At 36.3% G+C, this 72,089-nt stretch overlaps 1 protein-coding gene across 3 annotated transcripts; it reads right to left on the minus strand.

Annotated features, from left to right (window-relative positions):
* Window positions 1-14,422: 14,422 nt before the first annotated feature.
* On the minus strand, window positions 14,423-40,559 carry lysmd4 (LysM, putative peptidoglycan-binding, domain containing 4). Of its 3 annotated transcripts, none has more exons than XM_055027463.1 (3): window positions 40,472-40,539; window positions 39,004-39,266; window positions 14,423-14,514 (listed from the first exon to the last, which is right to left on the minus strand). In XM_055027463.1, the coding sequence occupies exons 2-3, from the start codon at window positions 39,250-39,252 to the stop codon at window positions 14,440-14,442; spliced, it is 324 nt and encodes a 107-aa protein (XP_054883438.1). In that variant the 5' UTR covers window positions 39,253-39,266; window positions 40,472-40,539; the 3' UTR covers window positions 14,423-14,439. The 3 variants fall into 3 exon arrangements, with proteins under 3 accessions (XP_054883438.1, XP_054883269.1, XP_054883351.1); XM_055027294.1 differs by lacking the exon at window positions 14,423-14,514 and adding an exon at window positions 36,722-38,924 and having other exon boundaries at window positions 40,480-40,559; XM_055027376.1 differs by lacking the exon at window positions 14,423-14,514 and adding an exon at window positions 36,722-38,924.
* Window positions 40,560-72,089: the final 31,530 nt, after the last annotated feature.

A 72,089-nucleotide genomic window follows, 5' to 3' on the forward strand; every position in this document is an offset into this window, starting at 1 on the left:
ACACAGAGCAGACTATCATCTGCGGCACTGCTTCAACAAACAGAGTCAGATACGGGCAGAACTCGAGAGCCACTCAAAAAAAATACATAAAGAAAATAAGCGAGGATACGTATGACTATATAAGCCCTGTCATTTGAAATTTTCAGTGTATGTGAGACAAAGTGCAAAGCAAAATGAAAGAAAATGGCTTGTTTTCCTGTCACTTTGAAGCAAAGAAGGGGCAGCCTTTCATCTGCATGCGCAAGCTTTATCTACTAGCTACATATGGGTTTGAAAATAATTATTGAACTTCGCTGCAGAGCTACAATTTCACATTGTTTGGCACCAGTCTGTTGTGAAACATAAACTGTGAATGAATCAATGTTTTTTAATGAGTAAATTCATAATTTTAACCACATGCATCATAGGAACATCTGTTAATGATTATGATTTTGGCTTACACGTATACGTGTAAAAACTCAAAAATTTAAATTCAGAATCCAAGAATACTATTATAATACGCAGCACAATTTAGGAAAAAAATAAATACTTGTCAAAAATACAACGTGACGACAATGTTAAGGCCTACACAAATATGAGAAATACTGCTGACATGACAAATGCCTTGGAAACCATCATTGTCACCCTCCATCTGCAAGGAGGGGAAGCCACAAAAGGTCACAGCTAAAAAATCTGGTTATTCACAGAGTGCTGTATCACAAGAAATGTCAGGCAACATCCACTCGAGAATTTTTTGGGGGTGAGTCTTAAAAAGGAATGACTGAGCCACTATGCAGAGATGAATCCTGCAAATGGGCAAACATTGCTTTCCTCATGTCATGCCATTCCTGATCCAGCAACAACACAACCTGGGCTAAGGTGAAAATGTGCTCAATGGTCCAAACTCCTCTTTTTTCAAAGAGTGGGTATGAGTGTGACATTGTAAATGTGTATGCGTGTGTACTTTTGTCTGTTTCCCAGTAAACCTTAATAAAACAAAGGTCTCATCATTCTGCCGTCACTCTTCATGGACTAAGATTCTCGGTTTATTCCACACGAAGCACTTTAAAATGCAAATTACTTGTTAACGCAGGACTTCTTACTAGGAAAATTTAATGGTGTGAAACAAAACACAAGCCTTATTTCCATACATCAGCATAATAGCAATCCCTGCTGCATTGAACTGCCTGTTTGAAATTTCCTTCCTCCTTTCTGTTTATGCAGAGCTGAGTCACTGCAGCTGCACAATCCAAATGTGGGCATGACTTTAAGAAATTATAAACACTAGGCGCAATATTTATTGGATTCAAACACACACACACACAAAATTATACACTAAGTCACAAAGCAAGAACAAACACCATACGGGAAAGATTAAAATATTGATTTTATAATCAGAGCATTTATATAAAAACTCTGGAAATCTAGGGACTCAATCATCACTCACTTTATGTAACAACATGGGCTCTAATGTGTGATACTCTAAAACTGCATTTCATACAGTACAAAGCACTTTAATATAAGAACAAATTGACTTTGTGTATTTATGTATTTAGTCATAATTTCAAGATACTATAATGTCAAATTTTGGCTTTGTTGAGCGGGGGCTTGTGGAACAGAAAGAAATTTGCAACTGGTGTGTTTTTACATAGATGTGTTTCTGTTGGTATGCTTAGCTCATCTTGTACTGAAAGTCACAGACCCAATTGGGTGTGTTCCTACGAAACATGGGCGTCAAATTAAAAAAGTTATGAATACAAAAGAAGTATCATGCATCATAATATAATTATATAAATTTGCTCTATCTGGCTACAGAATTAAATGGTTATACAAAACAGGCAAATTTTGATTGGATTGAAAGAGGAACTAAGTTGTAAATATGCCAGCTATGCACTGTAAAAATTTATTTTCTGCTCAGTTTTTCAGACCAGTTTGGAAGAGAATCCCTCAGCCATTGAAAAAACTCAGAATTCTTAGCTTAAAATCAAAATTCTTCTTCTTTTTTTTCGTTTTAGTGGTCTAATCCTCTTCCGTAAACCAGACATCGCACTTTACAAATTACATACCTTAGGCTAGGCTGTTCATGAAAATCATTAGACCTTGATCTCTTATTTTGTCTTCAGCATTATGAGTCCTCATCAATTTACCTATTAATATAAAAATTAATCCCTTCCTTACCTTAACTCAAACTGGTTTGAATAAAAAAAATAAAATAATAACTTTATGAAATTATTGCAGGTAAAATAGGAATTAAACTATATAAAACATTTTCTTGATGTTTTATATATATATATATATATAATATATATATATATATAATATATATATATATATAATATATATATTATATATATATATATATATATATATATATATATATATATATATATATATATATATATATACTGAAATCTCTGTATATATATATATATATATATATATATATATATATATATATATATATATATATATATATATATATATATATATATATATATATATATATATATATATATATATATATATATATATATATATATATATACTGAAATCTCTCAATATTTCAAAAACATTATCGCTATGGTTAAGTTCATATAGGTAGTCAGTTAATTATTAACTGAGTCAGAAAGAACAAAATTTCAGCATAAACCACGCACAGTTATCCCATGTATTGCACTCAACCACACACCCACTGTATGAGACTCCATGGCTGAATAAAAAGTATGTAAACAAGTAAGCTTGTTTATAGTTTGCTGCAGAAGATTTGGACAAGCCAGAGAAATACTGGGAGAATGTTGTCTAATCAGATAAGAAGACTGTCTGTTATATCGTCAAAAGTATCATGTCAGTTTTCAGGAGGTAACATCATATCTCATATGGTCCTGGCAGGCATCGCATAATTAAAGGAAGGTTGAATGGAAAATGTACTGGGACATTTTAGCTAAAAATATAAAGATGGAAAAAACTGTGCAAGGTAAATCACTTGCTTTCAGAGAAAGAAATTAAAAATAAAAATACTTGCTAAAATTGGCCAGTCAGCAACCTCAATTCCAGTTGACAATCTGTCAAAAGATTTGAAAAAAATAGTGCATAGAAAGGATCAATGCACTGAGCTAGTTTCTCCCTACATCCTGAAAATGTTATTATGTTGTAAGGCTTTTTTCACTAAGCATAGCCTTAGGTGCATTTCTTTATGTGTTCATTAACTGTTCCCTATTATGGAGGGAACAGCTAATGAACGATTATTTATTTAGGTTGTTGCCAACATTTTGTGTAAATTATATGTCACTGGCCCCATTAGAAGCAGAGTGGGAAAAACATAAATTTCTTATTTTTACAGGTGTAAAACATCATGTATAGCATGTCTGGTGCACTTTAGGTGCCATGTAAAGCAATAATCTAATATATATATATATATATATATATATGTGTGTGTGTGTGTGTGTGGGTGTGTGTGTGTGTGTGTGTGTGTGTGTGTGTGGGTGGGTGTGTGTTTGTGTGTATGTAGCATTTAATGCAGATACAGACACATTTATTAGTATGAATCACCTCTGTTCTGTGTCCACTTAGCTAAGCTAAATGATAATTTACATAATTTAAACAGCTCGGAGGAAAAAACAAGCCTTTGGTCTAGATAAGCACTGTGAATAATCAAAGTCTGTTCTTAGGCAGAGAATAAGTCATCTGGATTTCATGGCTGTATCATAAACTTAGGTGCGTATCTATGCCAGAGGAGAAGAAAGAAATAGATGGAGGTATTTATCTCCTGCTGCCTGCTTTGATACGCCTTTGCAATAAATCTGTCTGCAGCCTTCAAAGAGACAATGCACTCTCTGTGGAACGTATTCTGTCAGCACAATGCTTTAAACTTTCCACTAAGTGTTGTCTGAGTCACTGACTCAGTGTCTTTAATTGTTTCTGGAACCCTTATTGGAGACTCGTGTGGCAGAATGTCTGGTACTTTCTCTTTCTGTTGCCCAGCTATTACACTGAGATGATATTTCATCGGCAATAGGAACAAAGGGAAGAGAGCACAGCAAAAAAAAAAAAAAAAAAAAAATCACACATCTGCTACCCCCAAAAGAGATTCACTTGATGAAGAGCAAAGGAAAACAAAGCCAGTTTCAGGTTAGGCTCTGAATGTGATAAGGAACAGATATTCAAGGAACACGTTGGCTTTAAGGATAGCTAATTACTTTTCAAACTGACCCATTTATCTTAATCTGAAAGGCTTCAAGATAAGAAAAGCGAATTAGTTACCAGTACAGAGGGCCTTTTGTTATTTGTGGATAATTGATGGAGTCATATAAATGGTGAAATATTAGAAGAATTGCAGAGTTTTTAGGTATATTTCAATAAATCAAACTATAAATCAAACTGTAAAGTTAATTTATTTCAGGAATTTAATTTAAAAAGTAAATGTCATACCCTCACTATGACAAAGCAAACATATATTCAAAGTGTTTGTTTTGGGGTCATTTTGACAATTATGCCAGGCCTCATTTTTTTTTTTTTTAGATCATTTTTGTTGCTTGTCTTTTGACAGCTGGGAAAAACAGCTTCGGTCCTCATTGACCGAGAAAATGTTAAAGAGAATTGAGAAATTGATGAAGATCAACACTGCATTCATTTTGGTTTAATTTTGTGTCATAAAACAAAGCCTGAACAAGTCAAAGATACAATAGGCATTTTAATGGTTTAACACTAAAGTACTTGGTCTTATAAATGACTCACCTGTTACATAAAAAAAACAAAATATTCTTCAGTTACGAATGAGTTTGCTGATGCTTGAAGATGCCACCATCACTTCTGGCGATCAGATGCTAATTAAAGGCTCTCTTCCCTTGTGTGACAGTGGCCATTTGTTCAGGAGTGTATCTTTTCTACACTCAGCTCCAAAGTCATAAGTCAAAACATAAGAATGCCAGAAGAGACACCTGACAAATGACAACATGCACCTGCCTCACATATTGCTTCTGCCCTGGAAGAACAGTGTCCATTAAGATTCAATTTCCTGTCATGAACCTAAGACACAACCAAAAAATCTTTGCTCTCAAATGTGGATTGAAAATATATTGACATATTAAAAAGGCAATAAATGCAATGAGTATAACAACAGATCATTGAATCACCTTCAGCACAAACAATGTACAACACAAATTGCTAATTAACTCTAAAATATGTCATTTTCATAACTAATCAATCAGTTTATTTTAAATTGAGACTAAAATCTCATTGGTCTCAATTTAATTTAGGGTAATCAATTTACATTGTCTACTCACACCATCACTGTGATAATCAGTCGTGGACTTAAAAGAGTTAATCTGCATTATCCAAATGCTTTCTGTTCTTCTGCTCCATTAAAGCAGCCTGCCTGCGGCTGTATCGAATGTCTGCTGCTCAGGATGTGGTGCAGCAATTAATCCTCAGATTGATTCACTTCCTGTTGAATTGCCCCAAAACTCAAGAAGTAATTCAAGCTGTCCTAGTTAATTCTAGATGCTGACTCATTCAAACGGCTTACAGAATAAAGTTGGGACTTATAGAAACAACCGTGTACTGATCAATTTCAGTTTTATTGTTTTTCGATTTCCACACTACACTGCTGCAATTAACAGTACTTATTTAAAAATTCCCCTTTTGCAATTGGCTTTTTAAAACCAATTAAACAGGAAGAGTTAGACAAGAAGGTATACATCCAACATCTGAAAAGTTTTATATAGTCTAAAACGTTTGAAAATTCCACTTTAATTTTAATAACTATTATTATTATTATTACTTGTGATAATAAGAGAAAAATGAAAAGCAACACACATTTTCGTGTGAAAGTGGATAAAGAAGGACTTTCCATCTTCATACCTCCACAGCGTTTATTTATGCATTACCAAGCAGATGCCACACAATTGCATGTCTTCTCAAATGTAAAACATGCAGCCTGCTGACAAAACTGGTGTGCTTTTTCCAGCATGGATGTCAAATATTCTAAAATCTGAGCCAAAGGTATCAAATACCTCTAATTTGGCATGTCTGAGAATTCCATAGAGAGGCCTTTGGCACGAAAAGGCCTCTCATAACAAACTTTATGAGAAGTCTACACCAAACACTCTTTGACGTTGTTCACTACAGATCAACTGCTTTAGTGAGTGCTTCTATTATTAGTATGTAAGAGTTTTGGTAGAACTAAGCCAAATAGAATATTATGCCTCAGACAAGGTAAAATTACTTATTTTATTAATGTTTTCAGGGAATGGTCAGAGTGCGTAATATTTAACTGACTATTCCTTTTGATTTTTATTCTTGTCCTAATTTTTACTTTTACAATTCATCCTTAAGTAAACCTGTCCAATTCCATGTCAACAAAAATTGTGATTCAATCAATCAGAACTCACTGCATTTAGATATCCAAACATGGTGAAGATGACTTGCTAAAGTTTAAAGTGAGCTTAAGAATGGGGTTGGGGATGAAGATTTTGAACAAACTATCTTTGATGGTTCTCACACTGCTGAAGCAGAATCCTAAAAACAATCTCTGTGGTTAACAGATAATGGTCTGAAAAGGAAAAAAAAAAAGTTCAGCAAGCACCAGTTTAGAGAAGAATGAGCACACTGCTTTGAAAATAGAGACGGGAAAAAGTACCAACGATTTCTTGACCAAGAATAGCATCTCTGAAGCCACTCTCTGAAGCCACTGAACTTCAAAGAAACACGGGTGACAGCAACAATTTCAGTTCCAACATTCTGATGGTAAAATCTGGTATGAACATGAAAGCATGACGCCATCTTGACATGCATCAACAGTTGAAGGCCCAGTGTCGTAGGGGGATGCAGGACTTTCCATGCTCAATTTGGCCTTCCTAACTTCAACTGAGGGTTTTTGAAACACCACAACTTATCTGAGTTATGTTTCTGACCATGTCCTTCCCATCAGGATCACTGCATCCTGAGCCGCTGATGGTCACTTCCAGTAGGATCATGCACCCAAGAATCCCAGGTAAAGAGACTAACCAAAACAGAAATTTTGATTTTATTAAAACAAACAATTTGTGGATTTACAGCGGGTAATGAGCAATACTGTGCTTTTTTTACATGCTGTATTAAAAAAAAAAACTATGTATGAGAAATTACCCAGCAATAAATTTCTCCCAGTAAATAACTAAATCACTTCCTGTCAGTCTATATTCGAAGCAAAAAGAAGCTCACTGAGCAGCAGCGGATAGGGAGGGATGTGATGAATATTCCACATGAGGGGAAGAATCATATTTCTTTTGCTCTATCAAGACAAAAGTATTGATATTCAGGCGTACTGAGGTTGCAGAATTTAGAACGTGCTGCTAGGTTGGATTGCCACCGATCACATTTCCACAGATAAAGTGATAGAGCAGCATTTTCAGACTGACATTTCATATCGCTATCAAGAGATAATATATTTATATTAAAAGGCTCTCAGTGCAATTGATCTTTCCTCAGGGACGTGAAAGAGGAGCCTAATAAGTTTTATCGGCAGCACCTTTTTAGGGCCTGTGTTGGTTCTGTTCATTCTGATTACACTGCTGCAACATAGGACTCTGGGGGCTGCTTTGAAATTATGAGAGCAAATATTCCACCACTAGGAAATGTGGACTGGCTTTACCCAGCCATATAATTTAAATCCATGATTTCTGCAGACAGTATGCAGTGAGAAACTCACCACAATGCGAGAACGCAACAATACTGAACCACTTCAAAGGCAACATGCGAGTCTCAAGCCAAAAATAACCACAGGTATTTTTGACTGATAATAAGTATAATCAGGTTTTATGTACAGAATCAAGAATTCATTTTACAGTTAGAAAAACAAACAAACATGATTTTATATCTATTTGAAGCTTTTCGAACAAATATGCTGGTAGAAAGAAAATAAAATATTTTCTATATTTATATTTATTTAAAGCGGATCTATTCACTTTTCTATAGTGATGCTTTTAGGCCAAAATTAGGTAGTGAGATAAATATGCATTATGTAACATTAACGACCCTAGTATAAGGGAGAAACCATCAGACTTCACTTTGATCTTTGCCAGGTTTACCAGTTTTAATAAGATTATACATAGCAAATGAGTAAAACATTGCCATTCAAGATGCACACTGGCCTCTGTGGCATATTAATTAATGTAAACTGCTGGAAGCTGAAATGGCACTGCAAGGGGTGCAAAATTACTAATTTGTTTATTAGTCATTTTGGCAAGTATGCAAGCCTTTGAACATCTGAAAGCAAAGTCTGGATGGTTTCTAGCAATCTGTGGAAGCTGTCTGAAGATATGTAGTTCAATGATGTAAGAGAAGATGAAGCAGAGTATTGCAGCAGATTGACAGAAAAATGCATGGGATGCAACACCTAATTGAAATTATATCAATTACCAGTCTCTTGGAGAGACTGGTAATTAATTAGAAATTCTTTCTGGCGAACTAGCTCTACCAAGACTTAGCTGAGTTTATCTTTAACAAGATTAAAAATAGCATAAACAGATGTGAAAAAGGTGTAAATGCCTCCTACCTTTATAAATTATGTTGGAATAAATATAGAATTGTTTTGTTTTTTTTTTAGTTCAGGCTTGGAGCTCACTCGTCGCACATCTTTCATTATCAAAAATTAGAAAACATGTAAAAAGCATGAAAGAAAACAGTGCATGCAAGGCAACTGCAGAAGAACATGTGAAGATTCACCACTGAAGAGACTAAGCTAAGTATTTATGTTGAAACTACTGGCTGGCAAAGCACAATAACACCCCAAGACAAAAGTAGAGATAGTAAAGTCTCCAACTCCAAAAAGTGAAGATTTACTTGATGACTGGTTCAGTGAGGAAGAGAAAGTGAGGAGGAATGTGGTTTAGGAAAAGTTGTTTCAAAAGCTAACCAACAGGCGCCCTATCTGGGACATATAGAAACATATTTGCATCTAAAGCGAAAATATTCGGGAGAATTGTTTGAAGAGAATGGTTGTAAATTTAATGTAGCATACGGAAATATAAATTCTGTACTGAATGGTAGCCCATAAAAAATAAAACCTGCTGTATAATGAAACATTTTTACTTGGTATTATGGTCACTGACAGCTGCAGGACCCCCAGGGGTCTGACTCATTCCCTTCTCGATCTGTTTAAACCACAAATTGAGTTGTCCTTATTCCTTGGACAGCTCCTTTCCTTTAAGTAGAAAATGTCTACTGTTTCACAATCATGGACCAAAGTGTTTTCAGAAAACACAGCGCTATGTTTGACTCACACTGCCTCAGTTATTTACCATTTTTCACTTGTGTGCTGCACTGTTTCTGTGCTTCTCTTGCAAAACATCTACCAAGGTCATCATTACTATTTCTCAACTGCACAATAATGCTGAAGAAGTGGAATTTAATCTTAAATTTAAAGACCAGTTGTGTCAAGAAGTAAGGTAGGATCAGCTTTGTCAACCTTGCGTGCACGATTCATTTGGAGCCTTCATATGGAGAGTTGAACATCTGCTGCTCTGACTGTAGCTGGGAGGGACAGCTGCTTGAAGACTGGAAATACTTTGAAGCATGAATTGAGTAAGAATCCCCAATAATAACAAAAAGATATCTAAAGTTTTCACTTGTTCTTTATTGCTAGAAGAGTCTATAACAACTTATATGCTTAGTTGGCAATACTATTTATAGTGCTTGCTTTTGGAGATTGTTTGTAAAATGTGCAATCTACAATTTCATAAAGCGATAGGGTGAGTTACATATGTCAATGTAATTTACTCATTAGTTTTACAGAGAAAAACTGTTTTTATTCGTGGACTGAAAACACTGATGGAACACTGGTTTTACTGTTATATTAAAGATAAATGAATTTTTCATTATTATTTAAATAAAATACAGTTTGGTTAATTAAAATATATTTTATTAAAACTGTGGTTTAATAAACTATTAAAACACTGTTCTCTCTCAGAATATTTTTATTTCCTTCATGTTATTGTAACAATTTCCAGAACCCTACAAGTTAATCTTGAACAAAGCCCAGCAATCTTTCTTTCTGTTGTCCAAGTCAATATTGCTGAAACTTTGCAATGCATTCTTTAAAACGTTTAAAACGGAGAACTTCATTTTTCTTCTGTCGTTGGGACACATACAATCAAATAAATCCATGAGATTGGATGAGAAGCAGAAAATCTGGAGCTGCAAAAAAATCAAAAAACAAAACACACATCTGCTACATTCTCCCTTTTAGGAGAGCACAGCTTGCATTGATTCTAGCTGGAGACAAAATGATTTTTTTCAGCCCTTTATGTTTCTTTACTTTCAAATCTAATTACATTGTTATTGATTAGCTATTCTTGACATTACAAACATTTAACTTGTTCTTCAAATATATATATATAAAAAGTCAATGCACTCATAGTGAAAAATTACTCATTCCTGAATATTTTCAAGTCTACGTGCATCCCATAACTGCCAAAAGATATAAAAGGATTTCTAAAACACAGATAAAAGAATCAAAGGAACACAGAGATTAAAATTGTTAAATGATGTAAAGCTCAAAAAAGTTGATTTTACATAATGCAGCCCTTTTAAATCTGTTTCGCAACAGGTAATCTGGTAGTTTATCATCACTGATGTTAAACAAATCTGGGATCCACATGTAATTCTGCAAACTTGATTGAACCTGAAAAATAAACAACAGAGTGCCAAGCTTTACGGACTATTCTCTTTCTAATGAGACCCTGCAGAGTCAATCAGTACAAAAACTGACATGCTGTGGGGCTGTTTCTTTACGTGACTGCTGAGCCTAAAAATTTAAATAGTCTTGAGGTGTTGACTCATTTAGATGAGACAGACACTCCTCCCTTTGTGTGGAGGAATCTTTCAACACTGGAAAGGTAGTCAGAACAGACCATGCCGTACACGGCCTTGAAAGTAATGTCTTACAACTGGCACTGCATTTAAATAGGTTTGCTTAAAAATGCATTGACTGACAGTCCATCCAATCTGTGACTGTTTTCTTGTACTCGAACACATTAGCTCTCCTTCATAAGTATCCATAAATAAAGATGTTTGAACAGGATTATGCACTTTATGTTATTGTTCCTGAAACACACACTTAAATATCTTGTTCTGTTTTATAGCTGTGAAGTGGGACATGACACCGCGCAAAGACATGCAAGAACAACGAGGTTGCAAGAGGAGACAAGCAACTGTGAACATGAGACGCATCAGTCTCTAATCAATAGTGAGCTTATGACAGTGATGGACTGCAGGAATTGCATAGAAACTGGAGAAATAAATTGTCCCGAGGTAATAATATGCAGCTTGTCTCAAGGTCAGTGTGAGCAGTTAAGCTGAATATCAAACAATTGCTGTCAGGCGCAACTGTACTTAAAAATATTTATTTCTTTTAAATCTACATTTTTAACAATAAAATACAAAGGTTACTCAGGCTGTTCACTGATGAACTTTGTTTGGTACATAAAATAAACAATTTATATTTGATTTTGACAAATTAGAAATATTCATCCTTATCTCCAGATGAAAGTATGTAGAATAAAAGGACAATACGAGTCTCTTTACTTCTGTATATTTACTTCTATACAGAAGTAAATAGATTTCTGATTTATTTTCTTTACTGCTAAGTATTTTTACTGTCAATAAATATCCAGCTATGAAACACGGTTTTAAAAACAGTGTGGGAAAAATACAATAAATCAAATAAACCTCCGAGTTCGTGGTCTTAATTGTTCACAGCAAAGAAGTGTGCATTCTTATTGATAAGGTATCAGTTGTTAACATCATTTAAAATGCATTGTGAAAACATTTATTTTGTTTAAACTGTTTTGGTTTCTGGTTTCGTCTTAAATATCAGAGTTCCTGTAAAAAGTTATACAGCACGTAAAAAATTTGAAAGTTGAACAAAGTGCTGTGCTGAGGAAAATTACATCAATTACAACCAGAGAGTACAGATGTGTTTCTAAATGAAACCTCAAAACATTGACAGTTAAATATTGGTACAGCTAAAAACAACTTATCATTTGATCTCAGGCTTCTAGGCTGCAGACGTTCAGACAGATTCCCACGAGCCTGTCTGTTCGGTGCCTTATGAATCATAAGTCAAAACAGTGAGTCAGTAAAGAGAAACAGGTACTGGAGAGATATATTAATTCATAATCTAGTAGGGATGTAAGGAAAGCTTTGAACCATCCTTTCAAAGATTTAAAAACATATAAAAAATATTTTACTTCAGATAAAACCTCAGGAAAAAAAAAAGAACTGGCTGCACTTTTGTCTGCAACATTAGGCAAGAGTTACTGTTGGTTCAGCAAAGTGTGAAGAGGCAAACTGACAGAAGAACAGCTCAAAGCAGTAGTGCAAGATTACATTTGAGGGATTTTCAAAGCAATTCACAAGACAAGAAGTGCTTTGAAATATATATTCAAATTGATGCATTACAATCCAATCAGAATTGAAAATCTCAAATTTAATACATCCCAGTCCCATTTATGATGTAATGCAGCAATTTAAAAAAAAAATAAAGTTAATAATGCTATTTGGTAAAAGGTTTTCTAGAGCCACTGAATTAGCTGTTGCTGCTAAACAAATGGGATTTAATGACCATGTTATCACTATGTTTTAATTTCTTTATTAAGAAGATAATCTGATATTTCAAAATAAAACAAAATCATATTGTTGGTCGTTACAACCACATTTTCAAAGAAACCAAATTTTGGATCATCTTTTTATGTTTGCCAGGATAATCCAAATAAATGCTTCAAATGAATCAGTCTACATGTAATCTATATATATATATGAGAAGAAGTAAATGACTTAGTTAGAACAATGCACAATCCTGTATCTGGTTCTTTTAAACAGAAGAACAACAGGAATCAGCATCAAAATTCAGGGAAAGAAAGAACATTGGATATGATAGACCTGATAATGACAAGTGAGAGTGAAACAACCTGGGATGTGCTTAAGCAGAACTACTCTTCTTTAAACTCCTCATGATTGGTTTTGATGAGCTGCAGCTGCAGAAAGACACCTGCCTTCACTCCCTGAGCAAGAAAATGAAAGAAAAACTTCATAGATGCTGGGAAATACTATTTTTCTGAAACCCAGACAGAAAAATGTAGGACAAAATTTGGGAAAGGGTAGTGTCGCAACAATAAAAAAGTACTTGTAATTATGCATTTAAAACTGCAAATCAAATATTTTTAAAACACAGCTCAGTTTCAGTAGGCCTACCATTTCACTGTTTAAGAATATAGGATTTAGGAGCTTTGTTTCTTTTCATTTTAAAGTTATTTAGTACGTAATGTTTTACCTTGACTTATATACAGCACTTTGGCCATGTTTGCTGTTTTTAAAGAGATTTATGTTTGATTAACTTTTTTAAAAGCTCTGATAGTGTCAAGATATTGTTGTAAAACCCCAAATAAAATGGAAGAAAAAAAAGCTAAATATTTTCCTTTCCTGTCTGTTTTGCTATTTTAACCCAAAAGACTAGATTAATTATTTGAAGCAAAACCTCCTTCTGACTACATTATAGAAAAGAGTTTATTTGTCTATTATTTATTTGAAACAATACAACCAACAACACAATGCAGAAAATCTAAAAGTAATACAGTTGTTGAGCCTTTAAAAGAAAACTGAAATCACAGAAATGAAAACTTGATGGAGTCTTCTATTGCCTCAGAGGTACAAAAGCAACAATACTCAAGCAGTATATAAAGAAATTGTTTCTTTCCACAAAGAAACTGTGCGGTCAAGTCAAGGAATGAATAATATCACTGCAAGCTGAAACCAATATGACACGTTAATCCGATGCAGGAGGCTTACAGGCAAATTCATTTAAAATGCATGCTGCCTTCGGTCAGTGCAACAATAGGTTAATCAAATACATGTTTTATTTAGAAAGCAATCAAAGTTCAGTGATTTCTAAAATATATTTTCTTGTCTTCAGCTTAAAAGAGATTAGAACTGCTTTATGATACTTAAGAGAAGCTTTGCAGCATGTGACTTACATAAATATGTTTTCTACGTATTATGTTTTTTAAATATTTGTTAAAATTCTCATTATGCTAATAAATATTAGCATAATAATAATATGTTATTATGTGATGTAATACATTATTATGTAATATAATAATATAAAATAAGACAGGTAATTAGTGAAAAAATTGAGCTCCCCTCACACAGTGCTAACTGCAGAAATACACCACTCAGTCAGAAACAAACAATGAGAGCCAAAAGAGTTTTAACGCTGCAAACCAGACAGCAATGGTCAGTCAGGAGGAGGAAAAGAAGCACAATTTTTTCACTGATTATTTGTCAGATTATATCATACTGTCACAACATTGTGAAGTTTTAACAAATATGGAAAACACATATATTTGCAAAGGTTACGTGCTGCAGCTGGTGGTATGAAAATTGCATCAGTCAGACAGGAACTGATTTGAAGTATTTTATTCAGCTCTACTTCTGTTGATTCTGCATGGCTTGGTGGGTGATCCAGTGCAGCAGGAATCTCATCCAGAACTGTGCAGCAGTCTGTGGGTGATACATAAGGGCGTCAACCGCACTACACTGAGCAATTAATTCTCCTCACACAACTTAATCTGAGTGCATGCCTTTGCCACACAGAGAGAGAGGGTCTCTGCACTTTCCCAACATGCATATTGTGGCACACAACCACATTTTTTGGCATACGCACATCTTGACATCAAGCAGAGGGCCGTAAGTTGGAAAAGAAAGAGGAAAAACTTAGTAAAAAGTTTAAAATGCCCTCCATTATAGGTTTGAATAATGCAAAGTAAGAGTTGGTGAAGGCAGTCTAGCCTGAAAGGAGTCATAAATACCACACACATGTCAGACCTTCATCATTTCTGCCACAACTGAGCGGCAGACAGCAGAGCTCAGTCTGTTGACAGAATTACAACTTTTAAACACTGCCCACTTATCTACACATTTAAGCCTTTGCACTTTCTCATCATTAATCACTTATTGATACTGTTTAAGGACATCAAATTACCAACATAGACATAATAATATTTCCTAGTATGTGAGAAAACTGAATTCACACTTACACATTGGTATTAAGATGTTACTATATGTTTAGTTGGGCCTCCACTTTACTCATGCTGCACCTCCCAGCATTCATCGTACTGGAAACCATCATTTCTGACATTGCAACAGTTAGCTTCTGAAGCTAGGCTTTAACACATGTTCGACTTTTATGACCCATTGTTCGTTTCCACGAAGGAACCCACTAACCCCCCAGATTCCTGTACTCATACACACACGCACACATACATGCAACTCTGTTCGCAGTCAAAGTCATTAGAGACTTCAGAATTAACTCTGAATTGAGGACTTGACTTGGACTAAGCTCTCAAAGTCTTGAGACTTGATCTGGAAAAAATCTGTGATTTATGAAGACGACTTTGGTAAATCGCAAATGGCTTGGGGGTCATCAGAGTCAAACAAATGGAGAGGAACCCCTAAAACTCAAAGGTTTTACAATTTATGATGTAATCTGTCAAAAGTCACAAAAAGCCAGATAATCAGAGAGAAATTGTTAGTTTTGTACGTGTTTTTTTTATTTTAAATTTTATATTAATACCCCTTATTTTGTTATATCTGGCCATGGAAATATATATGTCATACAGTGTGTTTACACAGTCAGTGTAATTTTGATAGTACCGTAATTTTAAAAAATGGAAACTTCTCTTTGAAGTAGATAAACAAAACTGTATGCTTAACTGGGTTTTTGATTGTGATGCAAAATCTTAAGTCATGGTCTTACGAATTGTATCAATGCTTCTGAATCAACCTTTAAATTACTTACTCTATAAGAATACATAACATTTCAAAGAAGCTCTGGATTAGTGATGTTGTAGCTGAATTAAAGCGCTGACCAAGAAATAGAATAAAAAAGGTCAGTGCTGAATATCAATTAAACCTGTAATAAGAACAATAGAAACATTCAGCACTTTGTTTATTTTATTGGGTTTGTTGTCATGGGTTTTACAGGTCACCACAGAAACTAGCATTGCCTTCATTGTGCCGATTAGTTCTGTGTTTGACCTGCTTAGGTTTTTGTTGGACTTTATTTTACCATCAATGTTCAATGCCTGCACAGCTTTTTGTTCTTTGAATAAGAGAACCCTCCTCTGGTTATTGACATCACCACCATCTTAAAGTCCTTGTCCTTAGCATTGTGTGTTGCCTTGGAAACCTGGCTGCTCTCTGTGTCTCTTGGCCTCTGATTTCATCTCTTCAAAAGCTACTACAGCAGCTGCTGATGGCACTCAGTTCACTGCTCTGACCTTGTTTTGGTAAAATTCCTTCCTTCTTTTTCCCCAACAGAGAGTAAAATATTTATGTCTCATTCACAATTTGCACTTTTAGCTGAAAACTATCAAAGCTTGCACTAAGGTAGTAAGATCTTACTGTATGTTACTTTGGTCTGTTAATGTTAGGTTTATTTAATTGAAATTACATTATAACCACCATGATTTCTCAATGCAAGGTAGTACATCTCTCTATTACCAGTGTAGAAGATAATAAATTTAATTGTATTGCCAAAATAAGAAGTGCATTTCCAATCTTTTACAGGGGAATTTCTAAAATGGGAATGAGAAAGTTTGGTGAACAGGTGGATAGACTTGGCTTGTACTTGTATGGCACTTTGTCAAGTCCAGATGACCCAAAAGCATTTCACATTGACTATATTCAGTCATTCACATACTGAAGGTGGGTAGCTACTGGATTTTAGCCATCCCTACCTTGGAATGCAGGGGATGCAGCTGTGCACAGGCACAATTACAAATATGTAATAACAAATCAAATTTTAGAGGTGAAAATTATTTGAGACACACACTGATAAATAAAGTTAAATAAAGAAGTTAATAAATAGTAAAGCTAACAATTTAAATTGTGTTACATATGTTTCCGTCTACAGAAAAGATACTGCACTATGGGCAATGATTAGGTGAGTGTTTTTTTTCATTCTTGTTGCATGGAGGAAAATGTGTTGAATTTAACCAAAGTAGAGACTGTAAAGACATTCAAGATTATATAAACAGCTGGCAACAATGAAATGCTTTCAAAAATCTTATTTATAATATCCAGACTTTTTTCTATTTTGATTTGAACTTTCTTTAAAAATATCTCAATAGTTAAATATATCAATTTGGGAAATATATTATGTGAACCAATCAGACAAAAACAGAATTTGTTGGAAGGTATGTGTCCTACTACACTATGTGTACATCAAACACAGTATTACAAAACAAAAAAAATAGTGGCTGTCAAACAGGAGGGCTGTGTTTGACATGTGGGATATCTCTGTTTCTTCAGGACCTGCAATTGTAGATGTGTGAAGCCTTTTAACTTTCTCTCTGTCTTTGTAACAGGATGTTGTTGAACCTAAGCTTCTGTTATTGAAAAACATGTGGCACAGAGAGCAAAATTGCCCTGAAGCATAAGGTTCTGGGAATAAAACCACTGTTTAAGGTCTTTCGGGATAGAATTTGCAAGTTCTCCCTGGGCATGACTGGGTTATCCAATCTCCTCCCATATTCCAAAAATATACCTGTTAGATCAATTGTTAACTCTAAATTACCCTCAGTCCTGTGTATTTCTGCATTGCACTTTGATAGACTGGTGTCTGGTCTGGTCGCCCAGTGATCATTGAAGATAGGAACCAAACTCCCCACTACCCTGCAAAGATAAGCTGCTACTGACAATAGATAGATTGGTGGATGATTATTTGGGTCTAAAAAGCAGAAGGTTTTCAGGAACATCAAGTCCTTTGACATGTTTGAAGAATGTGCGTCACTTCTGATCCCATTCTAGTGCCTGTTTATCGGAATCAAAAGTGATTTTCTTGCACATTGTGCCTTCCTACATTAGTGAAACAACAGGAAAAGATACATAGCTATACTATCACACCAGTGATAGTATATCTAATGTTATACTATCATAGTATAACATTATTCTCTTATGAAATGGTATGTGCAGTTCCACTGGCATGTTGTTCGGAAATAGACTGAGGCATCAAATCAAAAGGAGCAGAGTCTCCTTGGCAACAAGGTCACACACATTTTGAGTCTCACAGAGAAACTCTGACAGCTTTAAATTAGTTTGTGCACCAAGCAGACTGAAGACTGTCTCAATAAATAAATAAATAAAATAAAATCAGAAAAAAATGGAAGGACCTGTTTTGACATGCTTTGGAATAAATTAAAAACTGCAACAAAATGACGGGCACCTTAAATACGTTGAATATAAAATATGAATAAATGCCCACATTTTGCAGAAATATATACAAACACACACCATATAAGTTTCTCAGAATAAAAATTCAACAATTATATAATTCTGACTTAAAATACATGCAGATTTAATTCAGATTTGTAAAGTATTTTTTTTCACAGACTTTTGAATTGTTTCTATTATAGTTTAACCCGGCATTTGTGGGGGTTGAGGATACCTGAGACTATCTAAAAACATTTCTATCTGTCTAATGTAGTAGTGCAAACACCAAATATACCTTAATGTGCATCAATGGGGACAGTGGCACTATCGCAGAAGTTAGCATCAACAGTCTTCCAGAAGACTGGCAAGGAAAACAAAGGGGGTTTGTGGATTGGCTTGTTTATGCCAGCCAGTAGAATATCAAGCAGCATTGAACCAAGATATTTCATATTTCAAAGAGAATCTATGAAGTATTGTTCAGAACACCTGACCCAAAGAGGCAAACAATCTGAAAGTTGCTAATAAACCAAGCTGGGCTTCTCCAGCAGACTTCAGCAGAGCCACATGCTGATCATCACCTGGCCACATGGCATTGTTGAATTATTTTATACAAAATTATCTCCTAATAAGGTATTATATGCATATACTGTACTGTAGATAGACATACATTTCAGTGAACTGACATTTTTGTATTACAGACAAAATGTCTATAAAATTACTTTATATAATGTTATATTTTTAACAATAAAATTGACAGAAATGTCACATTGAAATAAATCACACTAGGTGTGATTAAGACTCCCAATGACTGAATTATTTCTGCTCCCTTCCAAGTTTTTATCTATTCTACCCTCACATGTATGGGTTATAATTATGATGGATGATACTTCTCATATTTAATTATCTCTGAGATGAGGCTTGAAAACTGTATTCAACTCAGTGTTTACAAGCACAAACACAGATGCAAAGAATGAGAGAGAGACAGAATGAAAGAGAGAGAGAAGCAGAGAGAGAGCGAGAGAGAAGAAGGTGGGGCACATATTGATTTGACAGCCAGTTAATTCGGGTCTTTTGTTACCAAACAGACCCTGATTTAAATGTGATGTGATCAATCACATTCTAGAGCCGGGTAGAAAATGTAGTTTATACCGAGTGTGTTCATTCAATTTCAGTCGGACACATGGGGAAAGAAGATGACACAATGATGAGACAATCTCTGCAAACAATGAAACTGATTAGCCAACACCATTACTGAGCAAAGTGTGACTTACTTTCAGCTAGTAATGTTTCACATACCTCATGTGCGTGTTTATTTTAAGGTTAAGCATAAAATAACACAGTACATAAGCAATTAAATTCAGAAACATTAATAATTAAATAACCAATCTCTTTTGACAGATTCCTCATGACAGTCTGATCCAAGGAGAGTTATAGCGACTGTAAACCCAAAAGAGCTACCACTTTGCAACAATGTTAATATTCAGCTTGACATTATTTCACTTGTGTAATTAAGTTTAGTGCAGAGAAAACTACCTATCATACCGACTTTGAAAATCAATGATATAAAGCTTTTGGTCTGCCTTTCTTTCTTCATCTTTGCTATTGCTAAATGAGACACCTTAGAACCTCAATGTTCCAAGTAGCAGAGTTTATTGATCACTGAGTCTTCATGGTTTGTTCTTACTTTGTGAAGTTGTGTGGTGGAATTTAAAAGTCTGCAAAACAATTATTCACATTAACCATCTGAAGGTGTAACATAATACCTGTGGCTATCCTCTGAATTTTCTATAAGAATTCATGTAGCACCTGAAGAAACTTTGCTTTTACCCACTTTTCTCTGCCTGGTTGTGGGGAAAGCTGCTGCGAGAGGCAGGGTACACCCGGGACAGGTCACCATATCATCACAGGACTATACAGAAGCACACAGGACACAACCATGCACACATACTTACTCTGAAGTTTATCTAGATTATCTAAAGAGCAAAAGAAACATGCTAAGATTATTTTCAATGTATATTTACCAGGTGTGTGAGTAATTTGGGTATCATTTGTATCTATCTAGGCAGGTCTCGTTGTAAATAAGCTAAACCTAGAAGTGTTTCTCTTGATATTGAAGTCAAATATTCAGCTTGTTAACAACTAGATTGGTAATTACTCCTGGATTTTTGCTTAGTATTTGGTCAACAAGATCAAAATGATAATATTGTTACAGTAACTGTTCAGAGCCTGGAGAAATCTAGAGGAAGGGGGACATTTTCTATTCAAATGTTAAAAATATGCTATTTTCTTTTTTCCCATAATGCCAGAACAGAATAAGAAGCCCATAGTTATTACAACAATTATGGCAAACAGTAGTTAAAACTATCATAGCTACTGGAGAAAGCCCAAGTTAGACAGAGAGTAACACTGCATTGTGGTCAGACACTACACACCAGGAGAAAACCCACAGGCGCATGGAGAACATGTAAACTTTAAACAAACACAAAATGTTTTTTCTCCCACAGTGCTTTGCAGTTTGACTTTAATACAACAGAAAATATGGTTTAACTGCATACTTAATTGTAATGTTTACTATATACAGAAAAATACTGGGCAGATTTTAAGGTACATTGTTAGGCTATATCATAAAAAGGCATCAGGCTGTACTTGCAGCAAATGAAAAACATTCATACAGTGAATGCTTTCAGTCCCTCAGAGAGCTATATACAAGCTTCTTTTCAAGCAGTTTTGTCATAACACAAACCAGATGCATTTTGGAAGTTGCATTTAAATAAAAAAAAAAAACAAAACAAAAAAAAAAAACCACCTCATTGGTGCCTCAGTTTTGAAACAGCAAAAATACCGTCAGTGACTCTCAAAACTGAAGTGAAAAGGAAAATAAGACAACATGCACTGCTGTTTCAGCTTAATAAAGCATTACATGCTAAATAAAGAAATAGTGCTGTTTTGAGTGAGCCAAACAGCTCTGGTCTGTCTGTAACCTACGCAGAGTGTGTCTGGATCGCGAGAGAATTACTCGCACTCTGTTGTGGTGCGTCCCTTGGCTGTTTGGGTTTGGATATTTCCCAGACAAAAGCCTGTCTAAATAAGATCAATGTGTTTGTGCTTTTCTTCTCAGAACAGAAACTACCTCCCTGGTCCATGACTGTGACATGTGGAATTAACATGTTTGAGGGTAAAGAAGAAAATAAAAACATGTTTATCTAAAACCAACACTCCAACAGACCCATTCTTGCATAATTTGTGTCCATAAATGTATTTTCTTTCTCCAAGCAATTGCTGTGCTTGAAGAAGTCTTCATCCGAGAGACGTGGATGGTTCAGTTAATTTTTTTTTTTATTTCTTTTTTTATTCTTACTTCCTCAGAATTGTCAAAGTGACAGAATGAGGCCAGCAGAGGAGTAAAATGCTGTCTGATACCTTTGTAGCTTCATTAAGACAGTGTACCTAATTGTATTGCTGCTAATTACAACATAGCAAACACCAGGTAATAAGAAACCTCCATAATGATTCATTACAGCTGAGGAAGATCACCAGGATTTCTAGCACCTAGTGGACTTGCTCGCTGCTGTGGTTGTAAACATATAATAGCTTAATGGTGGGACAATTTGGAAGCAGCTGGAGGTAACACTGCCAAGCCAGCTGTTTCGTTTCAAACCGGCAGAGGTGGGAGGGCACTGCAGTCCTCACCCTCAGCGCTGCATTAAACCCTGCCCTGTGGGAGCACACACATGCTTGTCCATGCACATGTAACTCGCTTATGCAACTTGATAGTAAAAAGACAAAAATTAAGGGTTTAAAGTCAACTGTGGTAAATTATGAGAAACAGAAAACCCCAACCTACAAAAAAACACCATCTTATTGTTTTGCATTCGAGGCAAACCCATAATGCATCAATTATGACTGAAACACATGACAGGAGATGTTTTACTGCAAGTATTGAATCCCAGTGCAGCTGCAGAATGTGTGTACTCTGCCACAGACCAGACTTCAGATTCAAACAAAAAACTGTGAAACACTTTTAGCAGGAGCTACAGCACCCTCTACTGCCACCAGCTGCCATTTCCAGTCTGTGGTCCATGAAAGCATACTCCAGGTCCACAAGAAAAACCTTCAGTCACATTTTAAAACCCACAAGCACAGAGGCTATAATTTTGTGGCTTGAGCAAAGTGATTTACTCATCTGAGGTTTTTCTGCTCCAGCTGATTTCAGGGCCTCAAACTGAATTTGTTGTGTTTGTTGTCAGTCTATGAAAAAATAGGATATAGTACACCATATGTTAAATTAAGCAAATAGTTGTTGTGTTTTATATTATAGGGTTTTCTTCCTCTTGTTTTCTTTGAAGGCTGGCTTCAGCTGATCACAAAACAACCACCTAGCCACGTTCCCGCTGCCTGCATGATTCACACTTTGTTACAGACTGTGATTATAAACAATAAAGCTTGTGCAGCTCTGCTTTCAAGTGTGTGGGGAACCATTCAAATTCACTCTCAGCTAAAGCACTTATTGTACACAGTGGAGATTTCCCCCCGCACACCTGTATAAACAAATCCACAGAATCCTAACACCTATTTTTAATAAAGGGTCCTGGAAAAGCTCAAGAAGGCAAAAAGTGGAACAGAAATTTCTCAATTCGTTGACTAAACATGTAAAAGCCATGCAAGAGAAGTGACTTTACATTGTCCAAAGAATCATTCAGCCAAAAAAAAAAAAGAAAAAAAAGAAGAGTGGAAATGGAAATATCTGATGCCCAAACTCCAACATGATGAAAGCTTCTACACAGCCATGACATGACAGAGAAATCCCACAGAGCTCTTGGCAGGCTCTTATTTAAAGTCCTCATAGATAAATTCTGTGTACATACACATGAGCTCTGTGGATGAAGCAATGCTGTGCAGAGACAGGGGCTGGCAGCTAAACTACCATACCTTCTGCAGCAAGTTTACATAAATACTTTTTTTTTCCTGAAGGGGCTTTCTTTCTATCTTGCCAGAGATTGTGAAAAATATGGTAATGTTTGACCCATGAATGTGACAAATAGGAAGCAAACTCTGCTTACACCTGTGAACAATTACAAACAGTGGAATGGAATGTTCCCCCACTGCTACAAGAAATATGCTTTTTGTCCTCTGAAAATAAAAAAATAAACCGTGGAAATGGTTGTAGTTCATGCTTTAGTGATTTGATGTGGTCAGTATAATAAATCTTGACATCTGCAAAAACTCCAAACATATTCACCTTCTACAGTACTTATCCATTTCAGCAGGCTGTGTTGAAAACCAAAGTTCATAAGGATCCACTTTGAAACAATACAAAGTGACCATGTGACTGCTTGGAAGGAACCTTTGAAGAAAAACTAAATAATCATCCTCATTAGTTGTGCATTATGGAGCCAGTTGTAGAAAAAAAATGCACCATAAATGTTCTGTTTAGATATGATACATAAACATGTCCAAAGTTGGATGTTGCCAGTTAACCTCAGGCTTTATTTCACCTTTAGATGAGAATCTGATTTTGCAAAAAGATCAAAGTCAGATTACTAAGAATAATTATAATAATAACAAATATATTTAGACCAACATTTCAAGCACTTTCTCCCTGTCTGACATTAAATCAGGTTAAACCTTTCTTGTTTTAGGTCAGTTAAGGTCACCAAAATTTGTTTTATGTGCAAAATGCCAGAATAATGAGAGGACATTTTTAGAGATTTTTTTTTAAAGTCAGAAGTTCACAAACACTGAGGTGACTGTGCATTTAATTTATTTAGAAATGCCCAGATGATGATGCAATAGCTTCATTAGCTTCTGGTTTGTATCATTTGAGTTATTGGAGCATTTTAATTAACCTTCACAAGTGGTTCATTCTTAAATAGTACAACGTTCAGGTGCCTGAAGGTGCCATTTTTGTCAATTCCAACAATTAGGGAACACCCTCAGGAAGGAGGTTCTATGTCCCAGGGATGAATATGAGGTGTTCATAAATCCAGGAACAAAAGCAAAACACTCTGAAGATGCTTCCTAAAGCTGATAAAAGTGTATTATTATCCACACTGAGACAAATCTTGCACCAACGTGACCTGATAGGCTGCTCAGAGAGGAAGAAGCCATAACTCCAACATAAGAAGCCAGATTTCAATTTGCAAGTTCACTCAGGGACAGTGACAAAAGCCTCAATTTTTGGAAACATAATCTTAAAGTCTAATGAAACAAAAATACAAATGCTTGAGCATTGTTTAATTTGGAGTAAAAAGTTACACCTTCGTAAGCTTGGGAACATCATCCCTATGAAGTACAATGGTGGCACCATCATGCTGTGTGAATGTTTTGCTACAAGGGAGATTGGTTCACTTCACAAAAATGTCTGTCCTGCACCTGCAGAAGTTCACAGGGTAAAAAGCCTTTTGTCTCTGAATACTTTCAGCCTCAAGTAAATCTAAGTTGTGATCAGTCAGTCTGACTCTTCCATACTAACTTTTATATTCATATTTGAGGTCTGTGGTCATTTTATTCACCAGACCAAAGCATTACATTTGGCCTAGTTCAGGGATACTGAAAATCCCATCTGAAAGATAGCAAATCAACACGGATCATATTATTTTCCCTATAATAATCATGATAATACATAACTTTTTTTAAAAGATGAAAAACAGTTTTCAGACTAGCAATTGCATAGGATAAACTTTAGCTCATAGGCGGATATGGGACCGAGTGTGCTGCATGCATCTGGTAAGTTTCATAACTTTTTAATTACAGTTGTAAAACAAAACAGACCAGAACACAGGAGGTCATTCTAAAGCTCTGATCACAGTAACATGGTAGACTCATCTATGGTCAGATTGGATTGAATTTCTGCTTAGCACAGCAGCTTTTGTTTGTTCCTTTTCTGCATTTTTTCCCTCCTTTTTTCTGTTATTTTTGTGTTGCAAAATAACACAAGAATATCTTGAATCCATATCTTGCAACTGCCCTGGTAACTACTGCACATAGTTTATATTAAAAATAAATGCATAAAGAGTGCTTGAAAGAAAAAGAAGAAACTTTTGATACATGAAATAGATGAGAGACTGTTAATGTTTAAGAGGCCATTGTTGGATTCGTTTGGTTATAAGCACTGTATGAAGCAAAGGTGTTTAGAAGATTTTAAGCACAAGGTCAGAGTGAAGTTTAAAATAAAACCTTCAGAGCTAGGATTTGTTTTCTAAAATGGTGAAATGCAACCTCCGGTTCTCAGAAATGGCAGACTGCATTAAAGTTTCCACAGGTTTGAGAACATAAAATAAAATACACTCAGTTGAGGAATTACAGTTAAATTGAAGCTGATGGATTTTTTTATAGTTACTTGGCAGAGAGTCCCAATGACACAGAAGGACACAAAGTGTCAGTCAATGTAAGCAACAGTGACAGACTCTGAAAACAACGCCCACTGAGGGGGAACAATCAGTGCAGCAACTTGCAACCAAGTGTTGAAACACTAACAAAATATCTATTTGAAAAACTTAGGTTTCACCACATCAAAGGATTTCCTTAGCAGTGTAACTAGTTGTGTCTCATTAGGATTTATCTTCCATTTCTAAAAGTTGGCATTTTTCAAGCAAAAAACTACATTTTAGGAGGAATTCTCTATGAACTAGATCTTGCAGTCCAAATTAGGTCAGTTTTTGTTTGTTTTTCTTGCAAAAAAAAAAAAAAAACAGGAAAGAAAACCTGACAAGTTTAAACAAAGCAATTTCAGGCCCAGCTGCACCTGCAGTATTGACGTGCTGTGTCGGGGATGACGGGGGCAGGGGTGGTGGTGTGGGTCTAGCAGGAAGACAATAATTTGTCTTGTAACAAGACTGAAATGAGCTCAGAGTCCACATGCTATTGGCTTGGGGGTGGAGAGACGCCCAGTCGCATTCTGGATTTATGAAGCACATCTCAGCTACGACAACGTAGCGGATCATTTCTGATAGAATAATGCTTTTAAAAGCACATTTTAAAGAACAAAAGCACAAAAAATACGATGCACCCTTAATAATAAACGAAGAGTATGTTTTCATGGTAATTTTTGTAAATAAAGGCTGGCCCTGGAGCATTCTAGTAAAAAGCAATGCAAATCAAACCAAATTAAATGATGTCTTTTAGCACAATCAGAAAACCATATAATGTTGATAACTCATCCAGCTTGTTTTAATCAACTTAGTTTGCTGTAAGGGAAAAATACCCTAGTGTCTTTTGTCAAGTTCAGGAAAAAAATATGTTTATGACATGTCAGAATTTTCACTGTTTGAAAAGATCAATTATATTAAAGAGGATCAGCTTTCACTGTGCTCTTCCGTCATCGGGTCTGACGGATGAGGCTGCTGGGCGATGGCAGCCATCTCTGTGGTGATGTGATCCCCCTCGGGTCTGATTCTCACTCATCACCTCCTCAGGCAGATCCAGGGCACACACACGTGGACATAGACGAACTGACACACGCACACTCACGGACATACACACTGTGACCACAGCTATCCTGGGTCTTTCTTTCCCTTTCCTCTCTTATCTCTGGGAGGCTGTTGTCACTCGTTCATTGCTGTGCTGAGAGGAGCTTCAATGGCGTGACCTGATGAGGCTCTGAAAAACACCCCTGAAAGCTCTTAGGTGTCGAGGAGAAGCAGATGGTGACAATGAGGAGGCCCTGGGAGCAGGGGCGGCTCAGCACCTCTTCTGTTCACTGCTCAAACAAGATGTGAGGACAAAGCGCCGTTAATTCTCCAAGCATGGAAGATTTATTTTGATTTACCTTTGAAACTCTATGGGCAGCTCTGCTTTTCAAGCCTGGATGCAAACATCAATAATTGACAGCTTCTCCTGGAATAAATCCTTGCAAGCTGATCGAGTTTTGTACAGTTCAGTAAGACACATTATCAGAATCAATGATTATTCAAGTGGGTAAGAAACAAAATTATTCTGGATGCAACAAGAAGTTGACAAGAAGTTGACAGAAATTGTTCCCTGTTTGCTGCATAGAATAGGGAGATCCAGATTTGTTTACTGTGAATCTGAACCCTTGTGGAGTGAAGTATATGTTACTCTGTAACTTTTTCTCTTCCTTTAGCTACAGTGTGTGAGTACTATCTTTAGGTACTCAAAACCGGGAAATTTGAAGAAATTACATTTTGCGCAAACTCTGCTGTGGAAGGATGAATGCCATTAATGCAAAAAAATTGTCAATGAGGGAGTGTAACAGCTTTAGCTTAAACTTCTACTCATGTGTACTCACCAGATGGAGTTTTGCTGACTGATAACTGTAACCAAGAAACTGGCACAGGAAGAAAAGGGCTGCAGTCTGAATGCAGAGCTCAAAGCCAAAAACATAAGCTATTTTCAATAGTAGAACAAAATCTGACCTTCTGCGTCAGGTTACTTTGTGTTGGGAGATGTCATTGTCAGAATTGTGAGACAAGCACACAGTTTGTGTACACAATCCCTCTGAGCGGAGAAAGGAATCATGTTTTCCATTGCTCTACTCTTCTGCCTCCATAGCTGTATCCATGGGAGCACAAATCAGGTCAGAAAAACATATCAGCATGGGAAAAAATTACATTACGTCTGCAGAAAGTAGAAAGTTTGTTTGAATGTGATTTCCAATGATGTGCATAAACCAAGGCAGTGCAGTATGCTAAAGACAAATTAAAGCAAACAAGTCAGTTAATGTCTCACATTTAGCTGAAGCTAAGTTGGTTTGGGTGACTTAACCAGTTAAAACCAGTAATTTAGGTATCTGACTAATTGCTGTTTTTTTGTTTGTTTTTATAATGCATTAAAATTCTGAATTAAAAGGTCACCCCTGAAAGAAATAAAGCCTAGACATTGAACCCAGTTGTTAATTTTTAATAAAGTGTCTTTGGTTTTGCAAAACTCTAAGTCATGTTGACAGTTTAAGGAATTAAGTAAAATATTTTCCAACTCTTGTTTATCGCATTTCAAAATTTGCACTTAAATATTCTCTACATATTGGAACATGCTTTGATATTTAGTTTCATCTGTGGTATGCAGAAAAAAACCCACAGCCAGTCTGAGGCTTAATGCACCTCTATGATCTTTCTCTGTACACAAGTCTGAGGCTGGGATTTATCGTGGAGCTGAGAGGGCTGTAGGAACATAGGGTGCTTTGGGGTTATTATTTTCCTATAATCCTGATATTAAGTAGTGTGGTACTATTTGAGGGCATCTTCACATGCAACATGTTAAAGAATAACTGATCATATCAAGCCTGGGAAATGTCTCCAATGCTGGGGAGGTATTTTCAATACATCATGTCAAAACAGCACTGATTAAAAGAAGATTGTGGGGGAAAATGCCTCATAACGACTGACTCACTCAGTGTACAACAGGCAACTAAATCACTGACCTACTTGTATACTTTAGTTGCTAACTCAGATTCTGGTGCCAGTTACTAACTCTAATGTTACAAACTGATAGATTGTAATGAGAGGTGACTGGGAGATGATTGAATGTGGTGGGAGATGTCTACCATAATGGCTTCAGTCTTGAAAGCGTTTAGTTGAAGAAAGTTCTGGCACATTTACACCTGACATACAGTAAGCTGAATTGGTGACAACATGGTGATTGTGATGTTGAAGACAGAGGCACAGATGAATGAGGAGATCCAGCAGTTGTTTAGATATACAATTGAAACTAGAAGGAGATTCCATGACAATGGATAATGGTCAATGGGGATGAAGTGAAGGATGAAAAGGACAGGCCTGAGAATTGACCTCTGAGAGACCCCCTTTGTGACTTTTCATGAAAATGATCTAGAATCTCCAATGGACATGTTTCTGTTCTAGTGGTAAAGTAGGATTTGTCAAAGGACAAAAACAAGTATTTTATGTCATGGAACATTAAAAATGGCTCTGTAACTAAATGTGACATATTTTTTTTTTTTTTTTTGTTTTTTAGCAGTGGTTTGATAATGGCCTTTTTCAAAGAAGAAAGGATATGAGTGTTTTGGAGGAAGTTGCTTAGAATGAGTGATGAAAGAGCCAGGGGCAGAATAAGTTGTATTCACAAAAGTGGTTGGGAAAGGGTCCAGGGAGCAGGTGGAGTGTTTTATGGTAATGTCCTCTATATGTTCTTGGGAGAACAGAGACAGGTAGTACAGAAATAATGCCCTCTCTGCACTTTTTCTATCCAGAATGAACACAGAAGAATCAAAGGTGTATTTCTTTCTGTCTTCTTTCTCTCTTTCTGTTCCTTTATATAATGACCTGAGATCAGAATTAATAACCAATCAATCCAACTGCTTACACAAACACACAAATGGATTTCCATTTCCATTTTTTTATTATAGTAAAAATAAGCGGCTCAGAAAAGTTACGGATCTGGATCTGGAACTGTACTGTTCTTTGTTAGCAATCAGAATCAAAATCACTTGAGCCCATCATTTCTGTCAATCAAGTCCTTAATTACTCTATCATCAGCCTCAATATTCAGCTGCTTTTGGTCTGTCACCTTTGGTCATATTTTTGCCTGAATGAACCTTACGACAGAAATGCAAAATAAGCTCTGCTATTTATTGCCTCCACAGCAAACTGTCTAAAGCAAAACGGTTATTCATCATGTCCCTTATATAGACATTATGTTGAATACCTTCCAAATGATATCTTCTACTCACAAATGAGAAAATCTGCACACATTGCTGAACCTTTCTTCAGCAAATACTTTCCCTTGAAAAAAAGCCTTTGACAACATCTGCACTGAACATGTGGGAAAAGCAGCAAATTTGGCATCTCCAAGCGTGACAAGCATTGATTGTTTTTCAGGCACTTCAGAGCGATGAGCAGAGCGCCGAGGCTCCATAACCTCCCAAATCTTGAATTTATGGAGTCCAGCAGCAAGTGGTTCTTATTAGCCATGTCATCTTCTGAACAAATTGCCATACGAGGCTCACAGATGGGGAATCTAGATGATTTTTGTCTCCTGGCATAATTACTATTATTTGCTGCTTTCACAATGTGTCCACAACATTGTTCCACTTGTTGTGAACAAAACACATGGTATGACGTGACTGTGAATTTAAGGAGGGTTTGCATATTATCACTTCTATGCTTTCCTGATCCCACCTTTTTTTTTTTACAAACAATCCCAAGAGCCCTTGTATGGTGGAAAAAAAAAACACAGACTACTAATGGCAGGAATCCCCCACCCACTAGAGTAAGAGAGGGTAGGAGGGAGGGAGTGGAGAGGGGGCGGGGGGGGGGGTAATGCAACTCTGGCTTTAGAAAGCTGTCCAATTTTAACAGTGTTCATCTGGCAGTGAGAAGCAAAGAATTATCTGCCAGGAACTGTGGAATAAATTGTGCCGGGGCCTGGAGAGATGAACCGACTGCACCTGGTTAACAAACACAGCACTGCAGCTAGAAGCAGAGGCAGAATTTTTGGGTTCAGGCCTTAAAAGTGTATTACAGACATAAGTAGTCAGTGTGAACTGGAGAGACATTATTATTATTTTTTTTTACAACCTACAAGAATACAAAAATAACTTACTGTCCTTAAATAGGAGATGAAATGTTTTGATTAAAAGTAAATAAGTGTATTGTAACTTTGAGTTATTATTAATCATCCAATGTGAAGGCTAACATTCATTTGTCCGTCCTTTCATGTTTTTTGCAGATGTGGTTTTGCTGAAAGCATATTTAATGATTAATAACATTTCAGAAGTTGCGTGAGTCGTTTCTATATTTGAAATTAAATACATTTTCTGACAAGTGGAAGGTAACAGCTAATACACTGCCACTTTTAGCTCAATTTAGCAATTTAAAAAGTAGATATGTAAAATCTACTTTTTCGAGCTTCACATCAGATTATGATAATTTACATGATGATTATTTACATGTACTCTAAATGATGTGCAGATGATCATTTACACATCATGGGGTACCATGCAATGTTAGCCGATATTAACCCTGCACAATTTTACCAGACACCATAACTATGCCTGGTGTTGTTTTGTCAAGCCACACAGCTTCATGTTGCTCTGTGCATTTCTGTTGGTTGAATGTGTGGTCTATATCAACCAACCTGGTCAGCTGAAATCTAACAGGCTTTCATATCTCTGTCAAGGACAGAGGAAACTTTGTGAGTTGTTTCACAAGTTTTGTACTTGTTTCAGTGTAATCTTGATAATTTAATAATTATATAATTAGCTTGACACAGTATATGTTTGATTGTGAGGCGTTCCAAAAAGCTCAGCCTACTATGGGTTTGGGAATCATTACAAATAATAAAAGAACTTTGATTCAAAAATCTGAACTAACATTTTAAAGTCTGTAGAATTTTAACATAAAAATGCATCTTAAATTTGGTGACTATGAGCTCTAAAATAATAAAATAAAAATAAATTACGGCATTAGATTTAGCAGCACAATAATTAAAGTACAGGGCCAATATGTTAAGCCGTCCTGTATGCTTGTCCATACCAAGCAGGTGTTCAGCCGAGATGCACCCAGTCATTCCGAAAAGCATATCCAACCCATTAGCTCCTCTTCATCCATGCTTGTCTCAGTGCATCCTTCCTCCATGGAACTTTATGTCATCCTTTGCTACTAAAGAGCAGATCCTAGTAGCAAATAGTATAACTGTCATTTGAAGAGACCCCAAAATTACCTTTGGAAAAATACAAGTTTATTTTCTAATTTTTTTAATCAAAGTAAAACTCCCATTATTCTTCACATGAGCCAAACCTATAGCTTTTAAAGCAGATCAGTCAACAACCACCAGGTAGAAAATGAGGAGGATAAAAAGCCCCGCTCAGAGCTGAATATGTCATGGCAACCATGCCTCCCCCACAACTCAGATGATTAAAGCTCTTTGTGCTGCTGGATCCAGATCACTCAGAGCAGCGCAATATTCCAAAGCCAGTTCAATAAATTCTGTGCAAACTTCTTTTTAATTTGTGTTTGATCACATGGTGCTCTGAGCAATAAAAAACCAGCAACAACAACAACAACAAAAAAACTAATAGACTAAAGCTGTCTTCCGCTTATTTTATTGTGAACTTTAAAACATTTATTTGTTTCATTTCAACACATAAATATGTGTAACTACACATTTGGAGATTTATAAATGCCTCTCAGCATTATCATTTGAAAAACTTTGGCTTTTTTAATTTACCCATTTTGAAAGATATGTTATAAGGTTCCCATTATACGAAGCTGTATCTTTCATGATAAAAACAACTATACTGTGATGTATTACTTGCCCTTACACACCAGCATCGACATAAAATTGGCCAACCACTGTCCTCACGTGCTTGCAAGTAACTGAATTTGACTGTCTTGTAATTATTAAGGTGAATTGTTCTCTGTGTAATTTTTCTTGACTTTAACAATGGTTATATAGTACTAAAATTAAATGGATTGATATGAAATTAATTAAGTCCAAAGAACAATATTAATATTTGACCATTTGTCTTGTGAACTGGCTCTCATTCTCTTAAGTAAATTATAGAACACACTACATCCATAGTGAAAAGAAATAAATTAGGATATCAGCACTGAATGATAGAAAGTATGGCAGATCATGGTTTTTATTGTAAAATAATAATCTGGAATAAGCAGCAATAGCAAAGAAAAACAAAAAAACCCTGAAATTTGTCTTTCCTTTTTTAAAGTGTTTATTAAATTCCACCATTTAGTGACTTTTGTTAGCATACTCATTCCTTTCCAAAAGAAAAACATTATTATGATATCAAGTGACAATGTTTAATGGGTCTGTGTATACCATACAATAGTAGGCATAAAAGAACAATACTAGGCGTAGGCTTGTAGGTGTCTCGAGGCTAACATAGGACGAAATAATAAAAACTGATGTAACTTTACACTTTTCCTTTAGTCTGTATGTGCTGCTTCAGTAGGACCATCTCTGCACCAAAGACCCCAAAGCGCAAAGGACAATCTAAAACAGGTGCTACACAGTTGGTTCTTCCACAGTGGGGGAAGTAAAAACAGCCATGACCCCCTCCCTTCCCGCCAGAATATTACTGACACAACATCACATTCTCCAGCCAGCTGCGCAGTTAGTCCGGGGATAACATTCAGCATATGCGCAATATATTCAGCAACCACATTCAGCTGACCCACCGCTTCAACAAACTGCATTGTAACTTTGGGAGCAATTTTTTTTCTGCTGGACTGGTGTAGAATTCTTAATGTGAGACATGAGACGAGAAAATTAAAGTGACTTAGCTCAGTTTTCGACACCTTGTGTGTTCTTCCAGTGACGCCACAGCATCTGGAGTGGATTTATACAATAAAATTCTGGCTAGAGATTCAAAGTTTGAAGTATTTTGAATTGAATCCATTCCACCAAATCTGGGAAACTAAAATGTCTCCTGGCAGGAACATTCAACTACATAGTCATGCTGATCTGTAATGTTCTTTTTCCATATTTCTTTCCCCTCTCAGTCCAACGTCAAACGGCATTGTCTCCTTTTGGTCTTCTTTTAATGCACAGAGCAAAAAAACGTGAAAAAATTCTGAATGATTTTTAAATGTTTCAGATTACATCACATTGTTGAAAGCAATGCATATAAAAACTTTATAGTTAGTATGTCTAGATCTCAGTGCTGTATGTTGACCACATATAGCACATACACACTCAGCCTAGAAATTGGTTGGATTGTCTGGTTCTGTGCAGAAGTGACAAGGTAAAAATAACTCAAAACAACATCACCTTTGTTCTTCAAGCCTCCATTCTCAGGCATGTTTCTTTAAGATCCACTATGCACCACCCAGCTCAGATTATTAAGGAGTACAACATCTAATACCAACTTAGCAAACAAAAGGAAATAAATCATATCACCCCTGTTCTTAAATCACTGAACTGGCCATCCGGTTTTGATAATATTAGATTAATTTTAGAATCTTAATGGCGCAAGGCGCAAAATGGATTTGAGTTGCTTGTCAAGTAGGAACCACATGTACTCCTCAGGTCATCACAGACCATAGACTTAAGTTTTTCCAGGATCGGAGTTAAACAAGGGAAGGCAATTGAATGTTTCTATGGAACAAATTTCCTAAAAATTTTAGATGTGCAAAATCCTTGGGGACAAAAACATGTTTACTTTCTGCAGCTTTCCTAAAGAGAACAACAATCATGGTCTAGCTTTTTATCTGTTTTAAATGTGTATTCAAATATTTATTCCAATTTATTTAGTTGTTGTATTTGATGATTAACATTTACTGCTAAGAATGCTGATTATAACATGTAATTACTTTAAGGTAGGGGTCTCTTGTTGTTTAATGTCATTACCTCGGTTCCTTTAGTTTCCTGCAAAGCACCTTGAGTTGTCATTATTATTACTAATAATGATGTTTGTCTTGTTCCTAATAATATTCCAGCCCCAAGCGTGGGTAATACCTGCACAACACTAAACTCACTGCTGTGCAACAATGCGTACATTCACATCCCACAGACAGCAATTTGCTTCTCTCATTCCCCACCACGCCCTGCTTTCGTTCTCAGCCACCTGCAAAACAAACTGCGCTGGAAACTTCACTACAAATTACCCTGTGTCTGCCAAATCCCCCGGGAGCACTGGAAATCAAAACCCCGGATCTCCCTGCCCCCACAGACAGTCCTCAGAACCTCACACACAGTTTATCCTGACTACATTTAAGCTTTCCTACAATCCTGTTTTATAATTTTATTATTTTCTAAAGACACTTTAGGATAGAGGCCAGCAGAAAGTGACACAGAAAAAGAACAACTATCCTTGTTTAAAGATGCATTTATTTAAACTAGCCCATAGATGACAAATAAAGAGCATATAAAAGTTTGCCATCATGAACACTGCATGCCTCTGTGGTGTTCATGGTGTCAATATGACACCATGAAACTAAGCCCCCATTGCTCCTCAGAAAGAGTGAAAACTGAGACCTGTTTCACTTTATGTGAAAATCAAAGGAAAGCACATACCTTAGCAGTGAATAATGATCGACCCCATATTCAGCAACGATGTCATTTTTGGTGTGACAGCGCCTCTTAGTGATAGCGTTGTGCAAGTTCAGCCAGTCAAGAATTTTAGAAAAAGAGAGTCAATGGCTGATGTGCCAGAAAGATGAGTGCTGAAAGCTCTTTGGAAAAGGGATTAGGAGTGTTTATGTTGGCCAAGTGGCCCACTGCCAGCTGCTCAAGTGTGCAAACTTCTTAAAGCTGCAGAGCTTGGGTTTGGCCATGAATCCTTTCACTCTATTTACCCTCCTCCTGGACTGTATGGATGTGCTTTGCTAGAGCAGAGCCAGCTCAGCTTCGACCCCCACCTCTGAACAGAATTGTAAAAAAAAAAAAAATGTGCTCGAATAAACCCCATCTTCCAGCCCCGTGAAACCCAAGCAGCCCCAAAGTGCGAACTCTGATGGACTCATGACACATTTGTTTATATTCACCATAAATATATAAGAAATTCTCCTCTGTAAAAAACAAAAAGAAAAACGAAACACAACCACAGACACATGTGTGTGTGTGTGTGTGTGTGTGTATATATATATATATATATATATATATATATATATAAGCATCAGGATAAGTTCAGACTGAGAGCTGGCTGGGTGCCAGAGCTCTGTGGCCTGGAGCTAGATCAGAGCAGGGTTTGTGAGCTGACGTTATGAAATGGGGGTCTGAGGTCAAAGAATAATAAAAGGCAGTCTCAGTCGCTGAACAGCAAATTCCAACTTTTGTTCTTCGGGCTTTGAGGCTTGTTTCCCCCCTCATTTCTAGTACTTCTGTTTGAAGTAGTGCAGTCAAACATGCATATTCAGTAGCTAAAAGGGAATTTACCATACAAACCTACAGTTCTCAGTCTGCTCAAATTTCTTCATCTCTTGAAAATACGAAGACAGCAAAAAAAAAAAAAAAGAACTTTGTTAGGTTCCATGCAAGTCTAGTGCTGACTTGTGCCTTGATTTCTATATGAAGGATATGTAACTATTGATTAGGCTGCATAGTTTTCTATTCATTATTCTTAACAATTTGAGAGGATAAGTATTTCTTTTTCAGAAAACCTATTGCATAATTAAAGGAGGAATACATTAGATGTATCAATATTAATTAATACTTTAGGACAAACTGAATTATTACAATTGAACTAATTGTCAGCATAATAAATAATTAAGCTACATTAGTAATTACACTAACCTAACACCAGTAAGTGACATGGAATCTACTAAATATACTTTTAGTAACTGTTTGTGACACATTTTTGTAATTAATTATTTATCTAAACAGACAAATGATAAAGCTTCAACCTGTCAGTCAGCAGAAAGGTTACTGCACTTTTCCTTCACATGACAATAATGACAAACTGTGGTGTTTTAAGAAATTTCTCACTGCAAACAAGGATGGTGAAAAATAACATTATTATGGTTATTTTAGTCCATGTTATTTTAAAAACGGTAAAAGTTGTTTTTTTATAAGACCAATTAGATCATAGGATTTATTTTTTAACACAGTGATACCCGGGTGTTTTTACACAAGGTAATTATCGCATGCCGATTTTATATGAGCCAATGTCTAATGCATTGCAGACATTAGGATTTCAGAGAAAATTTCAGACACTCCTTTTGGTTTGAATTTAATCTGGACCAAGCAGAAAGCAGTATTAAATTCATACAAGTCCATTTTCCACATAAATTTTGCTAAAAATATTATGTATTTGAGATATCAATCTAATTTTAACAACATTCTTATATTGAAACACTTCAAAAGGCAAACAACCAGTAAAACTGAACACGTGTTCATTCTTCATTCAGGCTGTGTAAACTCAACTCACAAAGAAGTCGTCGGGCACTTAATGTGACTTTGATTATCAGTGAATAAATTATTCAAAAATATACCCCATTCTGTTTCACATAGAGCAAGATTAAGATTGAACAGGTTACATTTATTGCACACCTAGTTTCTGTAAACAATCACACTTAGCACTGTCAGGCTCTGGACAAATAGGCACGAGGTGCATTATGGAAGCTAGATAACAAATACATGAAAATTTCTTAAATACAGCTTAAACTTGAATAGTTCTGACAGCTTAGCAGCTCAAGTTTATTGTTCCTGATGAAAAAGCTTAATATCTTTCTGTAGTGCAATAGATCTAAAACTTTTACCTGATATAATTCAGATGAGACATGTTCATGATTGTGAAGCTGTATGAAGGATTTGAAATTCACTTCAAGACAGCTTCTAATGGATCTGAATCAAGCTTCATGTTGTACTTTGCTGTGAAACAGTTATTTGTCCTCTTAGAGATTTCTGTGTCTCAATGTTTTAAGTTATTAAACCAATTTCATAGTCAGAAAAATGTCACATTAGTGAGTACATTCAGTTTTAAAGACCATAGCCAAGCCAGATTACTGCCACATCATGTCTGGTTGTAAAAAATTCATCACCAGATGAAACAAAGTTTGCCATGACAATATTTGTCAGTCTGGAAAGGGTTTCAGAGCTGTTTCGGTGGTGTAATGGTCTGAGCGTTTTCACTGTTTTAGGATCTGAATGATTTAACATTTCTGATGAAATCATGAATTATCTCATCCTGAGGAAGAATTTCTGCCATCATCTCAGGACATTAAGCTCAATTGCACTTGGACAAAGATTGAGAGCACACCACTAAGTTCACCTCTGAAAGTCTTAAAAAAAAAAAGAGAGAGAGAGAAGAAAATCAAGTTCGCTTTAAAAACAGATTTGGTAGAGAAAAAAAACAAACAAAAAAAAATTTCTCATATAACAGCGATTATCAAAAAACTAACTTTCAAAGTACTAAATAGTTTGATAGCAACTGGCGACATAACCAGGAGGCATAACCTGTTATAAAGTTTAAAGGGAATTATGTTTTCACATAGAGCCAGTTTGGTTTGGAAAGCTTTCCGTCCAAAGTATATTTGATCGAATTATATACGACACCCTCTTCAAATATTTTCTTTGTACAGGGTGGGTTTTTTTTGACAATAAATGAGCTTGCAAAGAAATCTGTAAGAGGTTACATATATTTTCAATGCAATAAAGTTTTGATTGAATTAATTTAACTGAAATTCACTGCTGGTATTTACACACAAATTTTCTTAAGCAAAGACTTTTAGCTTCAGTCTTATTTTCATCTTACATTTATATTTTACTCCAATATAAAAGGATTGTAGATTTTTCTTTATCTGATCTATCCAGGTTCATAAAATTGTTTAGTTACGGTGTGTCTGTGTTATGTTGAAAGAGGAGACAGATGACTGAGAAACAGTTGGTGCGACTACTCCATTGACCCTAGTTTTTAAGTAAATCAAATAAAAAAATGGCAGAACAATCCCTATTAACAGCATGGCTACTAAAGCGTTCCACCACTGGATTCCCCAGTCCGCGCCGTGATTCATCACACGCCGTCTTCCAAAACCGCATCTCCTCCATCTCCCAGTGTTTTCTGAGGAATCTTCTTCATGATCAGGTGTAGTTTGAATCAGTTTGTCCATATCGCTGTCTACCTCCATTAGAAAGTCTGTGACATCCTGCACACGTGGCTCAAACGAAGCTCTATCATGAGTGGAACAAGATACTTCCTCTTGAGGATCATGTTGTTCTGAGAGTGTTTCTGTCAAAAAGCTGTGCTTCTGAACTGGTATTTTGATGACTTTCAGTGCAAACAAATCTTGTTCTTGCATAAGGTTATTAACCTGTTTTATGTCAGCAACCTGTGAACATAAATGTGACCTGTTGAAACCCTGTTTTTTTTTTTTAAATGAAGAAAACTACAAGATTGTTTAGTTTTACCTTGCAGCCATATTGCAGGGCAAGCTTGTTGAGGCTATCGCCATCTAAAACCTCTCGCTCCAGCAGCTGGACATTCCTCAAGTTGTCTCGCTTCATCTGCCTTGACTCCACATCGATGAGCTCTTCGTCATCCGAGGACACAGCGGACTCATTTGTCCTTCTCTTGAACATGTACACCTGCCCGTCTGCACTGGCATGAACATCCACAGGGGCCTGGAAGGCCTCTGGGCCGTGCTGCCCCCTCCACATGACGACACATCAACCTGTAAATAAATAACCCGAATCACTACAGCGCAGTTTCACAGCCTCATAATTTAAATGATTTCCTTTTAATGATTTTGTGTAATGTAATAATTACACAAAATTATTTGCCAATATCCTCTTGTAGGTTTTCCCGCAGCACAAGAGTTGAAAGCATATCTGCCAAATATTGGGCTGGCACAAGTGACAGATGAAGAAGCAACTTTTGAGCAATATGGGAATTTATTTGTTATAAACAACCACACAACAATGACTCATCTTGAAATACTGCAAATTAGCAAATTAGATTTAGATCAGTTTATTTTCACATCTCTGTGGTCATACCAACTGCCTTACGTGCTTCCCAAAAAGAGCATCTCAATGCCTGATGTGGGATTGAGCTATTTTAAAAAAACAACAGGAAGACTTGAAGTTGATTAAATTTTCAGCTAATGTTAATAGCATCCAACAGAATAATTTATTCACAATTACATCACAAAGTATTTCTTTTTTTCTTTTACTGGTAGACAACATTTTTGTACTTTAACCCATAGTTGAAACTATGAAAACTCCATCAGAATCTTGGTTTTGATTGTAGGTTCGTAAATAAGATAGTTCATTTGAAATACCACTCGCTTGAACATTTTGATGACATGCGATAATTTATGTATTTTATTCACAAAGTATGTATTTCGCTTTGCCTTTTGATTAAACAGTGACCACACCTTATTCACTTCTATCACAGCACGCAACTCTAATTGAAGACGTCTCTTATTGTTTTAAAAATTCCAGGTAATCATTAAATTCAGCCAACAACCCGTGAACTTTCAAAGTTATCCCTGCATAATATATGAGGATAATTTACCCGCACAAAGATAAGTTAAATTGCATATTTATAACTACATAAAAGCAGGCTTTACTGTGATTTGAATTGCCAATCGCATTTGCTCCACGGGGCGCTAACAAGTGATAAAAAATTGGGCGACAACTAAAGTCAATTCGATAATGAAGAAATTCCCGGAGCTCAACGGAGCATTTGAATGCAGCACAAACTTTGGCTAACAACTTTAGCTTTAGCTATTCCTCATCTGTTGGTGTTGGCGAACTTTCTGCCACATCGGCCTGTTTATTTCGGCCACAAATACAACCTGACCATGCAGTTACACCAGAAGGAAGCGTTCTGTTAAAGAGTAACTAGTTCTTTAAATCCATACTAAGCGTTTTGTACCTCATTACCTTGTGCTTTGGCAACTGTAGCAAATCGCTCCTTCTCGGTTGGCCTTGTTAGCCCTGGACGAGTTGCTAACGTTGCTAGCCCACTTTTTCATGGGACTGCACCAGATTGTCACACCGAAAAAATATACAATGTCGCCACCTCCTGGACTCCAACTGCAAATTACAAGCCATTTCCATATCGAACAAAAAGTAATTTTTTCTGTACACTAAATATGTGAAAAAAATCGTAATAGTTAATAGAAATAAACAAAATACGATAAAAGAATAAAAACAATATATTTTTTTTACTTTTAAGTAAAACCAGCAACCCCATAGTTGTTGGTAATAATAATAACAATAATAATAATAAACTTTTAAGACTAGCTTGTTCATTTAGGTCCATGTGCTAATATTAAAACTTTGAACACAATGACTCAATTTGTATTCATAAAATATCATCACTATAATGTTTTCAAATAGGAATCTTATTCTGTTCATTCTTCTTATAGAACTCTTGTTATCTTGTCATAAAAACTTTTCTTTACATCTTTTTAGGCAATATATGTTCATTGAGTCCATAAACTGACACACACTCAGAGACAGAGAGAATTCTTCAGTGAAGTTAGCTGTCAGCACTGCCATATGTCAACCCACAAAAAAGAAAACTCACACCTCCTGGTGAGAACATATCAACAGTCTTGTAGTATGGCACACAGACAGGTACCAGCTGTCTTGCATCAAATAATCTAAGGATCTGGTTGTTGACTTAAAAAGGTGGCAAAGATAAAGCACCTCTCCATATAATTTAGTGGAGGTGTAGGAGGTCAACAGTTTTAGGTTCCCTTGAAATAACTATCATAGTGAATTTGATCATCTCATATCTCCACCAAATGCTTTGAAACAGATGTATGTGTTGAAGAAGGCACACCACAAACTCCCTTGCTAAATTAACTTCTACAAAACAGTGACTCAAAACGCCCCAACTCAGAACTAATGCAAATAGGCCCAACAGTAGGTATAATTAAAACTGCCTAGAGCAGCTCCATATCATGCCCAAGAAATATCAGAGATATCAATTATCGGAGGGGGCACAGAGCCCAGAAGACACAAAATCTTCTTAGTCACAGCCTCTTCTCATTGCTGTGTTTTGCATGCAGAATTACCTACTGCTGAAGCAGGTATCATGATTGAAATTATTTTCTGCTCTCCAGCATCACCATCACAACAGTTTGTGTCTTTGATTTAACAGTGTATTCATTCATTCAAGAGTTGGACCGAGGGGGTGCTAGAAGCTGACTGTCACAGGATCAGAGACCAGGATACCGGTGAGTCCTTTCTTGGCCACTAGGTGGGGGTGTTGACCTTTCAAATGAGCTACTAGAGAGCCAGCATTTTTTAGATTTTTGCTAAAGGCTAATGTTTGAGTCATATCACATATTTATTATTCTACACTATATTGAGGATGTTGGGTTTAAAACTGCTAAATATAGATGCCAGTTTCAAGACTTTTCACCACTGAAATCAACATAGAAAATTAGACATAGCTCACTAAATTCTTTGTTAGTTTCATGAAATGTCCATCATTGGTCTGAGAGTGAATTTAGCGGCCAACACAAGTTTGTATTAGCCTCGTATACAAAACTGTGTGAATATTTTCAAATATGTTCCCATAACTTTGACAGAAAAGGGGAGAATTTGAAAATGTCACAGCAGGATTTGCCTACAGATTATGGAGCGGTATTCTGTGCCCTACAGATTATGGAGCGGTATTCTGTGCCCATAGAAGATCACCAAGCGATTTTTAATTTTAATTTTAATTTTCTAGCAGAAGTTAGAAAAATGGAGATTTAAACCTGCCTTGGGCCATCATTTCAAAAGTGACATATTTTAGATAATTGATTTCCCAGAACTAAACAGTTTTGATAAAAACAAAGCATAGTCTTCAGCAATCTCTTTTGAGACATTTGATTATGTGGGTGCACTATTAAGTTCGGATAAGGAGGACGTTGTGAGACTACATTCAGGCCACAGCAGGTGAATCAATCATAATTTAAGTGAAATCATTTATTGTTTATATGTAGTTATTGGAGTCACAATGGTTTTTGTCACTGCAGAGAAAATATTACATTCATCTGCTTGATGTGTGATGACAGACTCATTGTTCCACTTGTCCAATTTGAATATTAGTTAAAATGAATAAAAATCAAATGCTATTGAATATTTTACATTACCAGTCAAAATGTCAGACAACCTCTGGAGAGAATACTTCCTAGGTTTCTTGCATGAGTTGTAAAATTTGAAATGTGATTACTATTCTGCATTCAGCTCACAAAGGTTTTTTTCCTTGTCTTCGATAATCAATATCCTTCATGCTATTTATGTTTGACCATCTCAGAAAGCTAGTTGTCAGTCATTCTTTTTGCACCCCCAAATCCACAATAGAGTGTAGCATCTCACCTTGCAATTGCGAACATTGTACAAAGTTTTTTTTTTTTAGTGATTTGGTAATCTAACAGTAATTGAGTCACACTCCACAAGTTGTGTGCTAATGAAGGTTAATTAGTCTGAGACTTTATTCATAGTTTGAAATGTATTTAAAAACTTAAATTAAACCATTTAGTTGCCCACAGAACATGTCTTTGATATTTATACACCCTTGTGGTCAGTACACATACCTCTTAATGAAAGGAAGCCAAGGATGAACCCATAATGTGATGTTATTTGCAAGTTTCTCCCAGTGATCAGCACCTCACCACTCTGCTCAGGTGGTATTACTTCAGTTTTAATGGCGGGTGCCTAAATGGCACCTTTCAAAGGAGTGAAATTTGGTCAATGCCAGTTCAGGCATGAATGGTGCTCTGGTTGAGTCCTGTTTTCTTCTGTCCCTGGATCGATTAAAATGTAGGAAATTATTTCAGGTCTTGGGAGGAGAAGGCAGGATAAATGTGTAGCTCCACCCGAACCCTGTATTCTTGTCTCCCTGTTAGAGGGCTGTAAATCCGGATTTACTGGAGTTACACCTTGGAATAATCATTTTTATGTATCCTTGGATCACAATGTTTGAATTGAGAAATATCAACATCTAAAGACATAAGAAGACATTGAAAGGCTCGGACAAAACTGCCAAAGAGGCCACACAATGTTTCTTCATAAACACTTTTTAATATAACACACAGCTCACTCTGAATTCGATATCCTTCATTTGTGACTGACAGAGCGATAAACAGAAAGTGAGACTGTTTAAACATGCTATTAAACTATCCAAGTTTTTGTTTATTTTGACCTATGCCATTCAAGTGGAAACTACAAATGGCATTCAGTTGACTTTATCAACAAAGTAGCATTGTAAACTAGAAACATTCAATTTTATGTCAGGAGGTAAAACCGTATTTTGATTGAAATATAAAGTCAACAATTCCAGACATTGTGCTTATTTGCTATTTCACAGTTTAATCAAATGACTGGAACATTGCTTTTGATATTTTGTACTTTGCTAGTATGGCCTCTGCATTGGTTTAGAGTGCGGCTTGCTGCTGAGTTCATAGTCTCATGGCAGAACACTTGATTGTCTCATGAAGTCAACCTTTGCACTCGAAAAAGCTGAATGATGGTAAAGTTAATGTTGCCTCAGAGGGAATCATCATATCATTTACATTGCATTCAGATTCAGGGTGTAGCACCGAGCGATGATCAACAGAGCGGCATGATGCGCCATATTTCAGGGCCACTGAGCAGCTTGTCCAACTCATGGAGAGAGAAACGAGAGAGAGGAAGAAAGAGAGGGAGAGGCGGACGGAGGATGAGGGTGGGGAGTGAGTTTTAGCAGATAGAGAAGGAAATCATGTTGTCTGCCGAGCACCAGAAAGGGTTTGGTTTTAAATGATTTAACACCCAGATTAAATATTTATTGAGGTGAAACATTCATGCACACCACATCTCTGAACTCATTGCTTTATGACCATATTATATCATGTTCCTGTGTGTTGGGTTTAAAAAATTAAATTTTTTATAATTTGATGGTATATATTTTGGGAAATATTTTACAAATATTGAATATTTCTGAAGTGAAAGAACATCACTTTTGCAAAAAAGAAAAAAAAATACAGCTTGCACAACAAAAGCAAGTGGAAAGCAGAGTGTTTGACTAGAATGACACCACATGTTAATGGTACACAAGCTTAACTGTTCAATATTTGGTGGTGACCTGGGGTTACACCCTGACACCAAATTAGGTTGGCTCTGTTTGGTTTATTGTTACTTTGTTATACCTCGTGATAGAACCCTCTGCTCTTAGTAACACTTTTTAACCAATTTGATATTTTACAACTCCATAATTTGACTAATATTTCAGCTTTAATACAGTTAGATGTCGCAATACATACATGGCTTGTATACAAAAATAATTTAAGGCCATTATGGAACCAATGAACAATTCTGTTTGAATATTGATTTTTTTAGCTACAGAATCTACAGAAGAAAGAAATAAGGTTTTCAGGACAATTTTTTTTATGTTTCTGGCAATAATTGTTGTGGAATTTAGGCTTTCTTAATACATTAGAGTGAATATGAATTTCTATATATCAAAGTGGCAATATGTACACATATCATATTTGTGTTAAATGTTTTATCTTGAACACATTATTAAAAGGTTTTGCAAAATTCTTTAACCAGAATGAACAGAAACCAGAAACAATGCCAGCATTATTAAAAAGGCAGAGTGTTTAGTTATTTTCATTTTTGTTGAAGTGTTGACACAAGTCTGATTACAACCACTTGCTAGGTTGTGTGAAAAACATTGACAACCTTGAATATCTGACCTGTAAAAGAATAGGGCATAGGATTTTTTGTTTGCATGTGGTGGGTAGATGTTGAAAATGAAGCAGAGATTACTAGATGTTTTTCTCAGATATCCGCAGGTGTCCAGCAGCGGTCGGTGTTGGGGAAACCAAATTGAATCCCCATGGCTAAGGGTCATGGCACAGTTCAGATGTTTATTGATTAAATGTCAACTGCCCAGGTGAACATGATTCACAACTCAGAAGGGCCTAATTCAACAATCCATCACCAGCAGAGGGACGTTCAAACCAAAACGTCATCTCAGCGTCCTCAGTTCTCAGGCACTACCAAACTGTGAAACTGATGGTGGCCTTTAGCTGCAGTATTTGAAACTCTTACAGTTTTTAAAGTTTTAAGAGAAACATGTGTTTGTCTGTATTTGTCTACCTATTGACTATAAACTAAGCATTTCTGGCAAAATTTTACATCATAGCAGTCAGAAACATCACTGAACACACTAAAATAAAATGAGCGGTAAACAGTGCTAAGGTAATGTTGACTAAAAAAAATCCTTCCATTGATTGTATGTAAAAATTGTGTGGTGCTCTGGGAACAATCTTAGGCAACACAGAGATTCACGGAGGAGACTGAGGTTAAAATTGGCTGATAGGTGCCATGGAACTGGAGTTGGGTATATTAATTTGGATTGCAGACCCTAAGGGTGACCCTTCACATGAGACAGAGGTCTGGCAGCTCTGGTCTTAATGCAGGCCATGAGCGAACTGTGACACATAACCTTGCCCTGTCACCACCCTCACCAGTGTGTCAGGTTACATTACTAGAATTGACGTTGAGCCAACACTCCAGTCCTATGAGATCTGAGGCTCTGTATAACCTCGCCTTAGCTATGTACCAGGGCTAGGACATTTGGGGCATGGTACTGGATTGGGATGCCATCTGTATTTGTAGCTTTTACCATTTTTATCTAAGGGCATAAGCTATTTTAACCTTGGATAAGAAGGAGCTGTTAGTGTTTTTCAGCCAGAATGACTAAACTGTAAATGTAAAAATGAAATATCTGGGACTTTGGGGGTTATTTTTGTGGCTAGTTTTCCTTGTCTTAATATTCTTATGTCACCGTGTGCTAATCAAGTTTACACAGTCACAAGAATGACTTTAGAATTGGAGTCAATATGGTGGAAAAGGTCATATAAGTTTAGAAAACACCATAAACACTATTTGTAATTGTACAATAGGAAAGGGGGGCTGCCATCACTGATTTCCACCCACTGAGTAAAAGCTGGATTAAGAATAAAAAAGACCTGACATCATGAAATGTTATCATTGCAACTAAAGATGAATGAGTTTAAAACTGTTTTATCATCTGTGTTGTCAAATGTGACTGTCACTGTATAAGACTGTGTACAATGTGTTTTCAAACACATTGTAACAAGTTATGTGAGATTCTAACTTAAGTTAAAAATGCAATTGCCATCATTACTGTGAATCATAGTTTATATTTTATGATGCAGACTTTTGTTTACATTGCTAAAAAAAGATGTCGGTGACCTTTGCATGAATCACAGGAAAGCATATCAGAAAGATTTTGCATGCATGTGTGTTTAAAGAGGGTGTGGGAAAAAACATTTTTGAATCACTTTAATCCAAAAACATTACTAGAACTCTTAATACCACAACTCATATGGGTAAAGACTAAATCTAAATTCAAAGCAATATATTTAGATCAGATAAAAGAAAGAAAATAATCAGCAAGAGGACTGAATGGTCATCCCATATATTTCCAGAGTGTTTTACATAGAGTTATCAGAGGTGAAACACAATGGTACTCATCTTTCATTTCAAATTATGTTTTTTTACAGTACAATAAAGAACAGAAGTGTATTAACCTTCTGTAGAGAATACCATGACCTACTGAAAAAAAAGCGTTTCTCTCTGTTATGTGGTCATCCACTGGGAAAGATGGAAAAATGGTCAACACAGGGGAAACAATAGTTTCCAGGGGTGGTTTCCCCTCTACCACATTTTCAAGAAGACAATAAAAGAAGACAGGCAAAACTGAGAGTCAAATCGAAGGTTAATTGGAGGCAGGAAAATGTCAGCCAATTTTACCGATCACCCACAAGGGATGTTCAGCCCTTGGTGGAAAAAAAAGATGCCAGAATATCTGCACAGTGTATTAGCTCCCCTTTCTGTAATGGTCTCCTGAAGAGAGTGATGATGACATCCTTTCCGCACTCTGTAGCTTCCCCCCCAAAGCATTTATTCGTGCACCAAAGACAAAGTGAGAAAGAGTGTGTGTTTGTGTGTATTAGAGTATGCTTATATGCATGTGTTGTATGCTTTATGTCAAAGCCTGTATTGTTATTGCAGATGCAGCCTCCCCCGGAGCCGACAGGTGTTGGCACCAAATCTCTCACACCTCTGTTGTCATGACAGATCCATCCCCTCCAGTTAGTTTTAGTGAAACATGCGGTGGTTTGACACAACAGCATTTCATTTTGGGCCTGGTGAGCCATGTATTACAGGTACATCAAACATAATCGAGAAGGAAATCTAATTATCTATGCAGTCCGGCTTATGGCTTCAAAACTATATCTGGAAAACTTTTTATCAGTGATTTTCATTTTTTAAATCTCATTTGCTAATTCGGTGTGTTTTGCCAGTCCTCTGGAACTACAAAACAGGTAAGACGTAGTAGGCCTTGAATAGGGACTGAGTAGGTGATTTGTTCATAAAGTTTGAAAAACGTTTCTGTGGTACGAAAATGCTTATTTTTTTTACCACAGAAAGTTTCTCCTGATTGTGTAAATAAAAAGAGTCAATCACTGCTCTTGTTGTTTAGCTTGCCTCGATTAAATATTTTTTAAATTTGAATTTAATTGCAATTAAGAGTCTCCTTAGTCTTTTTTGCATGTAATAATTATATTCAGCTGCAATTGTTTTCAGCTGCATTATCTGAGCAAAATGAACAGCAGTGTGTCTTCATCTGCTGTCTATTTTTATATTAGCATTTTAACTTATTTTTCAAACACCATAAGTGAAGTTGAAGACAAGCTAAAACATTTCATTCTTCAATAATTGTACATTTCATGAAAAATAGACAAAACACAATATAGTTCACATAAAATAGTTAGTACTGTCCCTAACTTACACAAACACATCCAAACAATGTTACCTTCATATTTAAAAATTGGAAGAAAAATGGATGTTTTAGGGCCAAACTGCATAGTGTGACAAATTAAAGAGCTATTGCAACTATTGGAAAAGCTATTGCAGGTTAGCTCTCAAGAGAAAACCAGAGATTTATTATTTAATGAAAAAGAAAGAGTTTCAGCTTCTTCTGGTTACAGTTGCAATGTTAATGATCATATGAAATAGGCTACATCAGTTGCCCCAAACCCTGGACCGTGGACCACGGACTGGTCCACGGACGGTACCAGTCCGTGGACCAATTGTTACTGGCTGCACAAGAAATAATTATATATTTCCATTATATATTGTCTGAGTCTGGAGGACCTTTCATTTTGAAAATCCTTTAATCTGATTCTCTGGGTTTAGTCTTGCACACCAACATTGATCCCACAAGCAGCAAAATGAGTAAGAAACAGATTGCATGTCTTTGGAAAGTTTCTTTGCGAAAGGGACAATGCCCTGAGAAGAGACATGAGAATTTATCCCGCACCATATGATTCCCACATTCCCAATTCCTGAAGAAAATCCAGTAAAACTCATTTTAAGCTTGGCTATAAGATGAAATGAATGTTCTGAATTCTGCTCCACCGATCTTTAAGACCTATGTGATGGTGCAGTTGTTAGCCTTGTGACAAGAAGGTCCTGGGTTCAAATCCTTAAATGGAGATTCAAACGGCAAATCCAAGTCTCATATTTGACTTAACATGACTATGATGTTAATAATTAATCTAAACAAAGCTTTCAAGGTCCAGCATGGTTTTGTCCAGCATGGTTTTGACAGATTGCTACTCTAGCAATGTGACCATAGAAGAGTGGCACTAGTCCCCCTCAACTTTGCAAAGATAAGCAGGTACAGACAAGTGAAGGATGAATGCAATTATTTAATTAACAGAATTTCATGTTTATTGGAACTTCACTGATCAAAGTTTGACTGTTGCCACTGCCAGCTGTCAGCTGTGAATTTAAACATTATAGTCTTTTTCGAGATAAAGGCCAATTTAGCATTGATGTTGCTCATAGAACTAAAGAGAATAACGGCAATAAAACAATTACTTTTGGTAGACGAAAAGGTGCTGTAGTCTAGTCTTAATTGGTGGGTCGCTTTGCTAAGCTGATCTAGTCTGGAGGCTGCCAGTCAATGAACTGGTCAATTAATCTTTCTTTTCTCATAATGAGGTGAGGGATTTCCGATGGCTGCTCTTTCACACAAAGACAGGCAATGTGCCCAGAGGATCTTCTGTCCCTGCAGCAAGTGACCTGGCAATTAAAAAATGTACCTCCCTACTTCCCTCACCCCACCAGGTGGCAAATTGGTCTGACCCAACATCATATCAAAAGGACAAACCATGACTTCAAATCAACTTCAGAGGGACAAAAGGAACAAAGGACATCATCTTCCATGAAATAAGATTGTTGTATTAAGGCTTATGGCCCCATATCATTTCGTCCTCCTCATTTTGAGTTAAATGAAAAGAGACTAGTTGGATCCACCCTGCTGGGTTTCACCAAGGTTTATCCTCTCAGAGGCAAAGAAAGAAGAAAAGAAAAAAAAAAAACATGTCATAGCCTGATATTAATTTGAAGATACAGATGTGTCAGTAGGATAAGCTAAATGTTAAGGGTTAAATGTGCTTGACCTTGCATTGTAGCAAGCTTTAAATCTATTTATGAACAAAGATGACAACTGGAGAATAGGTCACAGTCAGTTACAACTATAAACCAAGGATCAAAAACAGGATATATGACCTTTGCATGGATGCAGTTAGTGCTAATCATGTATGATGCTAATCTAATGAAAAGAAAGAGAAAGCTAATGAATGAAGAAAATAAAAAATTACACTCATAGAGATACTGAGATATTATTCATACACCATAAAATAAATATCATACTTTTCATTGCACATATCCGCTACTAAATATTTCATAAACATTGTCTCGTGTTTATGAAATAAACACTTGACATTCCTACATGTTCAGGAATTTAGGGAAAATCCAATAAATTAGAATAGCATTAAAAAGTTACAACTAGTCCACACAAAGAGATTTAATGGGTACATCTCTATTAATTGTGATAGAATTAAAGATACATTTTTGCTGAAAATATATTTTTTGCATATGGTGTAATTTTTCTTTTTCTTTGGCAGGGTTAGGGAGATTTGCACATAAATGTTATATTGTGGTCATGTTAAGGCTCATGGACACTTGACAGTTAACCAGCAGTTTGTCACTGACAGCCTCCAGGAAAGTAAAGTCTGCTGTATCCAGGCAGATTAAGAGGAAGTTCAGTGGAGAGAAAGTGAGATAAATAAGGTGCACAAGTAGCAGTAAAAACAAGAGCTTTAACTGGAAGTTAGTTCTAGTGTTTGGGAGAGATGCAAAAGGAGAAGGGTGTTGCTGGAGTTCAAGCTTCAAAAACTACCACAGAAGTACCCAGGTCATGGCCCGGAAAGGTTATATTCCTTGTGTCAAGCCACCCTTTAACCTGAGAAAATGTCAAAAGCACAAGTTAAGGAGAAAAACAACTGAGCTGTTGGTTAGTGTCCCAAAGGAATCTTTTTGGCTAAAAGTACATTTTTTATTCTGTTTGTTGATCAACTCTTTTATCAAGTTCAAAATAAGTCTAATGGAGATTTATGTTTTCTTGTGCAGATGGTACACCTGTCTCGATCTTTTTGTTTTTAACCCTGTCTCTCTAATAAACAAGTCAAGAAGCTATTGTTCCAACTCATTGTGGGTTCTGTCGTTCATCCAGTAGACTTCAAAACTAGAATAGAACTTTTCTTTTCTACTCTTTGTCTCCCTTATATGTAGTTACTAGAGGAGCATCTACTGATACTGAGCTACAACAAATTTCATTTTACAGCAGAAGTTGATGCATATACACATTTCCAAAAGTGCAAAGTCTTCATGAAATGACCATGGTGTAACTGTAGGGAATCCCCAGCAAACTTTCCTGAGCCTAAAATGAGAGACACCAGAGTTAACAATGAAGATTAATTGAAGCTGGGCTTTTTTACTATCAGTGATGCATGGCTTGGAGACTAAATGCATTTTTACTTTCTCTGGTCATCTATAATTTTAACCATTTTTAAATCATTTTTAGCTTGACTTTTTACACAGCCAAATAACTTTTTTTGAAGAAAGGGCAATTGTACCTTTAAATTCACTGCACAGAGTCATCTGTCACAATCCTCAGTGATCCATGACTACCAAGTGCTGCCATGCAGAATGGTGTACAAATCAGGAATCAGCCGACTCAGTGCTTCAACCTGATAGCTTGACCCTTGACATTTAGATATCAGTCTGTCAGATTTTAAATAATACAGATGTATAAAAAGTTGTCTGCATTTAGTTTTTTCACTTCTTTTAGTAAGTATAAATTAAACTCTTTGCCCACATAATCCATGCCCCATTTTTACTCCCTTACTTAGTGGAAATTCAGAGCTTGTAAATTATGGTAAATGTACAATAGTACAATTATCTTCTTTTTCCTTGACTCACTGTCAAGACGCCTAAATTTTTATCTATTGGCTCAAGAGTTGCAGGAATATATGGGGCAGAGAACTCTGTCCTGCTCAGAGGAACTTGAGCAGAAGAACCCATAGGACTATTAAGAGGGAAAAGAATATAAACACAAACATAGATAAAATTCACACAAAACTGAAACACCCTCATCCATCCATTATCTTACACTCGTATCCTTCGTGGGATCGCAAAAAGTCCTGGTGCCAACCTCCAGTGTTCAACGGGCGAGAGGTGGGGTTAACCCTGGACAGGTCGCCATTGACCTCTCCAGGGTGTTGCTAACACCCTCTCTCTGTGTCTCTGTGTTGCAGGGCAACAAAGAGACAAACAGGACAAACAACCATGCACACACACACACGCACACACACCTGAGGAAAAATTAGACCAATCAGCATCTCTAATTGATTGGAGAATTAGAGAGGGAGAACTTGCAAACTCTATGCAGAAAGTCTTGGGGCCAAAATTTGAACCAAGGACCTTCTAATAAGTTCTGCTACCAACCGCGTCACTGTGCAGCCCCAGAACATCTTCATTTTGATCAAACAAAACACAGACCCACAGGTGTCTCTACAGATTTATTGTTTACAGTGCTCTGATGAATATTTCCATTTCATAAATTTGACTAAAATATAACTGTAATCACTGGCGTCATTTATTCATTTTTTTACAGGACTTTGGGGAATTTAGTAAAGACTAATGAATGCTGCTTCTTTGCATGAAAAATTGGCAGCTACTTTTAGTACTATTTCCTATCCAAAAACGTCTTTATCAACAAAAGGAACAATTGGGAGCACATGTTTTAAGCCATCATACGAAGTTGACTGCTAATTCGTCATAAGGGGAATTAGATTTGGACTGTGTTTTTTTTTTTCTCTTCAGATGGCGTGGGATATTATTGTTCTTTTTGGGGTTGAGTATAGTAAAAAATGTTTCTCAAAAATGATTTGAACAGAAAAGCTAACTGTACTTTCTGTGTTTTAAGCTAACCGACTTAAAAATAGGCAAAACAAATAAGCAACCAATAAACCATATTATTCACATTTATGTCTTATTGACTTTACAATATGAAGTATAAAATGTCACAAACCTGTCAGGCTTTGACTTTAATGTGACCTAAACCGTGTGTTTTGAGTTATTTCTGTAGTTTATGTTTGTGCCTTTTGCTTTACCTTAGCTTTTGCTGAACTTTTGTGTTCAGTAATATTTTGTTCTAAAATTTTGGTCACTTATAGGCATTTAATTGAACCTTGTCCCAATGATCACCCTCTTGTGTGTTTCTTCCCCTGGTTTGTCTTCAGTTTTTGTCAGATCTTCGTGTTACCTGCTCTGTTCCACCACTTTGCTTCTAGCTAACTTCCTTTTAATTTCCAGCAGGTTTGTCATTCAACTTTTTTTTATTTTATTTTTTCATTAAAATACAACTTCTTCATGAGTCCGTCTCCCTCCTGCTTAGATTTGAATCCCACAACCCCATGAAGCATACCAGAGAGAAAGCCTCAAAAACTTAGCCAAGTTAAGCAGTGTATCCTTAGGCTACACTAAAGTATCATCACTCTCCTGTGTTAATATAAAGGCTTAAAAAATAAATTCTCAATCAATCCACACATTTTCATTCTTAATTATTCAATTCTTTTAAGAGTACAGTCCACTAGCAAGAAAGTCTTTTGGGTCTTTTTCTAGATCATAGTTTTGCTTAGTTTTTTGAAAGTTTTTTGAAAACTATATTTGTGCAAAGAAGCATCACTACAAATTAATATCCTTATATCCTTGCAAGCAACACTTAGTGCATAATTTCCAGCTGCATTTGACGAAACGCTACTCAACTACTATTTATAGAGCATGAGTTATTATTTATTTTTTTTAATAATAAACCCCCTGTGAAGGCTGATTTAATTGTGAAAGTACCTTAAGTATGGGTCAAGACCAGAGTCAAGTTTTTTCTAGCAATGTCTTGTGGAGTGCAGACTCCACCGAGAGTAATTATTTGTGGAGGGTTTAGGGCCCTGGGGGGTGACGGAGCAGGCGGGACGGGCAGAGGGTGCGCTGAAACGGAAAGCACGCCAGTCCCACTCACATTTGATGCTCAGTGAATCTGAAAGGTCATGTCATGTTTTCTGGCAATTGACTCAATTGGTTTGGATTCTGCAACATAAGGCCAGGACAGTGGAGTGGTGCATGTGTGTGTTTGGGCATGTGGGTGGGTTAGTGTGTTTATAAGTGTGTACTTGTGTTCTGCACATTTGCTGGGAAATGTGCCCAGGGGATATTTTTTGCATTGACCTTATTACCCTGCACAGTGACGAGCTTGCCACATAACTTGCTCCCTCTGACTTTTTAACACAGAGACACATCCAGACAACTGATTCTTTTATGGCTATTTATTAATATATAGTAAAACCTTTTAAATATTTTAGAAAGATATTTCAAACTTAAACATGGGTTTAGAGTTTTCTAAATGTAACAGAAGCTAAAATTGCTGCACTGTTTTACTTTTAAATACATTACTATGTGTGGGTGTAGTCACACCAAAACAGTTGTTTTTTTTTTCAATGGACTTCTTGAAGTCTCCACCGTTATAAATACTTTGAAAAAGAGACCAATTTTGGACATTCAATTAAGATTTACTGCAGAAATCTGAATAGAAAGAAATTCAGACATGTTGGACATTCTCTTCTTTATGGTTTTCTTTGCCTTCTTCCTTACAGTCATTATCTGCAGTAATCTATGCAAGCAACACAATTCTAACCTCTCCCCTGTCTGGAAAGTTCAGCAATAGCTATGAATAAATATGGTTGATATTGAACTCACAAATATAAGTATTGAAGGCAGCAGCATATAAAAAATCAGTTTTATAACAGTCACTTTAAACATCCTGATTTTTGTATTCTGACAGGTGCTTTTTGACATTAGAGTGCTTTCTATGTGACAATAAATCTCAGTTTTATTTTACTCTTTGCAATATATAAACATTTAAAAATCATTAAAAAGAAATAACCTGTATTTTATGTATTTTGTGTTATATTTTATGTATTTTGATGCATGCCCACAAATTCACCTCTTCCTTGTGTGATATGGAAAACCAATGAGAAATCAGATAACATACCAGGAAGAAATCTGTGAATCAACAGATTTTGATACAATTTCCGGATTTCTATGGTGCTATACTCGTATATCTAAAGAGTTTTATACTCTGCTTGATGTATGAACAGCATGGGAGCTTCCTGCAACACTGCATGAAGGATGTGTTTTCTGTCATAGAAATGAAACTGAGGGTGAAAGAGAGAACCTACTTTCTGATTTTGTGAACTTCTTGGGGGAACTCAGCATTAATGCTTCATTCCTAGATGACCAATTAATTATTTAATAAAACATAAATAAAATAAGACCATGAAACATTACTTTTGATACTTTTACACAAAAGTAATGTGTAAAAGTGTACTTTTGACACCACAAATACTGCATAATACTTATGCAACAGAATTTTGTGAATTCCATGTCATTAATTCCAATACATGTGCAACACACATACTTTCAGGATAAAGCAGCTTGTGTGATTCAGTAGATCAGCATACAAAAACCAAGAAGCAGTGGGACAGCAGCTTAATAAAAATATCTGAATAACTGATGAAAACTGATTACTTTTTTTTAATCCTTCTCAGATTTGTCAGGCACTTTTATTTTGAACATGTTCCATTTATGAAAGACAAAACAGCACAAAAATTTAAGCTTAAAAATATTTTTGCAATCCCCTATGTGTGTAAGCACATTACATGAAATTTGACCACCAAATTCTTTGCCAGTCTTCATTCTGGTGTGCCTACACCGTGGACTCCTGCAGTCCAGCGGATCGGTGGCAGAGGTCCAGACTCACTTAGATCATTTTACCCGGGGCACATGGGGGGCAGCGAGGAGCCACTGACCCTGCACTCGTCAGGCAGGGCTTTACGCCTCGCTGACTTCCCTAGTGTGACATTTCTCCTGTATTTGCACCCCCCACCCCTCCCAACAGCTCCCTATGTAACCACCACTGTGGTGCAGAAAAAAAGATCATTGTCTATAGAGATATCAATCAAATGAACAACATCTGAGGTCAATCTGCTGTCAGTGCTCCCTCTTTGCTATCGCAGCTTTCATGTAAAGTGACAATAATGACAGAATGTCAGGAATGTTTCAGGCTGTGGTCCGTTAACTCAAGGCGACACTCTGAATACCAGTGTTCTTAAACAGAGATATAAAACCTGTCTCCTGCTCATCAACCATCACCAAGAATGCACCCTTTTCGATTTTGCTTAACGCGATGCGTGCATGTGTGTTTATGTGCATCTGTGGACTCCAGCCATCCCCATCCCAACAAACACACCCCCTGCTTAGGGTCATGCAGTGGCCATGACATTATTAAAGGATCAATTGTGCCTTAAAACACTGCCTCCTCTCTGTGGGGATATGTACCAGAACAGATGGGGCTTATGTAGAGCGCTTTAACTTCTATTTAGAGTGCTTTCGAGACAATGATGTAATGAGACATTTACATTTTGTTCAGCTGGACAGGGAAAACTTAGACCAAATCAACTGTCATTTCACTGTACAAACAAATCTATGGTTTAAGATACAACTGAGCTCTTTCTGAGTTGAAACAGAAAAACAAGGCTTTATGTTGAAATAAATGCGTTATAAATTGTTTTGTTTCTTTTGTTTGTTGTTTTTTTTTTTTACATTTATGTCAAAAATTTATGTAAGCAGACACATGTGATGGTCTAAAGAAAAGTAATGTATGAGGACATTCCCACTACCTATAAGCAACTCTCAGGGGAGCCGCAAAGAAGGGTAAGAAGGTAAAAGCGAGGGCATGCTGTTCTGGGATCAACACGTGTCTGCAAGAGCCTGGAGGTTCCACAACAATCTGTTCCAGTTGGTTCACTCTGGTGCTGTGACCTCAATTTCTCACTGCTGTTGGAGCTTCTTTGCACTCCAGTTTGACACAAGAACGTTGCAGGCAGAGCTTGCACCCGCCCTGACCGAGTAGAGAAAGCCACTCGGATATGAAACGGTGATGACGCTGAGAAGGAAAGTTGAATTAATATCTCTGCTCATCCTTGGATACACATGCATTTCCAACTCTGCGGTGCTGTGAAATGACACTTTCAATTGGGGTCAATTGGACCCGTGCCTCTGGATTTCAGGCGGCTTCTCCTGCCTTGGGGTAATCAAGGGCTAGAAATATAATTAGAGTAAGTGGAGTTCAGGCAGTGTAAGTGAACATTTGAGAAACACTAGGGGTCAGTGACAGTCCATGTAATAATGGAGTGAAGAGGCCCTTCAAACGAATGTCTAGAAATAGTCTTGGGTTGAATCAGAAGATAGGAAATGTTGCATCAGACCAAAGGGCTGAGAAAATTAACAAAACTATTTTGGTAATTTCTTGAAATTTCTTGTTGACCTATTATAATTATTTTTTTACAGAAACAATTGCATGTATTCTGTAAACACCCAAAATTACTGCCTCTGTTCATTCTTTACTATTCAAAGCAATAATCTGTCTGTGATCATGGAAAGCAAGGGAATATAATGAGGAATTCAGCAGAATCTACATAAAATACAACAAGTATCAATAGTCCTATTGACTCAATGCAAATAGCTAAAGCACATCATTGACAAGAAACTCCTTTTCTGTTTTGTTCTATTTTCAAGCATATTGTTGCTGAAACCACTATGTCTTTAAAGTCCTATGAGCTGCTCTTCAGCCAGTTAGTACAACTTGCCTAGTTTGTTGTGAAAGTAAGAAATTATGGGACTCATCTTCAAAAGCTTTGCATACAAAAACAAGTGCAAACTTGATAGCACATGCAAATCTAATCTATAAACAACAAGAAGCAGGGATTACTTCACCAAAATAAACAGCAGGGACAATCCATTTAGCGTGTCTTCTATCATGATCATACAAAATATATTCTGATATTCTGAGTGCCACATACCAGGAGGAGGACATGCAGATGTAATGACTTACCACCTACAATGCAATTTATTAAATCAGAACCAGATTGTAGGTGCTGTTTTTGTTTCATATTTAGCATGTTTGAAAAGCAGGTGAAAACTGACCAAAACATCTGAGGTTGCTGTGGTGAGCAGAAGATGCTGCTACAGAGACAGAATACATTGCTCATCAAATATTTGGAACATTAAAAGTATAACCATGCCAATTTTAACCTGCATAATTGCCAAATCATTCCACTGCACCATCACTTTATGGCACCTCACTATTATTGTGTAATCAATGCAATATTCCTCAACAGTATTGCAGCATTAGTCTAAACTAACTTACTATGTACTGGAGGTAAAGGAAAAAATTGGAAAATTGTTTAGCTCAACTTAAGTATGCTGAAAACTCAAGGTAAAAAAAAAAAACTACATAAAATTGTTTTGGTTTAATGTGAAAAAGTGTAAAGTTACAATGTTGACAGGTTTGGCCTGTTACATTATCAAAGTTGCTAAATTAATTTGAGCAAAATCCATGCAAAATGTTACATAATTTCTAAGTTTAACCAGTTTCTTTTTCTTTAAAGCATACTTTCACTTCTTTCTAATACTGACAATGCAAAGCATCCCTCCAGCTGTGACACTGTGGTCCAGTAATTATCTAATTGTTTGAGCTATGTCTTCCTTTGATTTATGGTCTTGTATCAGTGGCTGACCTGATTTATAATGATGCCCCCTCACCCCACCCCCCACTGCTTGAGAAAATATGAATCTGAATTATGCGGCACCGGTCCAATTATCTCTTTGTTAGGATGAAACTCCCGACATTGACAGTGTGCATCACAAACAGCGACCGCTGAAGCTTTCACCTAATCACAATAATATGATCCATCATTTTAGATTGGCCCAATCACACCTCCCCCTGTGTTTTAGACTTCATTTGTTCCAGTGCATGAGTGCTCTTATACCTCAAGAGAATGTGATCAAAGTTCATTGGACAGTTTTGATGGTTCACAAAACATCCAAAACCGAATACTACTCGTACTAGCAGCAGCAGCAGCAGGAGAACAACAGAACTGCACCTTCCATTAATCCAGTAGGCCCCCCTATTACCAAGTTCAACCCACCGAGTGAAAAACTGGGCACTAAGTGGAGCGAGTTGCTTGGCACAAGGACAAAGTTGACAGAAAACATAAGGCCCCCACACACTGTCTGGACAGCAGGAGGCATAGGTTGAAGAATGGACCCCGCTATAGGCACATCCACCATACAGATGAGTTGCCCCCTCAAATTAGCACTGAGCACAGAGACTGTCGCATGTGTCTGATGAAAAGATGCACGGCTGCCACTATTTGTGCCGCTAAGGCATTCATCAAATTAATTACTAGTGGATCCAAACCCCTCTCTGATACCTCTTTATTTTGAGTCCTGTAAATGGGAGCTCAGACTAGCGCTGACAGAGAGGCCTAATACACCAGTCTTTGGCTGCACATAATTAATTGAAATCTTTGGTAGTTTGACAAATTGGAATGATAAATCTATCTTCTATGAATAGCTTAAAAAATGCATAATCAGTCAAAACCTTACTGTAGAAGCAAGATCCTGCTCTCTCGGTCTCACTCACTCTCTCTTTCGCTCTCTGCAGCAATGTGTGATCCATTAGGCAGAGAAAGCATGGCTTGTTGGGAAGACTTTCCCTCCTATCACCACCTCGATTGATAACTTTGGCTTCTTACTTTAATGGAGTGGTCAAGGTGGAGAGTTCCTTTGTATAGTTCAATAAAACTGGGGCTAACATAAATCAAACCATGGTGTGCTTCACCACTGAAAGGAGAAATATTGAGCAATATGATGTCTAATTTCTTCGTTCAGACTAAATGTTTCATAGGCTATCTCACTCATGTAAATTAGGCAATTTCACCAGGAATGTTAATTGACTGATGATATACTTAGAAACTCCTTAAAATAAATCAGATTCAGTTTATCCTTGATGTAAAGTGTTTGACTATATTAAGGAATACCGTATTTTCCAGACTATAAGTGACTTCGGAGTATAAATCGCACCAGCCATAAAATGCATGATGAAGAAGTCGCACCGGAGTATAAGTCGCATTTTTGAGGGAAATTTATTTGATAAAATCCAACACCAAGAACAGACATGTCATCTTGAAAGGCAATAAAAATAGAATAGAGGCAACAACAGGCTGAATAATTGTACGGTATGCTAACGTTACATGACATATGAACAACGAATTGGGAACGTGTCTGGTATGTTAGCATAACATATTAAGAGTTATTCAGATAACTATAGCATAAATAACATGCTAACAACTTTACCAACCATCCGTGTCTCTCCAAATCACTAAATTGAGTGAAGTCTTTATCCTCAGTGTCGCTTGTAAACTCTGCCAAGTCCAAAAGTAGAATAACAGGCCTTGGTTTAGTGTGAAAATAACGTGATGTGATATAATGATGTGTCAATTTCCACACATAAGTCGCTCCGGAATATAAGTCGGACCACCGGCCAAACTATGAAAAAAAAACTGCAACTTATAGTCCAGAAAATACGGTAATTATCATCAGTAGTATTGGTAATATAATCTTTTCAATATTCTAGCCTTCATTTTTAATACACTCATTATTATTTAAACAATCAATGTACAAATTATATACAGATACAAAGCTTTAGTTGTAAAGAAAAAAAAGGGTAATAGAAAAAAATTGTTGGCTCAAATAATTTCAATGTTATTTAGACAGATAAGGTTTCAGCCTGAAAACTTTTTTCATTTTCAGAGCTCTTGTTGACCCCCCGTTCACTCTTCCAAATTTTGACAGAAGAGTCACAAAAAAAAAAAAAAGTTAGGACTCATTGTTAAAAAGATGCAAATTTTATGAGGATTTTGTAAATGCAAGATTTGGTTATGACTGGCTATAAAGATTCTGTGACAGGTCTAAAGAAAACTATTGCTTTTTAAAGACTGCTCTATCTGCTGCATAAACACAGAACTAGAGTGCAGTATATATCACTAAAATGTACTTTTACCAGGTCCGTGGAACCTAACAGAGTATTAAAACTTCAAAATTTCTTTTTTTTAGTACCATAATAAAGAGAGATAAAAAAAAAGATTGTATATAATGCTGAAAATTAGATTAAATAGATCTTGCAGGAAAAATAATAAAAGATTACCCAAAATATCATTTGGACAAACTGTATTTGCATGCAGTGTTTGAAAATGTTATGATTGAGTAAATCTTTAATCACGAGGAGTAAACATTAGAAAAAATGGCAAAACTTTATTCATATCACAATCGCCGCATTGGTGATTAGAAATCACACAAGATGCAGCCTTTTACAAGGAGGACACAGCATGTATTCCTTTTAATTCATTGGAAAAATTTTACATTGACAAATTGTGACCCGTTAGCACAAATTAATTTAATTTTGGTTAAAAACAGAAAAAAAACAAGACAAAAACTCTTTGTTTTTCTTTCAGCAATAATAAGACAACTGAACTGATTGAGAGGACTGACTCCACTATAAAGTTACAAAAACAAAGCTTCAGAAAATCAATTTAATTCTACATTAAATTATCTGAACTTATATCGAGTCATTTTGACAATTTCTTCATGCTACAGCCACACTCATTCACACTCACAAATGCACATTCATTCATACTCCCATACATACATTGGGAGGTAACTTGGGGAAAAGTGCCTTGCCCAGGGGCACATCGACATGTAACAGGAGAAGGAATTTTTAACCTTCTGAATGCAAGATGACACCTCTGCCCACTGAGCCTCAGTTGAGCCACAGCCGCTGTTATTAAAACAGTTTAATAAGAAGCTGTTTCATAAGCAGTTTTTGATATTAGTTGATTCTATATGTAAACAAACTTTTTTTTATTTTCATCTTTTAAAAAAAGCACACTAATTGGTTAATAACCATGCCTAGTCACATTGTTTTCATATTCTGTTATTGCTTTATGATAGTTAGGTATTATTAATTATTGTCTAAGTTTCAGTTTCAATCACAATTTGTATACAAAGATGTAAGTGGAAGATTTTGAAGATTTCAAGGTTATAAAGGATGTTTGAAGGAGGGACTTGTGAAGCAACACTAAAGACCAAAGAAATATGCATGCACAGCACATGAGTGTGTGTATGTCCATGTATGTCTCCCTGTGGTTGTGCAAAGATTGAGAATACACTGAAAGTGAAGGTTGCCGCTGTGAAGGACATATCTTGTCTATGGTAAGTAGTCATCCTTAATAGGTTTGGTTTGCTTGTGAAATATTGGTGTGCCAAGTGGGTATGTGACATTAGCGTTGTCTCTAGGGAAAACTGCAGACTGATCTCAGTTCAGCAAGTACTGAGACAGGATAGGGGGCTAAATAAAGGCTCAGATAGATGAAACTGCACCTCAACCTTACAACCTCAAGACAATCATTTTTCTTTACCAACTGTGATGGCTATGATTTTTATATGTGCAACTTTTCTATTATATAAACATGCTATTTTTATTATTTTGTGTACTGACATAATTTTGTTTGCTGTTTTCAAATCAGTTTGGTAAAAATGCATTCAATTTAAGAACCTTAATCACTAAAATGAGCTTTCTTGTAATGATATGTAAAAGATCCATTAGTATAGTTAGAAACAATCATACTCAATCATGATATTTGTAACTTATTAACTGAAGTAGTCGTTGGTTTTTGGCTGGTGCCAAAGCTTGCTGAAGCATATGATGGATTTTTGTGAAAAATGTAACTCATAGTGGACAAACCTATCATAAAACATAATAAAAAATATAAGGTGACATGACATCAATCACAAACAATGAAAATGTTTATCCATTCTTACTTGCAGTGCGGATGAATAACTATTCTTTAGTGAAACAATTAAAACTTCACATAAAGAACCGTTTCAAGATATCAAAATCACAAAGTCCTTCACAAAAGCCATGAGTGTACTTGTTCAATTGCTTTTGAACATAAATAGTGAATCAGCCAATCACTTGACAACACCTGAATCCATTTAATTAGACCTGGTGAAGATGATAGAGTATCAGAATTTGGAAAGGAAAGAGATTTAAGTGACATCCAATATGTTGTGCCAGACTGGCTTATTTAAAAAATTACAGATTACCTAGGATTTTCACACATCACCATCTAATTGGCTGGGAAAAAAACCCCAAAAAAACATAAATAACCTGTACTTGTGTGGTGCTTTATCAAATCAGAGGACTCCAAAGTGCTTTAGACTATATTAAATCATTCAGTCATTTATGCACACATTCATATACTGATGGTGGTAAGCTACTTTGTAGCCCCCAGCTGCCCTGTGGACGACTGATCAAATCAAAATCAAATCAAATTTTATTTGTATAGCACATTTCAGCAGCAAGGCATTTCAAAGTGCTTTACATTATAAACATTGAATGACACTGATGGAAGTCATTCAATCGGCACCACCAAAAGGCTTGGCGGGTCAAGAGTCTTGCCCAACAGCAACATTTCTAATAACCACTTGTTACCACTAATGTATTTGGAATACTATTTCTGAACCCACAATATGTCAGACTTTGATGTAGGTCAGTTACTCTGCAAGTATGAAAGGCTAGAACATGTACAACGTTTATCAAAGCAAAGTGTAATGCATTTGTGTTGTGTAATGCAAAATGTATAGATTTCCAGACAAAGTTTAAATATTACCTCATTATTGATATATACATCTTGGGTTCTTTTTTTACTCCAAATTATGCATGTGTTTTGATATAAGACAAATTGTAGCCATCAGTGTTACTAAAATATAAAGACTACAGGAAGCTGGGGGTTCCAGTTGTTTTGAAACATTGTCTTTGATTGAAATCCTTGCCATGGAGCATGGCATGAGCATTTCCTCTTCGTTCTCCTATTATCAGCCAAGCTTGTGGTGAACAGCCCAATCCTTCTTCATCAAAGTGGTGTGGGCAGCAGTCAGTGAGATGTGACCACCAATTAATCACCCACTATCCCCCAGACCAAGCTCAGCCCCTGCACAGATGTGAGGCCTCAGTGGTTTTAAACATTCTCACTGGGAGATCTGCAGTCGAAGGAAGACTGCCACAAACTGGCTTTGTCAGGCGGCTTCTGCGGGTGACAAAGCTGTCCCCACTTGTGAGTCAGACTGCTCTGAGGTCAGTGTGGGAGAGTCCAATCAGATTAACCTTTGAACTACGTCTTAACTACTTCCTCTTTAAAGTCTGGCTTTACCAACCTAACTTTTTTTTAATTGAAAGGAATGCCCTATTGCTTCTCTTACAATGACAGTATTCCACCCTGAGAGCTAAGAACATCAAATGAGATCATTTAGTCAATCCCACTCTGAGGGTTTCACATTTCTGCAGCTAAGCTGCTTTTCCAGTAGCTCATTGTTTTCTGAATATTGGATAAACCATTTTCCCAAAGACCTAATGCCCAATCCTGCCTGGGCTGCCAAAGTTTCTTTATACATGACAGATAAAACAAAAAATGTGCACATAGCATTCATTAAGAACAGGTAAATGTCATAACAAAGCACATACTCATTCAGCTCTGTGCTTTAAACTTCAGATGCTCTGAACTTTTTGCCAACTACCCATATAAAATTCCATGTAAGTTTAAGTATATCTGAACCAGTAACTTAGAGCACTGCTGAACATACAGGGTGCTGAGTTCATAAATGAGTAAAAATCTCCAAATGAGTTTGGTGACCTCCTAAACTCCATGAAATTAATATAAGCAGACATTCTGTTCGCTGCAGGCTACTGCTGGGCTGAAGAAGATTACTTAAGTTCTGCAAGTTCTATGAAAATTTTATAAAGACACTTTCAAGGCAGATTGTTGGGGTTTATTAGTGATGACAGGGAGTGACATGGAAACAAACAAACCTTTGCTCCCTTCACTTAACCTCTCTCACCAGAACAAAAACAGAAATGTGACTATCATAACATAAAACCATAGTAAAAGGTGTTCCAACAAAAAATAATATTTTAATGTTTTTAGATTTTGACAGACTGCTGGTCTTGTTTTCTAATGTCATTTATTATTGATTAATGTGTGTCATGTGTTAAATTGTTTACAAAAATATATTTAAATGCTTTATGGGTTTGTTTTTTTATGTAGCAGTATCTGCTACTCTAAAAATAAAAATAGGCCAAATTCTGAAGCGACCTCAAATTTGTTTATTTTAAAGCATATTTACAAATTTTATCATTACAAATTTATTGAAAAAATATTACATTTATATTCAAAAGTTTGTTTATTTTAGTAACTTAGTTCATCAAGTTAACAACATAACACACAGAGTAATGTTTCTAAACCATTATTTGTGTTACTTTGGAAGAATTTCCACTTGCACCCTACAGAGCAGGGTCTTTGACTCCAGTCCTCCAGGGCCAGTTCCCTGCAGTTTTTAGATGTGTCCCTGGTCTAACAGACCTAAATCAAATGGGCAAATTACTTCCTCAGTAGGCCACCAGAGTCTCCAGAGTCCTGCTAATAATCTTTTTATTTGACTCGGGTGTGTTGAAGCACATATAAAAGTTGCAGTTGTGGTGGTTTCTCTGGCCATTTCTCAGCTTTAGTATTTATTAGATTTTTCACACCAGAACATTTTACTGCAATAGCACTTCTGGTTTAACTGATTGGCTGTGATTATGTCTTATGATGCAACACCAGGAAGTGGAGGAATTCATCAGGCTACAATATATATATATATATGTAAATATCGTTTTTTTGTTCACTATAATATCAGGGGCTTGTATTCATAATGGTGGATTCAATCGGTAAGGTCTCTCTGAAAGTTTGAGTACCAAATGTATGGCCCACCATATCATAACTATGTTGTAATTTTATCTGTAAAAGTTCAACCTTAAAAATTACACTTAACTTTTCACCTGAAGATACATAGGAAGCTCCTATAATTACCACTGTTAACCTCAAAGGGAATATGCTCAATCTGTCTGTTAAATTTACTGGAGCCTCTCCCATTATTCTGAACCTAATTGCTAATCTTCTACTGTATTAAATCCCTTGTGTCCCAGAGTGGGACTTTCTAAGCAGTTAATGAGATATTAATCTGAAAATGCCTCTGGAAGATAAGAGAAACTGTGCTGTTTAAAAATGATCAAGCACCATTTTGCTATGGGTGTATGCTGAATGTTACCTCCTACACATGGGTAAGCAGCATGCTTTTTTATTTAAAAACAACAAAAATCAGTCAGAAGAATAAATCTATGAGAAAAAAAGCTGACATCTCCTTCAGGATGTTTATAATAGATTTTAACACCAAAACTAAGAAAACAACTTTTCTCAAGTATCAGAAAGATGGCCAAATGTTTCTAGAATTTTGTTCAAATGGAGGGGAACTTCATGCAGAGAGTAAAAAGTAGTGGATAAACAGGGGAAATTGAGTTTCTTTAATGCCATATAAGCATCTAAAATGATATGGTGTAAAAAGGTGTGTCCTCTAGTTTCCAAAATGTTGTGTTACACAAAGCACTTCAAGCCAAATTGAAGTGCTCCTTGTTTTGTGAAAGGGTTGATGCTGCAAAAACAACCTGTCTTTGTTGTTCCCATGACTCAGATTTGATAGTCATCAGCTTATATGGATCCCAACTTTGTGGGTTGAGAGAGTAAGATAGTGATGACATAAGGTTTGTGTGACCAAATAGCTGGAGTGTTTTAAAGCCTAAACCAGCTCCACTTGCAGAGGTTAGGTGTTTTTACAACTTTTAGATGTGTCCCTGCTTCAACTCACATAAGTCAAATAATGAGGTTAGTATCATGACTCTGAAGAACTTGACTGCTCTGAGGAGGAAATTCAGCCACTTGATCCAGGTCAGCTGGACCATAGATACATCTAAAATTCACTGGACCAGAGATGAAGAGCCCCACTTTAAATCAGTGAATAAAATAAACTCCACACTTTTCCAGATTTTAGTTGTAATTTTTTGCAACATTAGAAAGTAGTTATTCACAGAATTTTTAAAAGAACAGAACTAGCCAGTCTCTATTCTACAGTTTTCCCAGATAGCTGCAAGATGTTGTAAGTTCTAGGTTTGCCCTGAGGCCTTGCCCACTGAGACATGTGTGAAATACTAAAATACCCAAAAGGTATGCTTACCAGCCAAGCAGACAAATCAAAGTAGCTTTAGGGCAGCACAAAACTGCTGCACTAAAAAAGACTCAGACTTGGTCTCCTAACAAAAACTCCCCTTCCTCTCCCTATCCTTGAGTGTGAGACCACTCCTTCTTTCAGAATTAAAGTACATTGTCCCTTCATGTGTTTTTTATTGACCATGCAAATACTCACTCATATTTCAACATGTCTTCATCCATAGCAAAACAGAAAAAAACAGAGCACAAGATATTATCACTGCAGACAGTGGAATAGATTGGCTTATATTGTTGGTACACTTTCCCACATTCTCAAAACAAAAAGCAAAATGCTGAAAATGTGCATCTCAAATAAAGGCAATAGTATGGATCCAATATATCAATATGTGCTATGCTGCACATCTTGGTCTCTAAAAGTGACATACTGGGCTTGGTCTGTCTAGCTCAGTAAGCAGATTATATTTTCTGTAGACTAATATCATACTTATAGCTGCAACTAATTAGTTCACAACTTTTTTGTATCCTTGCACTAAAGAAAAAGAAAAAACATTCATTTTGGTAAGCCAACCACATAAACCATAACCTGTGTGCCACCTCAAATTAACACCACTTTATGTTATCTAAAGACAGACAGAAGATAACTCTCTGTCATCTGAGGAGTTAAGTGGAAGGTGATTACATCACTTGCCCTCGGCCACTAACAAGACTGTCACACTGTGATGAGCTCCATGTGACTAAATCATCTTAATGTCGATGTCACGTTTTTCCCACAGTGTCTTCAATAGGGATCTTAAAGAGTCTCATAACATTATATTTATGGGCAATATTTACATTTAAAGGAATGAGGAATGTAGTCAAACTCTTATTTATGATTCATGTTCCAAAAATAACCTAGTCCTTCACATGCCCAATGAAATAAAGGATAATTAAATGTACTGTGTCACACAAACGACCTCATAACTACAGTGTTGATTCGCAGTTAGACTTTAATATAGAGCAGCTTTTTACCTTCAAATCAATATTGTGTCCCCTGTAACATGTTTAGTACCGTGGAAACTTTTTTAAATCCTGACGTGGACGGCATTTTTAGAATTATTTTTTATACCATTGTGTACTAAAATAGTTCTCAGATTTTACTAATAGACACTAACTGGGTCTAATAACTTTATAAATTGTAAGCTGATTTGGTTGTGGTTTTAAGAAACACAACGCACAATACTTGTCCATATACTTGATCTTCATCACTGTATTTTTCTAAGAAAACAGATCTTTTCCCTGCTATTTTATAAAAAGATAGAGCTGAGAAAAGTATTTGGCTCCTCATATCACCTTTTTTATTTATATGACTGCATCAGTAATTTAAATGTGAATCTGTAATTGCTTTTTATAACAATTGATTTCATAACATCCTATTTTGGAGTACTCTACATTATTTGTTTTTATCCTTTTATAAATATTACCAGTTCATATATATATATATATATATATATACAAATATACATATATATTTTAAAAAATGTCTAACTTTAAATTGTCTGTGGTCAGTTGTTTTTCTTCAATCTTTTGGCCTGTAGAGCTTTGCAGTAGAATGATAGTGCATGTTATGAGATTATTAGGCATGAGTGAAAAGGAGAGGTCAGCACCAGGGCACTGTATGCAATAATCTCAGTTACATGCATCATCAGTATGGAAAATGTGTGGGTGAGTGGCGCACCTAGGGTGTGTTTTTTCAGTGTTGGAAAGTGCGTGCTTGCGTCTGCAGATGTCTATGTCCGAGAGTGAAAGAGTGAGAGAAAGGGAGAGGCACACACTGGATGCTGAAATCTCCCCTGTGGGCTAATAGATTCGAGATGACATGTTCTCTGCTTCCATGCCGAATGTTCACTGAACTTTCTGGCAAAAGAGGCTGCTACTAAAGAGAGTTCAACCAGAGGTTAATATAAACAAACAGCAGAAAATGGAGTGCAAAGGATTTTTAAATACACAGATGACAGAGAAATGCTTCATTGCTATTAGCCCCTGGCCTCCATATATGTCCCTTGACAAAAATACAGTGTCACCCTATTATTGTCATACTGACCTTTTTGATGAAGCCTTCACTTTCAAGTTAGCTGATAATGATAATCAATTGTAGAATGGCAAAATCATGGTTATAACTTCCAAATATTGGAATGGTGTAATTTACTATGGTACTGCAAAATTACCATAATAATTATTTGTTATATTTACCAAACCATTAATTACAATTTAATGTAAAATTGTTTTCCAAATGGTAATTTCTTAGACTCTCTTTACCCCTCCCACCAAAAAAAGTCTATAACATATTTTTGAAACAATTGTTTTAAAATTTTACTAGGACAATATTGTGAATAATGAAAAAAGGCAGCACCGAAAAGCCAAGGGCAGTTGTACTGTATACTGCCCTCCAGTGGTTGTTGTTCTACATTGCTTATGGAGTCATTTTGTCTAAGCATCCAACCTTATACTTCTGTCTCTAACGTTACAAAATCCTTCCTGTTCAATTTTTATATTACATCTTAAAGATACATTCAGTTTCTTGGGTTTTATATGAATTTTAGCTTAAAATGACCTATAAACAAAAAGAATCAGTAAGTCTAGATCTGGTTTTCATGCAAATCCTTTATAATAAGGTCGTAAAACAACACTGTGTTGTAAAGAAACAGTTAAGTGAACACTAGAACTTGTCCCTGCTGGGATATAGAAATGTATCCCTGCCAGCATTAATGTGCAAATTTTCTGATGTTAGCTGTGCATTGTTAACTGTGATTGTCATCTAATTAAATCGTGGTGCTTCACAAGAGATGCTTTTAATGGCCAGATAAGCACTGGGAGTCCACTGAAGCATTCCCAGGATCAATAAAGATGTTACAGTCCGGAGTATGAATTGTCTTAGGGGTTACATGGGCCAGTTGAATTAATTAATACTCCAGTTTAATATCCTGCACTCAAACTTTCTGGTCAAGCATTTGGTGGGTTATGGGATATATCCAGAGCTACCCAGCTATTTTCTGGGTAGCTTTATTAGTAGCCATAAGAAGATGGGTGCACCGGCCATTACATCTAATGTGTTTTTTTTTTTTGTCTACACTCAAATGTATGAGGAATCTGACTACTCATTGGACAGACAATGTGTATTCCAGAGACATTTGATGACTTGCTATATACACTCACTGTTCACTTTACTATCTACATCTTTGCAGTGCTGAGTTGGATCAACTCTTGCCCTCAAATCTTTAAAAAATTTTTGTCATACATTCAAAAGGTGTTGGAATCATACCATCAGAGATTTTAATCCCAGTTTATTTCAAAGCATTCATGATGCGAATCCTCCTGTCTCGAACAGTTCAAATGCAGTTTACACTTGAACCAGATAAAACAAACTATAGCGATGTCCTGTTCTAAACTTGTGACTTTAACAGTGCTGACCCGGGCGTTTTTTATTAAGTCTGCTTGAGTCACTTTAAGGAGCCACAGGCTCAACTCAGAGGCTCAGCTCAGGCCACCTAACTCAGAGTCAAATCAGAGGCGCTCAGTTGTCACCTTATGCCTGACTGGCCTATGACCCTGGGGGCCAAGACCCTTGTCTGGGTCATGTACAGTCCTGTGACCCACTTATGAATTGATGGGAGTGTGACAGTTGTGTTCCCATGAAGCTGCATCAGCGTCACCTTAAAATACCCATTCTGAGCTTTGCAAGACTGTGACTTGTAGTCATGTCGGATACGATGAGTTTGAGCTCTAATTGCTAGGTTTTGCACAATTGACTTTAGATTTGAAAACTGGCAAAGAAGAGATCATTTCTATGTTGTAATCTTGAAATGCACCGATGACAATACAATTACAGTAATATTAGAGAATGAAATAAAATAAGTACTTAACATGAGGCAAGTTAATGCTGATCTATTTTTGTTAACATAAAGATTATCCACTAAATATCTTGTTTTTGTTTCTAGAACAAAAAGCAAGATATATAATATGTTTCAATTTAGACTTGGCTTGAGAGCCTACTTCTGGATTTGAAGGAGACCTAAATTTATAGTGAGATTATAACTACATTGTGATCTGAGCTGTATGTGATCACATTTGACATCTTGTTCCTCATGGGTGTAAAGGCACCCTCTGCAGGCTGCAAAATGATGGAGGGCCACTTGGAGCCCATCACCTGCTTCCCCTGTTGTCACTCTTTTTCTCGGAGCAATGAGATACCAAAGGGCCAAGTTTTTGCTCTATAATCCAATCCCTTTTTTGGCTCTTTGATCAGACATGCATACTGTCATACTTTTGTATCTGTCTAAGAAAAGAAATCTATGTTTCAATCTCCATTTGCATACATATTTCAGTAGAAAACCTGACATTGAAATCATACCATAAGTTGGTTAAAAATAGAATAACCAATTTGTACAAAAAACAGAAATAAAGTGAAGTAAGACAGGGAACATGTCCTAAACAAAATAATAGAAAATGATTCAAAAAGACAGTGGAAAGAGGAAAAAAAACCCTGAAATCTTTCAGTATTTAGAAAGTAATACTATTCCATATCAGTACAAGTGAATATTGGCTATGGTCATAAATTTGAATTTTTAACCATAAATTAGATACATTTAAACAACAAAGTAAGACTATTTTGCTAGAACCTTTTTTTTTTTTTTGATAAATTATAAATGCAATGTTTTTCTTTTAGGTTTGCACTGTTTTTTGCTGAACTTGTTAAACTGTGTCATCTCCTTGTGAGATGGGATGTATTAGCTTCCTGCCATGCTACACAGTATGCCATTTGAGTCGGTTACAGTGGCAGACCGCCTCGTTACCCTTGTGCCTTGTTGTGCAGGCTGACCAATTACTTTTGAACCTAAGTGGACATGACATTTGTAGGTTTTGCACTTTGGAATGACTTCACATGTTAAAAGATGCATCATGCCTTTTCCCTTGCAAATAATTTATAGTACTCGGCCCCTTCGGGTTGACTCCTTGAACTTAAAGATACTT

Source organism: Poeciliopsis prolifica, unplaced genomic scaffold, assembly GCF_027474105.1.
Source record: "Poeciliopsis prolifica strain line A6 unplaced genomic scaffold, Auburn_PproV2 SCAFFOLD001, whole genome shotgun sequence".
Lineage (NCBI taxonomy): Eukaryota > Metazoa > Chordata > Actinopteri > Cyprinodontiformes > Poeciliidae > Poeciliopsis > Poeciliopsis prolifica.

Excerpts from the sequence above, each read along its gene's own strand:
- lysmd4 (XM_055027294.1), bottom strand. The coding sequence starts at position 39,252 with ATGTGGAGGGGGCAGCACGGCCCAGAGGCCTTCCAGGCCCCTGTGGAT. Across the intron at positions 38,925-39,003 it reads CCCTGCAATATGGCTGCAAG|GTTGCTGACATAAAACAGGT; the intron begins GTAAAACTAAAC and ends TTATGTTCACAG.